Below are 60948 nucleotides of genomic sequence, written 5' to 3'. Positions count from 1 at the left end.
TATTAGTCAAACTCTAACTCAGAGGGACCTTTCTTCTTTAATTCTTTGTTTTCATGCCCCACTCCCCCATAAATCCCCACACACCAGTAATTTGCACCTGGCTGCAGTTGGTGGATTTTAGGTTTCAAGTAAAAATTAAAGTCTGCCCACCTCTGGAATCAAGATGGAATAAACATAAGATGGAAAAGAATGAGATACTGAGAGACAAACTGACATTGACTGATTCATCTGTCCATATTCATGATGAATATATTTGCACACTGGCATGGTGGAGCTAAACAGAAAGGACTGAAGACTTCATGAGTCAGTATTACAAAACAGGAAAACTTTAACGACTCTCTGATAATTTACATTTTACACTTGAATATCAAAGTATTCCCATTTTGACAATTGGCAAAATTTGGAGCTTGCAATTATTATTTTTTATTGTAAATACAGGCAGTGTAATCTGTTTGTTTGTTTGTTTGTTTGTTTGTTTTCTTGTACACTTCTCCCTAAAGACTTGTGTTTTTTTGTTTGTTTCTTTTTCTGGTGTCCTAATTTTGCTGTGGGACATGCATGCCAAACCAGAGTGCCTCTCACTATCCTACAGAAGAAGACTTCTGCTAAATTGTGAGCAACATGTTATATTCTAAAATGTTTTAGAGAACATGTAACTCAAAGTAGCTGATTATCTCCTCCATAATTATCAAAATAACCATGATAATTCAACACTTTCTTAAATTCCCTAAGTAGTCACAGTGATCACGTGGAAAATTACAAACTTAGAGTAAAAAATGCAATTAATATCCTGTGTGCCATTGAGACCTGGGGACAAAGGCAGGCAGCAGAGCTACTTATGCTGTTCTTGTCTTTATAGAGATACTTTATACAGAGCAAACCAGTGTGCTGTCATTCAAGTCAGGGACACTCAGATGTCAATGTGGGAAAAGGCAACTTGGCGTAAAGAAGGAAGAGTATCTTATGAGAAAGTAATATCTGTGGTGATGGTAGTCTTGGTGGTACTGCCTCAGGTGCAATGTAAGATTATTCTTGGTAAATGCACCATTCGTGAGCCTCTTCCTATTCTTCACAAGTATCATCAGGCAGGAGACGTCATCACTGGTGGCATTATTTCTCAGATCTACATGTTTTCCAGTCCAAGTACCTTTGAAAAGCAGCCCTCTCACGAACTCTTTGATGACCTTCTGTGGTAGTTGATATTTTTAATCATATAATGCATCAGTCCAGATAATATTCTCAGACAATTTGGCCCAAGTGGTTGTTGCTTCACTGGCCTGGGAAATATCTGACATTGCACCTCTTGAAGTATATTCATATTATCTTAATATCATGTTTCTTCTTATCTTCTTATCTTTTGCTCATTTTATCTCTTGTTGTTCACTGCTCTGGAATCTGATTAGATGAGGAGCAGTATACAAATGTGGTAAATCAATAAAATTGTTGCTATTGTTGTTATTTTTGATGATGATGATGATGATGATGATTTAACTGCTCAGTGTTACCAGCATGTACTCATATATTCAAGTCATGTCAGAGTCTGATCTTCCACTCGTTCTTCTGAATGGAGTAAGGAGTGTCATTTTTACTTTTCCTGCCAATCAAACAAATCTGCTGAATAAGAACTTTCTGCACTGTCTCAAACATAAAGAATGGTGCATGTAGGGATGGGTGAGAATTCCATTCCATTTCAGTTTGATTAGTTCTCCACATTCAGGACATAAATAACTTGAGTTGTTTGTCATTAAAAAAAAAGAAGAAGAAGAATGTGGGAGAAACTGAAAGGGCCAGATTTGTGCATGGAAGGTCAATGACACTCCAACAAGCATTCCATTCAACGGGTAGCTACACCTCCCTGGTGCTGGTGTTTTCAAAGTATGAAGGGGGGAGGGAGACATTTTTTCAAGTTTTGTAGAAGATGGACTGCATGTGTACCAAATGTCAGCATTTTAAGTCATATGGAACTACCGTATTAATTGGATGGCTGAGTATATTATTGCTATGTGTGGGTATGCAGGCCACCTTCCAAGCGGTGAGAAGTTTCAGGTGTTCCATCACTCACTCAAGGTTCAGTTCCCTGAGAGATGGGTCACTGCAGGGTTATGGAGTTTCTGTGAGATAAGATTTATTAAAGCCCTATTCAGGTGTCATGACTCAATGAGCCCATGAGTAAGAGGGAAAGGACCACATGAACTGGCCCATGCCCAATATCCTCAAATGTCCCACCCCCTCCATCCTCAATCTTCCCATGGTGAAGAGGAAAATCTGCAGAATTTAACATGTCTTTGTGTGATCAGGAAACCCAATAAACCAAGGTTTCTGCTCCCATGGAAACTCCTACTTGCATTCCAATGAACACAGCTAAAAGCCCCAGAAATACATCCCTGCTCAACATGGGAAGTTCAAGGGCATGGGGGGTGGACCTGGCATCCCTCTTCCTTTTGTGCACATATCACTTTCAGGCATAACAACTGAACCTGTTTCCACAACAATGGAAGGAGAAGGAAAGAGTGGCTTACTCACATTTTTCTAGGACCTGCTTTTGTCCAGGCAGGGCTCCAGAGGAGTGTGCATTGCCCCATTTTAAGTTGCTTCTCCTAACATACTTCCAGGTGGGGTGTGTGTGTGTGGGGGGGGGTGTAGCAAACATCATTTGAGTGGCAGGGGCTGCTCTCCCCCTCTGGGCTCTTCCCTCCTTTCTCCGTAATGAAGGTGCAAATTAGAAGTAATTACTTCAGATGTGTGCAGGAGCAGCCTCGTAATGAGCCCCAATCTTTGCATCCTGTTGCTGCACTTGAGCACTGTAATGGGGGTGGTGAAAATGAATTGCTTCCTATGTGGGCATTTGGGAGAGAAGCCTCATTGAGCACAATGTTGCTTGCGAGCAAAGGGATGGATGCGCCTGATCTCATCTGATCTCAGAATCTAAGCAGGGTCAGCCCTGGTTAGTCCTTGGATTGGGAGACCACCTGGGAATCAGGCTTCCTGCATTGAGCAGGGGTTTGGACGCAATGATCTTGTTGGCCCCTGCCAACCTGATGATTCCATGAGTAGATACTAACTGGTTTGTGCTGGGAATCACAGGGACAGGAGACAGTAAACGCCCATTGACTGGGGTCATGTTTCACTGCAAGGCACACCATGCATAGAGCTTGCATGGCAGCTTGCATAGCTGAGGTCAATGCAGGTGTGGGGCACACAGGAACTATATCAGGGAGAACCCGACTGGAGGAAAAGAATCGGACTTCAGATGTCCCAGGAAATCTGTTTCCCCCCCCATAAGGTCCGGGGTGGCTGCTGGATGGCCACGATGTCATCTCTCCTAACAACCTCAACATGCAGCCGACTTGGAGTGAATTGCATGTGGAAACACAGCCCTGAATAGGGCTAAACACACACACACACACACACACACACAGGCTGAGCAAAAGATGGAGAATCAAAGTATTAAGACTCCAACAGATTCCTCCTCTTCTTAGATTTCTAAGGGAACCTATAGTGCCATAGGATTTCATGAACAGAGGAAAGCCAGCAATCTGCCTCCTTTTCAGGCCTGGTTACAGCACAGATGAATTTTTCCCTACACACACAGACCTCAATCACCCCCTCAACTTGTCTAGTGGGGAGAAGATAGATGAGTTATCTCCACATCCTAGGTCCCATGTTAGCAGCCATCAGCTGTATTTTGTCTAGGGTATTGACTCACAACTACCAGCATGTCCTGGCCTTGGCCTTTGCAGTAAAGGAGATCAATGAAAATCCACAGATCTTGCCCAACATCACTTTGGGCTTCAACATCTATAATAGCCTTTTCCTTGCAAGCTGGACTATTCTTGCTTCAATGGAACTTCTTTCCACACGGAACAGATTCATCCCTAACTACAAATGCGACATCCACAGCAATCTAGTTGGACTCATTGGGGGACCTAACTCAGAAGTCTGCCTTCACATGGCAACCCCCCTGGGCATCTACAAGATTCCACAGGTAAGTTGTATGAATGGACATGGAAGGTGAGCAAACCACACTTCCCTGCCTTTTAAATGTGGTCATGCGGATTGAAGATAGAAAGTGGCAAGCCTCATTACAAATCTCTATGATATGTTGCTTATGAAGAACTAACCAAGTATTTTTTTAAGTTTATGTCTCTGTATGACAAGTATGAATTCGGGCTAAGTGATATATTTGTAATACAAGGGTTAAATGGCCTGTGGAAATGTTGAGATGCTGTCCATTCATCAATTCTTGATCCAAGTGAGGCAAGAAACTATTCTTACTACTATTTAATTAAAAAAAAAAAAGACTTTTAGTTTAACATGTAGTGTTAAGGGCTTTCCATGTTCACCCCATCTCCAAAATGCTGGGAAACGGTTATTTGGGCAATATTCATATGGTATGCTATGCTATGCTGTAGTTTGTTCCAGCTTCTACACTGCCTTGGATGACAGTCAGTGGCAGAGTGGTGGACAAAACTCTTCCTGATTTGTCTGTCCACTGGATTAAAGACATGGAGTCTCAGCAGCTGAAGCTACCGTCCCATGTCACAAGTAAGCAACTGGCATACGCTCATTCTCAAACACAGTAAAAGGGCAGACTGAAGAATGCAAGTGGCTCCAATGATTCAAAATTATCGTGTATACTTGGGAAAAAGTCCAATTAGACTCAATGGGATTTATGTCTAAGTAAACAGGGTTTGTGTGGCAGATTTAAGTCCTTAGCATAAAATTCATTAAAAGAAATGTGAAAAGGAAAGAGTTCCTTGATCCATATTTGATCTAAAAATGTTATTGCTCAAGTATGGATTTTGGAATGTTTCTTTTGGCCCACACAGCTACATTTGCTTTTAGTAACAGGCAGCAGGGAGTTTTGTGGCACCTTAAAGAGTAAGGCATTTATTACGGCATAAAGCTTTCAGACACAGTCCACGTCATCAGAAGATATTTTTAGAGTCAAAAGCATTCCTGAACCATGCCATACCCAAACGAGTGACCTGGTTCACACATCACACATCGCTTGCCAGTTGGGTATTTGTAAAATGGAAGAGTAGCTTCAGTTGCATGATAGCTTCAGTTGTATAGACATCCTGAGTCTATTCCATTGAAGAGACAAATTTGGGACTTAGCTCTGGCACTGACAGCCATTCAGCTCCAAGCCAGTGATTCAGCTAGAACTAACCACAGCATAGGATTCTATGCTGTGTTCAGTCATTCAGTCATGTCCGACTCTTCGTGACCCCATGGACCACAGCACACTAGGCCTTCCTGTCCTCTGCTCTCTCCCGGAGTGTGCTCAAGTCCATATTCATTGCATCGCTGATGCTAACTAGCCATCTCATCCTCTGTCGTCCCCTTCTCCTTTTGCCTTCACTCTTTCCCAGCATCAGGGTCTTTTCCAAGGAGTTTTCTCTTTGCATTAGGTGGCCAAAATATTTGAGCTTCAGCTTCAGTATCTGTCCTTCCAATGAGTAGTCAGGGTTGATTTCCTTTAGGATGGACTGATATGACCTCCTTGCAGTCCAGGAGACCCGTAAGAGTCTTCTCCAGCACCACAGTTCAAAAGCATCAATTCTTTGGTGCTCAGCCTTCCTTATAATCCAGCTCTCACAGCCATATGTTGCTACTGGGAAAACCATAGATTTGATTATATGAACCTTTGTTGGCAAGATTCTTACTTCTTCCTGTGCTGTGTAGCTTTGCCATAGCTTTCCTGCCAAGGAGCAAGCATCTTTTAATTGCATGGCTACAGTCACCGTCTTTGGTGACCTCAGAGCCCAAGAAAGTAAAATCTGTCTCTGCTTCCACTTCTTCTCCTTCTATATTCCAGGAAGTGATGGGGCCCGATGCCATGATGTTAGTTTTTTTAATGTTGAGTTTCAAACCAGCTTTTGCACTCTCCACTTTCACCCTCAACAAGAGGCTCTTTAGATCCTCTTCGCTTTCTGCCATTAGGGTGGTATCGTCTGCATATCTGAGGTTGTTGATAATTCTCCCAGCAATCTTAATTCAGACCTGTGATTCATCCCGGCATTTCTCATAATGTACTCTGTATATAAATTAAATAAGCAGGGTGACAATATACAACCTTGTCGTACTCCTTTTCCAATTTTGAACCAATCGGTTGTTCCATGTCTGGTTCTTACTGTTGCTTCTTGACCCTTGTACAGGTTTCTCAGGAGACAGGTAAGGTGGTCTGGGACTCCCGTCACTTTAAGAACTTGCCACAGTTTGTTGTGATCCACACAATCAAAGGCTTTAGCGTAGTCAATGAAGCAGAAATAGACATTTTTCTGGAATTCTCTTGCTTTCTCCATGATCCAGCAAATGTTGGCGATTTGATCTCTAGTTCCTCTGCCTCTTCGAAACCCTGCTTGTACTTCTGGTAGTTCTCAGGTCGCATACTGCTGAAACCTAGCTTGTAGGATTTGGAGCATAACCTTGCTGGCTTGTGAAATGAACGCAACTGTACGGTAGTTTGAACACTCTTTGGCATTGCCCTTCTTTGGAATTGGAATGTAAACTGACCTTTTCCAGTCTTGTGGCCACTGTTGAGTGTTCCAAATTTGTGGTCATATTGAGTGCAGCACTTTAACAGCATCATCTTTTAGGATTTTAAATAGCTCAGTTGGAATACTGTCATCTCTGCTAGCTTTGTTCTTAATAATGCTTCCAAAGGCCCACTTGACTTCACTTTCTAGGATGTCCGGCTCAAGTTCAGTGACTGCACTGTCATGGCTATCAGGGACATTAGGATCTTTCCTGTATAGTTCTTCTGTGTATTCTTTCCACCTAGGGATGTCAGAGAATTTCGCCACGAATCTCGGGGAGGCTGAATGCCAGTGCATTCGGCCCCCTGAAATTGGTGGCAGAACGGTCTGCCCCCGCCGCCCCCCTGGGACGGGACTTACCTTGGGTGAATCTTCCTGGTGGTGGTGGTGGCTCCGGCGGAGGTTCGGCGGCAGTTTGGCGGTGGCGGCTGAGGCGGTCGGTCTTCCGACCGACTGCTGCTGCAGCCATTTCCAGTAAAAAAAACAACAACCAAAAACCATGATAAGCTACGTAAAGATTTACGTAGCCTATCACAGCTGATTTAAAAGAAAAAAATATGCGTACGCAAATGGTGGCGCCCATGGGCGTCACCATTTGTGTTCCTTATTTTGACACGTCTTAGTCTACATAAACATTTACGTAGACTAAGACGGCGAAAATAAGGGGAACACAAATAGCATAGTGTCTACGCTATTTGCGTTCCCCTTATTTTCCCCATCTTAGTCTACGTAAATATTTTTGTAGACTAAGACATGTCAAAATAAGGAACACAAATGGCGGCGCCCATGGCCACCGCCATTTGCGGAGCCAGCCAACCAGGATTTGGGGGGGAGGGACGGAGCGCCTCCCCCCCACTGCGAAAAAAGCTGCGAGACCAGGTAAGTGACTTTCATACATCCCTACTCATCAGACAGCCACTTTGCTTTCTTGCATTTCTTTTTCTTTGGGATGGATTGAGTTGCTGCCTCCTGAACAATGTTATGGACCTCTGTCCATAGTTCCTCAGGCACTCTGCCTATCAGGTCTAATCCCTTAAATCTATTCTTCACCTCCACTGTATATTCATAAGGGATATGATTTAGGTCATACCTGCATGCTTTAGTGGTTTTCCCTACGTTCTTCAATTTAAGCCAAAATTTTGCAATAAGAAGCTCATGATCTGAGCCACAGTCAGCTCCAGGTCTTGTTTTTACTGATTGTATAGTGCTTCTCCATCTTTGGCTGCAAAGTACATAATCAATCTGATTTCGATGTTGACCATCTGGTGATGTCCATGTGTAGTGTCGCCTCTTGTGCTGTTGGAAAAGAGTGTTTGCTATGATCAGCGTGTTCTCTTGGCAAAACTCTATTAGCCTTTGTCCTGCTTTATTTAGTACACCAAGTCCATGCTTGCCTGTTATCCCGGTTATTTCTCGACTTTCTGCTTTAGCATTCCAATCCCCTGTGATGAAAAGGACATATTTTTTGGTGTTAGTTCTAGAAGGTGTTGTAGGTCTTCATAGAACCGATCAACCTCAGCTTCTTCAGCCTCAGTGGTTGGGTTGTAGACTTGAATTACTGTGATGTTGAATGGTTTGCCTTGGATTCGTACTGAGATCATTCTATCATTTTTGAGATTGTACCCAAGTACTGCTTTTCCCACCCTTTTGTTGACTATGAGTTCTACTCCATTTCTTCTAAGGGATTCTTGCCCACAGAAGTAGATATAATGGTCACCTGGATTAAATTTGCCCATGCTTGTCCATTTTAGTTTGCTGATTCCCAAGATGTTGATGTTCAATCTTGCCATCTCATGTTTGACCACCTCCATCTTACCTTGATTCATTGATCTGACATTCCAGGTTCCTAAACAATATTGTTCTTCACAGCTTCGGACTTTCTTTTCACCACCAGACTCATCCACAGCTGAGTGTCCTTTCGGCTTTGCCCAGTCACTTCACTCTTTCTGGTGCTACTTGGAAATTCCCTCTGGTCTTCCCCAGTAGTATATTGGACACCTTCCAACCTGAGGGGCTCATCTTCCGGCGTCATATGTTTTGGCCTTGTGATACATTCTATTGGGTTTTGTTGTTAAGAATACTGGAGTGGGTTGCCATTTCCTTCTCCAGTGGACCACATTTTGGCAGAACTCTCCACCATGACCTGTCCGACTTGGGTGACCCTGCACGGCATAGCTTATGGCTTCACTGAGTTACGCAAGCCCCTTCACCACAACAAGGCAGTGATCCTTGAAAGGGAGGATTCTATTCATATGCATATTGCCTAAATAAAACATCCCATGTATTTTAACAGGATGGCCATTAAGAGATCACCTAGCATTTTGGAGCTTGACTGAACACGGAAATCCTTTAACACTACTTGTTAAACAAAATGTCATTATTAATGGAATCCCATGATGTTTAAAATGTCTACGTGTAAAATGTAATTAATTGATTAACCAATTAGAAATATATGTATCCCACTCCTCAGCCAAAAAAGGCTCCCAGAGCAGCTTACAATTAATCAGCAAAAAGGACAGTCCCTGGCAGGAGGCTTACCATATAAGAAGACAAAGCAATATAAGAAGAAAAAAAAAAAAGGTGTTTAGGAAATTAAGTAGAGTGCCAGCTAGGGATGCTGGAGGAATTCGAGATGGACTAAAGCGTGCTTGGATTAGATTTCCAAGAATCCGACCTGCAGAATCTGTTGCAGAGGGGCCCCTCAGGCTGCGCAGAGTCCGTGGACTTTCATAATATTTTTTTAACTTTCCTGAAATTTATGCATATTTATTGCTTGAAAAAAAGCAAGTTGCTGCTGAGGAAATGTTGAATGGAATGGGGGATAATATGGTAAATACTGCATACTAAGCTAAATTATGAAAATTCTTACACATCCTCTTACGGAATTATTTGCGTAATTTTCGGCATGACAAAAACAAAGATTTTTGCATCTGTCTGTATGCTGACGACAGAGCAAAAGGCCCCTGACAATCCACAAAATACCGATGGAGTGGATTCCACACAGTCTTTGTTTCCCTAGTGCCAGCCAGGTGGGTGGACTGGTCCTGCTTTCCATCTCACCTATGTATGAAACCAGGTCCCAATGGTTTCCACAACCCCACAGGAGGGCAAGTCAACTGCTGGCCCAGAAAGATGCTGTCCCCAAACTGGCATGCAGATGCAGTGCCTCCAGCTAGGGAGAACCAGATTTTCTTAAATCCATTCCATCTGTGTTTGGAAGATTGTCAGGTGTCTCTTGTTCCATCACCCCCTCATTTATGGAATCAGATTTATATATTTTTTTTTAGAAATGTACAAGAATTTCAACCCATTTGGACTAATGAGCATTAGTGCAAGTGTGAATTTGTGCAAATCCCTCTCCAAAGTGCAAAACAACAACAACAACACTGGTCTACAAGTCTGTGGAATTCTCACAGCTCACATAAAACAGAAAAGTGAACTCATTTGAATCAATTGCAGAATTCTTTGAAATCCTTACCCTCAGCCCACCAGAACTTGTAAGCATGTGGGGGGGGGGTAAGCAACTTCTAAAACAAGGCATAGGATTTCATAAACAAGGAAGGGAAAGGTGAGGTGGGAGAAGATCTAAAACAAAAATCCAAATGATAAAAAGTAATAATTTGAAGTGCATCTCTCAAGAAACAAACCAAAAGAACACAAGGACATAAGAGCTATGCCGGATTAGACCAAGGGTCCAACTTGTCCAGCATTCTGTTCACACAATGGCCAATCAGCTGTCGACCAGGAACCCTCAAGCAAGGCATGAGCGCAACAAGACCCTTCCACCCATGTTCCCCAGCAACTGGCGTACATAGGCTCACTGCCTCTCGTACTAGAGGTGGCACATAGCCATCAAGCTTAGTAGCCACTAAGCCTGCCTTCTCCTCCAGGGATTTGTCTAACCCCCTTTTAAAGCCATCCAAGTGGCAGCCATCACTATGTCTCATGGTGGCAAACTCCATAGTTTAAGGATGTGCTTTCACTGCTTTGTGAAGATGTTTTTCCTTCTATCTGTCCTGAATCTCCCACCAAACAGCTTCATGGGATGACCTCGGGTTCTAGTATTCTGAGAAAGGGAGAAAAAAGTCTCCCTATCCACATTCTCCTCACCATGCATAATTGCTGTACACCTATATCGTGCCTCCCCTTACCCTCCATTAAAATGGAGGGGAGGGAGTCCAGTGGTGATATGTCCCCTAAAGGTGGGTTATTCCTTAAAATAAAACATGTCTCTGGTAGAGATGGAAGGATGCGACCCCCCCAATCCGGGTCCTCCAGGTGCCCGCCAAGCCACTACCCCCATTTGTGTGCTCCCCAGACCCACTCGCATGGCCCCTGAGGCTTGCCGAGCCATGCTCACGGGCCCTGAGCCATCCTAGAGTGGTCCATTTTTTACACCTGTAAAATGGTCCATTTACACCAGTAAAATTGTCCATTTTACATCCTAGAGTGGTCCATTTACTCTGGTAAAATGGTCCATTTACACCTGTAATATCGTGCAGATGGTGCCTTTATGGCTGCTATGTGCACAATATTGGATTTATGGAACCTCCCAAGGTGCCATTTTTTTTTTTGCAAAATGGTGACTACAGGAACAACAGGAGCTGGAGGACAGCTCAGGGTAGGTGAGGGTGGTTTGGAAAGAGTGGGGGGAGTGGGGGCAGCAGCTCAGCGAGCACAGCTTGAAGGCATGAGTGGGGGGAGTCCATTGGACTCCTGGACTGAGTTGTCCTTAGGGATGTGTGAAAGTCACTCACCTTTCCGCGGATTATGTTGATGGTGGTGGGGGGAGAATCCTCAATGGCCGGCTGTGCTCTGTGGCAGCTCCGCAGAGCAGCCGGCCAGGCCCAGGCCAGAGTGGTCCGCAGACGGATTTCCGGCCGTGGAGGGCTCTGGGTAAAAAACCCCAAAACCCGTGTATGCAAATGGCGGCAGCTATGGCTGCCGCCATTTGCGTTCCTTATTTTTGGCCGTCTTAATCTACATAAATATTTACGTAGACAATGACGGCGAGAATAAAGGGGACCACAAATATCGTAGTGGGCGTTATTTCCGTCCCTTTTTGATTCACTGTTTTAGTAGGAATGTACGAAAGGGACTTACTTTGTCCCGCAGCTTTTTTCGCGGTGGGGGGAGGCGCTTCGCTTCTCCCCCAGAAGTTCAGGCGAGGGGGGGGAGGCATCCTGCCTCGCCCGGCCGAAATTCAGGCCGGGGGGGGAGGCGCCCCACCTTGCCCGGCCGAAATTCAGGCCGGGGAGAAGCGCCCCGTCTCCCCGGCCGCGAAAGAAAAAGTAAAAAAAAAAAACCTGTGACAGGCTACGTAACGATTAACGTAGCCTATCATGGATAGATTTCCAAAGTCAGCCATGATAGGCTATGTTAATCGTCACGTAGCCTATCACGGGTGACTTTGGAAAAAAAAAACAAAAGCGCGTACGCAAATGGCGGCGGCCCATGGGCGCCGCCATTTGCGTTCCTTATTTTGGCACGTCTAGTCTACGTAAAGTTTTAGGTAGACTACGGCGAAAATAAGGGAACGCTATTTGCGTTGCCCTTATTTTCGCTGTCGTCTACGTAAATCTTTACGTAGACTAGACGTCCCAAAATAAGGAACGCAAATGGCAGCGCCCATGGGCCACCGCCATTTGCGTACGCGCTTTTATTTTTTTTCCAAAGTCACACGTGATAGGCTACGTGATGATTTACATAGCCTATCATGGCTGACTTTGGAAATCTAGCCGTGATAGGCTACGTAATCGTCACGTAGCCTATCACGGGTGTGTGTGTGTGTGTGTGTGTTTTACTTTTTTATTTTGTAATGGTAGCAGTGGCAGCCGGGGAGACTGGCCGCCACCCCCGCCCCCGATGAAACACCGCTGAACCACCACCGCCAGGGACATTCGCCCAAGGTAAGTCCCATCCCAGGGGGGGCGGGGGGGCAGACTGTTTCGCCACCGATCCCGGGGGGCCGAATGCGCTGGCATCCGGCCTCCCCGAGATTCGTGGCGAAATTCTCTGACATCCCTAAATCTCCCTATTGTGACTCATCAGGGTCAGAAAGGCTTGAGATTCTGCCATTTCATCAGAGGCTGCATTCGTACTCTATTCTATTCCGACTCCCATCCTTCAAATACAACCTCATGAAATACCATAAGCTAAAATGGGATGAAAGATGCACATCAAAAACAAACCAAAAAATGACAAACACCGTATAATTCTTTGGGAGGTACAGCACAAACTGCACCTTCTTCCTGTTCTAATATGACAAACTGTTTTCCAAAAGACACTGTACAAATACTGACTTGTGACTACGAAGTGCAATCCATGTAACTGTATTGCAAAAATTACAGCCACACCCTCTCAAACTGTTTGTGGGTACTCTTCAAATTTTACACTTAAATACATAAGCCATTACTTGTCCTTTCTCCTTCAATATAGGCATGGACCATCCTCAAACCCTCCTCTCTTGCACTCAAATGTTTCAGATCAATTTGTGGGGACATTTTCTCAGTATAACCCATAGGAAACCCCCCCCCATTTCTGGTTATAATGGCATAATTGGATTAATCCAACTGACCTTTAACATAGGGCCACAACTGTTCCCCTATAATACACCTATATCATGTCCCCTCATTGGTCTTTTTTTTTTCCTAATTAAATTTCTATGGATTTTGTAACCTCTATGGGGACTGCCTCTACTCATTTTGGGAGCCTTTTTCTGCACATTTTCCTGATCTACAGTTTTCTTGTTGATGTGCAGAAACCAAAACTGTGCACAGTATTCCAAGTGTGGGCACACCATAGATTTGTATAAAGGTATTACAATACTGGCATTTTTATTTTTGATCCCTTTCCTAATGATCCATAACATGGAATCTGCAATTTTACACACACACTTTCTCTCTTTCACACATACACACACACAGTTGCCACACTACAGGTCATTTTCATTATACTATCAGCCAAAGACCCCCAAATCCCTTTCCCGATCAATCATCACCAGCTAAAGCCCAGTTTGTGCATATGTGACATTACTAATAATGTTTGCCTAAAGTGTATTACTTTACACATACATTGAACTGCATTTCACCATTTTAATGCCCTTTCACTCAGTTTGCAGAGATACATCTCAAGTTTTTGCTGTTTGCTGTTTTTTAACCACCCTGAATAATTTGGTATCATCCATAAACCTGGCCAGCTCACAGCTCACCTCAAACTTCACATAATTAGGACAGATGTGTACAAAGATCTTTGGGGAACCCCAGTTCTTATATCCCTCCTTTGTGAGAATGGTTCATTTATTCCTTTTCTGTGCTTCCTGTTCTTTAATCATTTATCAATCCATAAGAACTAGGGATGTTGTGCTGGTCTTAGAGGAGGGTGGGGTCTGGCAGACTCCATCCCAGATCCCATTTGCTGAGCTGCTGCACACTTACTGGACCCAGGCACCGAGTGCCGTGTGCCCCACAAATGCCCAGCGGTCTCCTGTCCCCTTAGCAAGCTGCCATTTTGCATAAAAATGGCAGCTCAGGGGTTTCCGGAAATGTAATGTTATGTAAACGGTGGCTGTAAAGGGGCCATTTATGCAACATTACAGGCATGAACGGTCCACTTGTGAACGTAATGCTGCATAAATGTCCCCTTTATGGCCGGTATGTGTGCACCATTACATTTCTGGAAAATGCCAAGCCACCATTTTGCACATGGTGTGGCAAGCAAGAGTGGGCGGCAGAGGCAGTTTGGAAAGCACCCAGTGAGCGCAGAGGGAGGTGAGGCCATCCAGCTCTAAGAAGAACCCACCTTTTTATTCCATGTCTACTAAGTGGTGAAGGACTTTGTCAAAACCTTTTGAAATTCCAAGTACACATCCACTATGCTCCAGTGTAATGCCTGTGTTTGAATGATACCGTATCTTCATATACTGCCATTCCAGGTATTTGGGGAGGGGGTGATGAAAAGGTCCCCTCTGTGAGCCTCTCAAATTGCTTCAGGTAAGGTTGGATGAATCTGTGATTTTAGGTTTCTCTTTCTCTCTCTCTCTCTCTCTCGCACTCTCTCTCTTCCCCCCCCCCAAGTTTATGTTTAGTTTGTCCCACACTTTGAAAATTTTGCATAAGTTCACATGAAAAGTGGTACACATTTGTGCATTTTTAAATAAGTTTTCCTTACACAGTTTTGCAAGCATTTGTGAATGTTATTTCACCTAACATATACATTATTGTGCATTTTTCCCTAATATGTTCATCATTGAATCCATGTTTAATGGGAGAGCTCCACTGCATAATTCATAGGGATGTCAGAGAATTCCTCTACAGATTCCAGTGAGGCATGATTCTTTAGAATTCTTTAGAATCCGGCCCCCCGGAATCCGTGGTGGAACGGCCTCCTGCCCCTCGCCACCCCGCAGAATCCTCCCGAGACAGAACTTACCTGAGGAGGATGCGGCAGTGGCAGCTCTGGCGGTGGCTCCAGCAGCGGAGGCTCTGGCTGGTCTCCCGGCCAGCCACAGCAGGGCTGCAGCAGCCGCCATTTGCGTTCTTGTGGCTGTGATAGGCTATGTAAGTATTTACGTAGCCTATCACGGCAAACAGCAGGGGCACAAATGGCATAGTGGCCACCATTTGCGTGGCTGCCTTTACTGTGATAGGCTACGTAAATACTTACATAGCCTATCACGGCTGCTTGCAAGGACGCTAATGGTGGCTGCTATGATGGCTGCCATTTGCGGCAGCAACCGCCTGGCTACGGCCGGAACTCCGGCTGCGGCCGGCCCTGGCCAGCGGCTCCCCAGAGCCACCACAGAGCAGAGACAGCTGGAGAGGATTCTGGGGGGGGGAGGAGCGCCTCTCCCCCACCGCGGATGCCCTGGCGTGGAGCCAGGAAAGGGATTTGTACATCCCTAAAAATTCAAGAGAACTGTGAATTTCAAAGGATAACTGAGTTTTGGTTTGCATATTGGTTTGAAAGTAAGAAATTAGGTAAGTTCACATTCAGAACAAATGTGAGCCAAATGAATTTCACCTCCATCCCTAGCTGTAAGTCTCCTCTTGCATCATGGCTGGTATCTTGAACAACAGTCTTGTTAGGCAGTAAGAATATTCTGGAAATGTTGGCTGCACATGCCCACTTGTCAACGTAATTTTTAAATGAGTCGCAAAATTCAAGATATAGACAGGATGAAGAGTAAAACTGTACCACTGGGCAACCTTTTCAGGAAGTATGTCTCTTAAGTTTTCTCATTACTCTTTTTGCTTAAGTTCATATATGGCTCTGCTCCAGTGATGAATGACAACACTCAAGCAGTTTTCTTCCACCAGATGTTCCCAGATGGGACCAGTCAGAATATGGGGATTCTCAAGTTGCTGCTGCATTTCAGATGGTTCTGGATTGGAGTGATTTTCTTTGATGATGATAATGGAGAGACGTTTGTGCAGAATGTGCTTCCCATATTTTCAAAGCATGGTATTTGCTTTGAGTTCCTGGAAGGAATGCTCAAGTTATCATTTTCTGGTAACATCATTAATGCAGCAGAAGAATGGTTTCAAACATCTAATGCTGTCATGGGAAGCACTATGAATGTTTTGGTCATTCAGGGTGAAATTCATACCATTAGTGTTTTAAGAGCGTTGTTCCACTTTTCAGAATTTGAGGATATACCAATCAAGGCCAAAGTCTGGATTATGACAGCTCAAATGGATTTCAGATCCCTTTCCCTTTCAAAGACCTTGGGGCATAAACTTCATCCATGGTGCCATATACTTTGCCATTGACTCAAAGGAGGTTTGGGGATTCCAGAGATTTCTTCGGATAAGGAACCCCACCTCAGCGAAAGAAGATGGATTTCTAAGGATCTTCTGGGAAGAGGCATTTGACTGTTCTTTCCCGAACCCCCCTTTAGACAAGAAAGCTGGGGAAACCTGCACTGGGGAGGAGAAACTGGAGACTCTTCCTGGGTCTGTTTTTGAGATGAGCATGACTGGCCACAGTTACAGCATCTACAACGCTGTCTATGCTGTGTCCCATGTGCTGCAGGCCATATATTCATCAGAGTCAAAACGGAGAGCAAAGATGGAAGGAGTGAGAAGGAATCTCATGTTTAAACAGCCATGGCAGGTACGTCTATGGGTTCAACTCCTCACTCAGGCTGGGGTGGGATCTAATTGCTATGTTAGTCATCCCTGATGGAGCTGCAAAAGGCACACAAAGGAGGCAACTGACTTGGACGGCTCCTCCTGATGTAATCCAAGTCCTTTTCAAAGTGCTGAGATAGTGATGGATTTCGATAACTCTCTCAGCATGGAGAAAGGTGAAATGGATGGGGCTTGGGTCATGGTATCACTGGATGTGACCATTCCCACTGACATTCTCTAGTCCATGCAGGGTCCGGTAGTGGGCAATCCCCCAGCACCTCCATATTGAAGCAGTTGCCCACATCTGGAGAACGGCAAAGCATTATCCCGGGGGGGGGGTAGGATTCCAGCCCAAGAAACAAATTGGCTCTGGACCACTACATTGGGGGCTGCATGGGAGCAGTCAGAGGGACCACAGTCCAAACTGTGTGGGCCCCAGCAAAGTTGGAATGTGCCCCAGCATGTTTGTGTCTCCCCCATTACACTTATTCTCACTGATGGACTCACATACACACATACACACATGCAGGCACACACACACCCCGCCACACACACACAGGACTCAGCTGGCACCTTAAGGAGTTGCACACTGGCTTTTCTAAATCTCATCCTTCCCTGATTAGAGAAAGGGAGAGAAACACCTCCAAATGAGCCGAGGCTTCCACAAGTGTCCCTTGAGGCTGCAGCTCAGATTCTCCCTTGAGTCTTCAACCTTCTCTCAGGAGGCAGGGAGCTTTGGAAAAGTGCTAGCTCCCTTCCTGATGCCTCTGTGGTCAGATGGGATTCCCCAACCCTGCATCATACATATGGCTGCCTCTTGAGACTCTTTGACAAGTGAGTGGTGGTTAAATAAAGTATTGAGGGAGGAGTGTATTCCAGAGTTCGGGAGAAAAACAGGAGAAAGATATTTCATGTGTGCCCTGCAAACACGGCTCTATGGGTAACGGTCAGGAGAAGCTGTCCTGCAAATCTTAATAACAGGGCAAGTTCATAATTAGCCAGGTGGTCCCTTACCTACCTAGGCATTAAGCCATTTAGGGCTTTAAAGGTTAAACCCAATGCCTTGAACAAAGCCTAGAAACAAACTGACAACCAGTGCAGGTCTTTCGGGATTGGTATTATATGGTCCTGATACCACGCATGGGTTAGCAGCCTAGCTGCTGCATTTCACACATGTATCTGTCCATTCCGAAAGGGCTCTGAGACCCTACTTTGTGTCCTACCTGTGCCATCTGAGGTGAGGTGTCGTGACCACAGACAGGGCCTTTTTAGTTGTGGTGCTCCAGCTTTGGAATTTCCTCCCCAGGGAGGTTCACTTGGTGCTGAGTTATTTCTCTGTTCAGCAACAGATCACCTCCCCCACCCAGTCTTTTGCCATGCCAGCATACATTGTCACTGTGTCTTGATGTTTAGGAGGAGGAGGAAGGCGATGATAATTTAAATTTTTGTAAATGACACTGAAAACGTCAACTGAAGAACTGCTAAGCAGTGCTTAAAATTAGCAAATAGATGATGATGGTGATGGTGATGGTGATGATGGTGACAACAATCATACTAATACTACGTTCTAGCGTTAACAGTGCTTAACTCTTGTCAGCCTCGATACAGCTTTTAAGGATGCAATCTATACCCATTGACCTGGGAGTAAGCTCAATTGAACTCATTGGGACTTAAGTATCGGTAGACACAAATCGGACTGTGTTGTAGGACTATTAACCACCATTCTCAAGTGTGAATGATTACCAGACAGGATATATAATGACGAGATTTCCCTCCTCCCCCATTTAGCTCCACCAGTTTCTGAGAGGGACCTGCTTCATCAACAATGCTGGGGAAAATATTTCCTTTGATGAAAATGGGAACATAATAGCTGGGTTTGATATTATCAACTGGGTCACATTCCCAAACCAGACCTTTCGGAAAGTAAAAGTTGGAAAGACAGACCCAAAGCCTTCCTCAGCCAAAGTGTTCCTTCGTGAGGATGCCATTGTATGGCCCAGCAGATTTAATCAGGTAGAGTATGTCTACGTTTGGGGGCATTCCAAGCCATTTCCTCAGGGCTCAAGAAGTGGTGTGCTGATGAGATACTTCAATAGGCTGAAGAGTTTGGCGTCTCATGAGGTGGAGATAGGACACACACAACCAGTGGAGGAGAAAGAAAAAGGGATTTGTTGAAAATAAAGATACAAATAACAGCTGAGCATCCCCAGAGCTGTAAAGTATCTGAGGCTTCAAAGGCAGTACATCTATTAGTTACACACTGAGTTACAAGTACCTCAACAAGGAACTACACCCTCCTTGGGCACAACGCAGTTTCCCAAAGGTGGTGCATTAAATAGCTACGTATACATTTAGTCCCTGCTTGTTACGCAGCCTCCCCGCAGCCAAGCTCAAGCCGCACTCTGCTGACTGTGTAACAGTCACACCGTTTCAGCCAGGTTCATGCCAGAACCTGCTGTCCGCATGAAAACCTCCAAAGCAGTGAGTATGACAGTGCAAGGATCACTGAGCCTTCTCTATGCCCTGGACGGTGAAATCCTATTCCCTGAATTCTGCCCAACACGTACTCACCACGTGCTCCAAGTCCTTGGCCAGAGCAATTGACACGTGTACCGTGGATCAGGGGTACTGATGGTATGTGCACATACAAGGATCCAGATGCAACCACACCCCTCCTGGACACTGCCAGACTCCGGGGTTTATACTCCTTTTCTTTGCTGGGCCCTATGGCATCCAAGAGGGGTTCAATGTGTTCCTTGCTGATAAGACACCATGTCCCTTATTCCAAGATGGATGGTTGTTACTGACAGATTAACACATTCTTCTAGCTTGCCAACACCTCTCCAGGTTGTTCCCGTGGTCGTAAAGTGCTGCCCTTTGTTATTAACACATCTGCTGATGCCCCTCTTCATTGGCCCATGTCCATCTTTTGTAACTGCGGTGTTGGCATTATTCAGCACATGCTAAAGCGCCCCCATTTGGCCTTCCTGCAATGAAACCATTCAGTCTCCATTCACACTCCCTCCTTTCCTGACCTGGGCTAGAATGTCTCATATGGATATGGCACAGAATTGTTGACACATAAACCTTTATTTATTTATTTATTTTATTGATCTACAAAATTTATATAATGCTCCACATCAGAAGATTTTGGAGCAGTGAACAACACTGCAAAAGAATAAAACAGCAGGTTTACAAAGTTAAAACATTTTTTAAAAGACAAACCCCCAAAAGTAGAATTTAACAAACCACAGCTGGTCATGCAAGAAAGGCCTCTTGAAATAAAAACATATTCAGGAGGCACCAGAAAGAACACAACGTTGGTGCCTGCCTGACCTCGAAAGGCAGGGAATTCCTGGGATGGGGGCCACCACACTGAAGGCTCTTTTCCTGGTGGACTCCAAGTCGGCCATAGGTCTATGTGGAACCACCAGGAACATGCCCTCTGATGACCTCAGTGACCCAGCAGGTTGGTAAAGAAGGAGGTGCCCTCTCAGGTCTCGTGGTCCCAAGTTCATTAGAGCTTTGTACACTAGCACTAATACTTTAAACCTGGCTTGGTAGCGAACAGGAAGCCAGTGCAGTTCCCTCAGTAGAGGAGTTACACGCTGAAAAGGGGCAGCTCCCGACAACAGCCAAGCTGCTGCATCCTGCACTAGCTCCAGCTTCCGCACCAGCCTTAAGTGCAACCCCACATAGAGCGCATTGCAGTAATCCAGTCTTGAGGTTACTGATGCCTGTAGCACCGTGGTCAAGCTATCCCTGTCCAGTAGAGGCTGTACCTGGAGAACCAGCCAAAGCTGGTAAAAGACACTGCAAGTCACTGCGACCCCTTGGGCCTCCAGTGACAATGATGGATCTAGGAGTACCCTCAGACTACGGACCTGATCTTTCAGAGGGAGTGCAACCCTGTCCAGAACAAGCAATTAGCCTGTCTCCCAGACCCGGGAACCACTCACCCATAGGGCTTCCATCTTGCCAGGATTCAGCTTCAGTGTATTGGCCCTCATCCAGCCCATTACTGAGTCTAGGCACTCAGCCTCTCCTGATTCAGAAGTCACAGGGAGATAGAGCTGTGTGTCATCAGCATACTGATGGCATTTAGCTCCAGATCCCCCAATGACCGCTCCCAGCGGCTTCATATAGATGTTAAACAACATTGAGGACAAGGTGGTAACCTGTGGTACCCATAGTTCAATTGCCAAGGGGATGAGGAATCGTCACCCAATGTTACTCTCTGAATGTTACTCTCTATCGCCCAATAGGTAGGACCAGAACCACTGTAGCACAGTGCCTCCAATACCCGTCCCACGGAGTTGATCCAGGAGGATACCATAGCTGATGGTATCAAAACCCAAAGAGAGATAGAGCAGAATTAACAGGGTTGCGCTCCCCCTGTCCCTCTCTTGATAAAGGTCATCCATCAGGGCGACCAAGGCTGATTCGCTCCTGTAACCAGGATGAAACCCAGTTTGAAATGGGTCTAGATAATCAGTATCCTCCAAGAGTGCCTGCTGCTGGTCCGCCACAAGCCTCTCAAGCACCTTCCCTAGAAAAGGGGTCTTTGTGACTGGGCGGTAGTTGTATAATAACGTTGGGTCCAGATTGGCCTTCTTCAGGAGTGGCTGCACTACTGCATCCTTAAGGACAGCAGGGACCACCCCTTCCCACAGGGAAGCATTTATCACTCCCTGGACCCACCCAGTCATACCACCTTGGCTAGCTTTTATTAGGCAGGAGGGACAGGGATCAAGAAGGCATGTGGTGGGTCGCATTATTGCAAGCATCTTGTCCACATCATCAGGCCGTAACAACTGGAACTGATCCCACAAAATCGTTCAGATGGTGGTATCACACACCTCGACTGGAACTGCGCTTACAACAGCATCAAGGTCGCTGCGGAGACAAGCGGGTTTGTCCTCGAAGTGTGATGCAAAAAGGTCACAGCGTGTCCTCGACAGGGCCAGGGCCCCATTTACTGGGGAAGATGTTAACAACCGCTGGACCACCTGGAAGAGCTCTGCTGGATGGCTACATGAGGACGCAATGGAGGCAGCAAAATTTACCTTCTTTGCTGCCTGCACTGCCATGCAGTAGGCACGATAATGCACTCTACAGCATGCTTGGTCATCTTCACTTCGAGTCTTGAGCCTTTTGCTCTCTAGCTGATGTCCACCCACAATTCCATGAATTAGAAAGAAAGAGGACGTTTAGAAAGCAATTTACTGGTCATAGAGAGAAGCAGAGAAGCACTCTGTACTGCGAGTGATAAAGCTTGATTATGTGAATGAAAGAGTGTAAACTATAAAATAATAAAATGTATTGTAAATAAAACAGTATCAAAGTAGGGGTGCAGGAAAGCCACTTACCTGGTCTCGCAGCTTGTTTGCGGTGGGGGGGAGGCGCTTCGCTGCTCCCCCCGAAGTTCAGGCCGGGGGGGGAGGCTTCCCGCCTCGCCCGGCCGAATTTCAGGCCGGGGGGGAGGCTTCCTGCCTCGCCCGTCTGAAATTCAGGCCGGGGAGGAGGCGCCTCGCCTCGCCCAGCTGCGAAATAAAAAGTTAAAAAAAAACGCCCCCATGATAGGCTACGTGATGATTAACATAGCCTATCATGGCTAGATCTGCAAAGTCAGCCGTGATAGGCTACATTAATCGTCATGTAGCCTATCACGGGTGACTTAAAAAAAAAAAAGTGCGTACGCAAATGGCAGCCCACATAGGGAGCCGCCATTCGCGTTCCTTATTTGGTCACTGTAGTCTACGTAAATCTTTACGTAGACTGCAGCGACCAAATAAGGAACGTGAATGGAGGCTCCCTATGGGGGCCGCCATTAGCTGTACGCGCTTTTTTTTTTTTTAAAGTTACCCGTAATAGGCTACGTGACGATTTACATAGCCTATCATGGCTGACTTTGCAAATCTAGCCGTGATAGGCTACGTTAATCGTCACGTAGCCTATCGCGGGGGCATTTTTTTTTTTTTAACTTTTATTGGAATGGCGGCGGTGGCAGCCGGTCAAAAGACCGGCTGCCGCCTCTGCCCCTGTTGAAGACCTGACAAACCGCCGCCGGGACCCACCGCTGGGAGGGACATTCGGGAAAGGTAAGTCCCGTCCCGGGGAGGTGCGGGGGGTGGGGGGGTGCGGAGAATTTCTCCCTGAAACTACTTTGGGGGGCCGAACACGTTGGCACTCGGCCCCCTGAAGTTTCGGGGAGAAATTCTCCCCCATCCCTATATCAAAGAAAATAGCCTAAAAGAATTCCACCATGCATAGGTGCTCAGCACGTACAGTCCAGTCTCTCTACACACATGTCCATTGTGTGTCAATTTCAGTTTCCCGCAGTTTCTCATTTTCCAATCTTATATTCAGTTGCTCCTAACTTTGAGATTTTTTTTTAAGTTCATATGAAAATTTGTATGCATTTTTGTGTACATGTCTCCTCTAGTGGGCTTGACACTGGTTTTTATCACTGAGTTAGAGGTATGAATTGAAAAATTGTCCCATATGCTATTTGAATGTATAGAGCCTTGTGTAGCTTCACATTGTGAGTAGATTTTAGCCTGCTTTAGTTACCCAAAGGGGGCCTCTCACATGAGCTCTTTGGTATCAAGCAAGTGCAGCTCCATATGTCAACAGCCCTTTCAGCTGCAAGGACTATGCCAAGCTAACTCCTCCTGAAGTTACAGGTGTCAGGCCTTGATTCTCACGGAGGAGCTGAGAACCTCCCCTTCCCATGGTGTAATTTTGGGGCCCTGTTCTCAGTGTGAGGGTGACTGATTTCCCAGCCTGCAATGCTACGAGCATCTTCATGGAGCAGGGAGGGAACTATATCAGTCTGTGCTAAGAGCAGACCAGTGTGATCTTGCTCCATGGGGGAAAGCGGGTTACCGGCCTAGAGAAACTTGAGGCTCTAAGAATAACTTCTTATCTCTCTTGGGACCTAGAAAGAAACCCAGCGATAACAGCTTCATCAGCTGATGAGAGGCAGAGCTTTCTTTTCGTATTTATTCTGAGTTTATTCTCTGTCAATAAATGGTCTTCCTGTTGTGCAAGGGGCTTTGTTTCATCTTGGTAATCAAAAGTAATCTATTTTGACTGGCCCCTGACAGAATCAGGACCCCAGATCAATACATCTTCGAATGCATACATTTTTGTACGCAATGTTGCCTAATATAAAGTATTTTAATGTTAATTTCACTGATGCACACATTTTTGTTTGGATATTTTGATTGGAGAATTCCACTGAGAAATTCAGAGGAGTGAAAATTTCAAAGAAGTGAGTGTTGCTTCGTGTATGTGTTTGAAAGTTGAGAATTATGTAAATTCATATAAAAATGTGAACCAAATGAATTTTTTTCCCATCCTTTGTTCTAAGTTGTACAGGGAACCTTCATGAGTACATAAGACTCCCCACTTCAGAGGTTATCCCTCTAAATTTTGGAGGTTGACTAATACAATGACCAGGCGGTTGGAGGTACGATGCTTGTCCTCACTCACCACCACCCCCAGTATGTTAATTAAAAACACCTGTAGAATGGCTGATTGTTGTTGTTGTTGTTGTTGTTGTTATTTATTAAATTTATATCCCCCCTTTTTTCCTCCTTTAGGAACCCAAGGCGGCATACATGGTCCTTCCCCTCCTTTTCCTCCACCATTTTATCCTCACAACAACAAACCTTGTGAGGTGGGTTGGGCTGACAGTCTGTGACTGGCCCAAAGTCACCCAGTGAGCTTCCATGGATGAGTGGGGACTCGAACCCAGATCTCCCGACTCCCAGTCCAACACTCTAGCCACTACACTGGCTCTCTATGAATAGGACTACTATTTATAAGTTCTGGAAGGTGAAGTCTGAATGGCAATTTTCAATCCCTGATCTTATTACAGAGGTTGAGTCTCTATAGCAAGAATACTATGTTTTGCACCTAGCCTATGAATAAAAATTTATAGGAATTCATGGCAGTAATTGAAAAGTTATAAGAATCTTCACAGGTATACTTCACATAATATCCCCTTCATGGATCACTGCCTTGTTGTGGCGAAGGGGCTTGCATAACTCAGTGAAGCCATACGCTATGCCGGGCAGGGCCACTCAAGATGGACAGGTCATGGCGGAGAGTTCTGACAAAGTGTGGTCCACTGGAGAAGGAAAAGGCAACCCATTCCAGTATTCTTACAAAGAAAACACCATAGAACGTATCACAAGGCCAAAAGATATGACACCGGAAGATGAGCTCCTCAGGTCGGAAGGTGTCCAATATACTACTAGGGAACAGCATAGGGAATTTCCAAGTAGCGCCAGAAAGAGTGAACCACCTGGACAAAGCCGAAAGGACACTCAGCTGTGGATGCGTCTGGAGGTGAAACGAAAGTCCGATGCTGTAATGAACAATATTGTTTAGGAACCTGGAATGTCAGATCAATGAATCAAGGTAAGCTGGAGGTGGTCAAACATGAGATGGCAAGATTGAACATCGACATCTTGGGAATCAACGAACTAAAATGGACAGGCATGGGCGAATTTAATCCAGGTGATCATTATATCTCCTACTGTGGGCAAGAATCCCTTAGAAGAAATGGAGTAGCACTCATAGTCAACGAAACGGTGGGAAAAGCAGTACTGGGGTACAATCTCAAAAGTGATAGAATGATATCAGTACAAATTCAAGGCAAACTATTCAACATCACAGTAATTCAAGTCTATGCCCCAACCACTGATGCCGAAGAAGCTGAGTGGATCGGTTCTATGAAGACCTACAACTAGGGATGTACAAATCCCTTACCTGATTCCAGTTGGGGCATCGGCTGGGGGAGGGAGGCGCTCCATCCCTCCCCCTGGAATCCTCGATGGGGGGGAGGAGATCCGGTCCTCCCCCCCGGAATCCTGTCCGTCCAGCTCTGGTCCACGGCAGCTCCGCGGAGCAGCCGGCCAGGGCCCTCCACAGCCGGACTTCCGGCCACAGATGGGCTACTGCAGACGCAAATGGTGAGCACCACAGCGGCCGCCATTTGCGTCCTTCCAGGCTTCCGTAAAAGGCTACGTTTATTTTATTGATCTACAAAAGTATCCAGTCCTCCCCCCTGGAATCCCGGCCAGCCGGCTGCACTCCCCGGGGATTCCACGGAGCCGCCGGCTGGCTCTGCCAGCAGCTGGACATCCCGCTGCTGGCTAGGAGGTACACAAACGGCGGTGGCCATAGCCGCCGCCGTTCGTGTCCCTGTAGTCAGCCATGATAGGCTACGTAAATCTTTACGTGGCCTATCACATTTGACTTAAAAAAAAAATGTGCGTACTCAAATGGTGGCGGCTACGGCCGCCGCCATTTGCGTTCCTTATTTTGGGCTGTCTTAGTCTACATAAATATTTATGTAGACTAGGACGCCCCAAAATAAGGAACGCAAATGGCGGCGACCATAGCCACTGCCATTTGCGTACGCACGTGTGTGTGTTTTTAAAGTCAGACGTGGTAGGCTACGTAAAGATTTACGTAGCCTATCACGTCAGGTTTTTTTTTTTAGAAAAACCTAGCCATGATAGGCTACCTAAATCTTTACGTAGCCTATCACGTCTTTTTTTTTTTCCAACACTGGAAATGGCGGCGGCAGCAGCCGGTTGGAAGACCGGCTGCCGCCTCTGCCTCTGTTGAAGACCTGACAAACCGCCGCCGGGACCCACCGCTGGGAGGGACATTCGGGAAAGGTAAGTCCCATCCCAGGGAGGTGCGGGGGGTGGGGGGGTGCGGAGAATTCTCCCTGAAACTACTTTGGGGGGCCGAACACGTTGGCACTCGGCCCCCTGAAGTTTCGGGGAGAAATTCTCCCCCATCCCTATATCAAAGAAAATAGCCTAAAAGAATTCCACCATGCATAGGTGCTCAGCACGTACAGTCCAGTCTCTCTACACACATGTCCATTGTGTGTCAATTTCAGTTTCCCGCAGTTTCTCATTTTCCAATCTTATATTCAGTTGCTCCTAACTTTGAGATTTTTTTTTAAGTTCATATGAAAATTTGTATGCATTTTTGTGTACATGTCTCCTCTAGTGGGCTTGACACTGGTTTTTATCACTGAGTTAGAGGTATGAATTGAAAAATTGTCCCATATGCTATTTGAATGTATAGAGCCTTGTGTAGCTTCACATTGTGAGTAGATTTTAGCCTGCTTTAGTTACCCAAAGGGGGCCTCTCACATGAGCTCTTTGGTATCAAGCAAGTGCAGCTCCATATGTCAACAGCCCTTTCAGCTGCAAGGACTATGCCAAGCTAACTCCTCCTGAAGTTACAGGTGTCAGGCCTTGATTCTCACGGAGGAGCTGAGAACCTCCCCTTCCCATGGTGTAATTTTGGGGCCCTGTTCTCCGTGTGAGGGTGACTGATTTCCCAGCCTGCAATGCTACGAGCATCTTCATGGAGCAGGGAGGGAACTATATCAGTCTGTGCTAAGAGCAGACCAGTGTGATCTTGCTCCATGGGGGAAAGCGGGTTACCGGCCTAGAGAAACTTGAGGCTCTAAGAATAACTTCTTATCTCTCTTGGGACCTAGAAAGAAACCCAGCGATAACAGCTTCATCAGCTGATGAGAGGCAGAGCTTTCTTTTCGTATTTATTCTGAGTTTATTCTCTGTCAATAAATGGTCTTCCTGTTGTGCAAGGGGCTTTGTTTCATCTTGGTAATCAAAAGTAATCTATTTTGACTGGCCCCTGACAGAATCAGGACCCCAGATCAATACATCTTCGAATGCATACATTTTTGTACGCAATGTTGCCTAATATAAAGTATTTTAATGTTAATTTCACTGATGCACACATTTTTGTTTGGATATTTTGATTGGAGAATTCCACTGAGAAATTCAGAGGAGTGAAAATTTCAAAGAAGTGAGTGTTGCTTCGTGTATGTGTTTGAAAGTTGAGAATTATGTAAATTCATATAAAAATGTGAACCAAATGAATTTTTTTCCCATCCTTTGTTCTAAGTTGTACAGGGAACCTTCATGAGTACATAAGACTCCCCACTTCAGAGGTTATCCCTCTAAATTTTGGAGGTTGACTAATACAATGACCAGGCGGTTGGAGGTACGATGCTTGTCCTCACTCACCACCACCCCCAGTATGTTAATTAAAAACACCTGTAGAATGGCTGATTGTTGTTGTTGTTGTTGTTGTTGTTATTTATTAAATTTATATCCCCCCTTTTTTCCTCCTTTAGGAACCCAAGGCGGCATACATGGTCCTTCCCCTCCTTTTCCTCCACCATTTTATCCTCACAACAACAAACCTTGTGAGGTGGGTTGGGCTGACAGTCTGTGACTGGCCCAAAGTCACCCAGTGAGCTTCCATGGATGAGTGGGGACTCGAACCCAGATCTCCCGACTCCCAGTCCAACACTCTAGCCACTACACTGGCTCTCTATGAATAGGACTACTATTTATAAGTTCTGGAAGGTGAAGTCTGAATGGCAATTTTCAATCCCTGATCTTATTACAGAGGTTGAGTCTCTATAGCAAGAATACTATGTTTTGCACCTAGCCTATGAATAAAAATTTATAGGAATTCATGGCAGTAATTGAAAAGTTATAAGAATCTTCACAGGTATACTTCACATAATATCCCCTTCATGGATCACTGCCTTGTTGTGGCGAAGGGGCTTGCATAACTCAGTGAAGCCATACGCTATGCCGGGCAGGGCCACTCAAGATGGACAGGTCATGGCGGAGAGTTCTGACAAAGTGTGGTCCACTGGAGAAGGAAAAGGCAACCCATTCCAGTATTCTTACAAAGAAAACACCATAGAACGTATCACAAGGCCAAAAGATATGACACCGGAAGATGAGCTCCTCAGGTCGGAAGGTGTCCAATATACTACTAGGGAACAGCATAGGGAATTTCCAAGTAGCGCCAGAAAGAGTGAACCACCTGGACAAAGCCGAAAGGACACTCAGCTGTGGATGCGTCTGGAGGTGAAACGAAAGTCCGATGCTGTAATGAACAATATTGTTTAGGAACCTGGAATGTCAGATCAATGAATCAAGGTAAGCTGGAGGTGGTCAAACATGAGATGGCAAGATTGAACATCGACATCTTGGGAATCAACGAACTAAAATGGACAGGCATGGGCGAATTTAATCCAGGTGATCATTATATCTCCTACTGTGGGCAAGAATCCCTTAGAAGAAATGGAGTAGCACTCATAGTCAACGAAACGGTGGGAAAAGCAGTACTGGGGTACAATCTCAAAAGTGATTGTAAGTGATTTTTTAAGTGACTTAAAAAAAAAATGTGCGTACTCAAATGGTGGCGGCTACGGCCGCCGCCATTTGCGTTCCTTATTTTGGGCTGTCTTAGTCTACATAAATATTTATGTAGACTAGGACGCCCCAAAATAAGGAACGCAAATGGCGGCGACCATAGCCACTGCCATTTGCGTACGCACGTGTGTGTGTTTTTAAAGTCAGACGTGGTAGGCTACGTAAAGATTTACGTAGCCTATCACGTCAGGTTTTTTTTTTTAGAAAAACCTAGCCATGATAGGCTACCTAAATCTTTACGTAGCCTATCACGTCTTTTTTTTTTTCCAACACTGGAAATGGCGGCGGCAGCAGCCAGTTGGAAGACCAGCTGCCGCATCCGCCGCCACCGAAGTCGCCGCTGGAGCCGCCACCACCCGGAAGATCCACCCCAGGTAAGTCTCGTCCCGGGGGGGATCTACGGGGGGCGGGTGGCCGGCCGTTCCACCATGGAGTACGGGGGGCAGAATTCACTGGCATTCAACCTCACCGAGATCCGTGGCGGAATTCTCTGACATCCCTAGCTACGACGGATGGGTATCTAAAGAGGGGGAAGGTGCGGCACCTGCAGAAGATGTGGCAGCAGCGGAAGGTGCGGCAGGGGCGGAGGCGGTGGTGATTGGGAGCGGCAGGTGTGGCAGCGGCAGCAGCTGTGGCTGCGGTGGGGGTGGGGGCAGGGGCGGCTGGACTCCTGGCCGGCCATGGCTGGGCGCAGCGTACGCAAATGGCGATGGCTACAGCGGCCACCATTTGGGTTCGTTATTTTCAGCTGTTCTAGCCTACTTAAATATTTACGTAGCTGCCGCCATTTGCATACGCGGTTTTTTTTACTTTGCCATGATATGCTATGTAAATATTTACGTAGCCTATCATGGTTAAGTACAGGGACGCAAACGGCGGCGCCTATGGCCGCCGCCGTTTGCGTCCCTGCTGCCCAGGGGCCGGATGTCCAGATGCTGGCAGAGACAGCCAATGGCTCCGCAGAATCCCCACAGAGCGGAGCCGGCCGGGCAGGATTCTGGGGGGAGGGACGGAGCGCATCCCCCCACCGCGAAGCAGATGAGCGAAACGGTAAGTAGCATTCGTACATCCCTATCAGCAATTCAATCCATCCGAAAGAAAAAGAAATGCAAGAAAGCAAAGTGGCTGTCTGATGAGGCTTCACAAGTAGCTGAGGAAAGAAGGGACGCAAAAAGCTAGGCAGAAAGGGGAAGATATACCCAGCTGAATGCAGATTTCCAGAGAATAGCAAGGAGACACAAGAAGGCCTTCTTAAATGAACAATGCAAATAAATCAAAGAAAAGAATAGAATGGGAAAGACTAGAGATCTCTTTAAGAAAATCAGAAATATTAAGGGAATGTTTTGTGCAAAGACGGGCATGATGAAGGACAAAGAAGGCAGGGACCTAACAGAAGCAGATGAGATTAAGAAGAGGTGGAAAGAATACACAGAAGAACTATACAGGAAAGATCTTAATGTCCCTGATAGCCATGATAGTGCGGTCACTGAACTTGAGCCGGACATCCTCGAGAGTGAAGTCAAGTGGGCCTTAGGAGCATTAATAACAACAAAGCTAGCGGAGATGACAGTATTACAGCCGAGCTATTTAAAATCCTAAAAGATGATGCTGTTAAAGTGCTGCACTCAATATGCCAACAAATTTGGAACACTCAACAGTGGCCACAAGACTGGAAAAGGTCAGTTTACATTCCAATACCAAAGAAGGGCAATGCCAAAGAGTGTTCAAACTACCGTAGAATTGTGCTCCTTTCACATGCCAGCAAGGTTATGCTCAAAATCCTACAAGCTAGGCTTCAGTAGTGATGTACGAAAGGGACTTACCTGGTCCCGCAGCTTGCTTCGCGGTGGGGGGGAGGTTCTTCGCTTCTCCCCCCAAAATTCAGGCCGGGGGGGGGAAGCTATTATTTGCTTTGCCCGTATTTTCGCCTTAGTCTACGTAAATCCTTACTTAGACTAGCCGGGCCCAAATAAGGAAAGCAAATGGCGGCACCCATGGGCTTTTTTTTTTTTCAAAGTCACCCGTGATAGGCTACATAACAATTAACGTAGCCTATCACAGCTGACTTTGGAAATCTAGCCGTGATAGGCTACGTTATTGGTACGTAGCCTATCACAGTTTTTTTTGTTTTTACTTTATTTTGTAATGGTGGCGGCGGCAGCCGGTCAGAAGACCAGCCGCCACCCCCGCCCCTGACGAACCGCCGACGAACCGCCGCCAGGACCCGTCGCCAGGAGGGACATTTGCAGGAGTTAAGTCCCATCCTGGGGGGGGGAGGGGGGCGGAGAATTTCACCGCCAATTTTGGGGGGCCGAATGCATTGGCATTCGGCCTCCCCGAGATTCGGGGAGAAATTCACGGCCATCCCTAGGCTTCAGCAGTGTGCGAACCGAGAACTACCAGAAGTACAAGCTGGGTTTCGAAGAGGCAGAGGAACTAGAGATCAAATCGCCAACATTCGCTGGATCATGGAGAAAGCAACAGAATTCCAGAAAATGTCTATTTCTGCTTCTCTGACTACGCCAGAGCCTTTGATTATGTGGATCACAACTAACCATGGCAAATTTTAAAAGAGATGGGAGTACCAGACCACCTTACCTGTCTCCTGAGAAACCAATAAGAGGATCAAGAAGCAACAGTAAGAACCAGACATGGAACAACCGATTGGTTCAAAATTGGGAAAGGAGTACCCCAGGTTGGATGAATGAGAAACCCCAGGTTGGATGAATCACTGGTCGGAATTAAGATTGCTGGGAGAATTATCAACATTAAAAAAACTAAGATCATGGGATCTGGCCCCATCACCTCCTGGCATATGGAAGGGGAAGAAATGGAAGCAGTGACAGATTTTACTTTCTTGGGCTACACGATCACCGCAGACGGTGACTGTAGCCATGAAATTTAAAGACGCTTGCTCCTTGGGAGGAAAGCTATGGCAAACCTAGACAGCATAGTAAGAAACAGAGATATCACCTTGCCGACAAAGGTTCATATAATCAAAGCTTTGGTTTTCCCAGTAGCAACCTATGGCTGTGAGAGCTGGACTATAAGGAAGGCTGAGCGCCAAAGAATTGATGCCTTTGAACTGTGGTGCTGGAGAAGGCTCTTACGAGTCCCCTGGACTGCATGGAGGTCAAATCCATCCATCCTTAAGGAAATCAACCCTGTCCCTGACTGCTCATTGGACAGATAGATACTGGAGCTGAAGCTCAAATATTTTGGCCACCTAATGCGAAGAGAAAACTCCCTGGAAAAGACCCTGATGCTGGGAAAGAGTGAGGCAAAAGTAGAAGGGGACGGCAGAGGATGAGATGGCTAGACAGCATCACTGATGTGATGCAATGAATATGGACTTGAGCACACTCCGGGAGGGAGTGCAGGACAGGAAGGCCTGGCATGCTATGGGCCATGGGGTCATGGAGAGTCGTACACAACGGAATGACTGAGCAACAACAGCATCTTCACAGGACCCCCCCCCCACTAACATTGGGTTGCATCCGGACTAAGTTAGTGACACTTACATTCTATTGAAAACTATGGCACAACATGACAAACTTTCCAAATGGATTTCAATGGGACCTAAGTGTGACTGAGCCTTAGGATTCAGTGAAGTCAAAGACTATAGCAGAAAGCAACATTTAATTATAAAGAATAATAAGGAAGGTGAAAAAGAACATACACTATGTAACCCAGCAGTACTGACAGATGCACAAAATGGTAGTTCATTATGGGAAAGTTCCCTATTTAAAATTTACAATTCAACAAAAACTGGGCTATGTTTTGAGGCAGTGGGACTATTTCCCAGAGGCCTTTACCATGTGGTAAAATAATGTATTTATGATACAGCCCATTATGTACCAATTGCTCCCCAGAAGCAATGTCATTATGCCATGCCAACAATCCCCCATTTTTAGACATCAGGTTGACTAACAGGATGAATTCTGGTCAACTCCAGACACTCTTGAATGGAACTGATTGTCCGGATCAATTTCGAATGGGCTTCAGGTCTGACTTTGTAAAGCAAACTGCCTTGATCACTCTGTGGGATGACCTCTGCCGGGAGAGGGGCAGGGGGAGTGAGACCCTGCTGATTCTCTTGGACCTCTCAGTGGCTTAACATACCATCGACCATGGTTCCTTTCTGGATAGACTTTTTGAGCTGGGTTTTGGAAGCACTGCATTGCTGTCATTCTACTCCTAGGTGGATAGCTGATTCTAGAAAGTGGTGCTGGGGGTTATTATTCTGCCTCTTGGCAATTATGCTAGGAGTTACACGGGACTTAATTTTATCCTGCAGGCCATTCAAAAAGGCTGTTCATCATCTACATGAAACTGCTCAGGGAGGTTATCTAGAGACACAGGTTGAAGTGTCACCCATACGCAGATGACCCCCAGCTCTATCTCTCCTCTCCAAGTGAGGAAGTGGTTGTTCTGTACCAGTGCAAAGCAGCACTAATGGACTTGGTGAGACCCAAAACAGGGCAGCATGTTGCATACTCTGCCCTAGACACTGAAGATAGGAAGATCCCACTTTATGCCCTATAAAGTATTAATGGTCAGCCATAATAGTCACGGAAGTTGGAGTGGGTGATAATTTGCACGGGAGACTTGAATCCAGGAAAAGAAGGCAATTTCAATGGTGGGGCACTCCAGTTGAGTTTTGAATGCCAATGCACTTCTACTACATCAGGAAGAGATGTATATATAAGCCTTAAGGTTCCCCCATGAGTAATGCTGAAACCTCCCTCTTTTGTGTGGATGATGCTATTTTGGCTATGTAAGAATAGCCACCAGAGTGAGTTCACTATCGGTATATATCTTTCAAAGAACCCGTTGCATATGAAGTGCTCTCTTGGATCAAGAGTATGATTCTGGGCCAGCAGCAACCCAGTTCTTAACTGTAGTTCAGCTACCAGTTAGAAGCAAAATCTAAAATCACAACATTCTCCTCTTTCATATATTGACAGTCACGCCCTTGTTCTCTGTGCAATGACAATTGCTATTCTGGTTATAGCAAGACCAAGAAGGAAGGGAAGCCATTTTGCTGCTATGATTGCTTTCCCTGTCCAGAAGGGAAGATTTCAAATCAAACAGGTAAGAGATGTAGCACATACACCATATCTGGTATGTTTGTCATGCTCCGAAATTGACTGTGACATGTCTCATCAGAGTATGTTGGCACTAAGTTCCCTAAGATTTTAATAGGGATGGCGGAGAATACCGCCACGGATTTCAGTGAGGCTGAATGCATTGGCATTCGGCCCATGAAATCCGTGGTGGAATGGCCTCCCCCCCACCCACCCCCACGGATTCCCTCCCAGGACTAATCTTACCTGGGGCGGATGTTCCTGCGGCGGTGGCTCCAGCGGTGGCGGCTGGTCTTTTGACCTGCTGCCATAGCCACCATTTGCATCTGCTGTTTGCCCTGATAGGCTATGAAAGTATTTACGTAGCCTATCACAGCAAGAAAAAGAAAACTAAAAACAGCGTACACAAATGTCGGTGGCTATGGCAGCCGCCATTTGCGTTCCCTATTTTTCGCCGTTTTAGCCTACATAAATATTTAAGTAAGGTATTACGGCGAAAAAAAAGGGGAACTCCAATAGTGTAGTGGGAGGCGCCATGCAGCAGAGCCGGCCAGGCAGGATTCTGGGGGGGGGGAGGACCGGATCACCTCCCCCCCATCAAGGATTCCGGGGGGAGGGACAGAGCGCCTCCCCCTCACCGCGAATCACATCCGCAAAAAGGTAAGTGACTTTCATACATCACTACATTTTAAAGGTTTCTTCACAAGCAAGTGCTGGTAGAGGTTGGGATGATGGAGAAATCTGCAATGGAATCACATGAGTTCAGATTTCTATGAATCTGACCTGCGGGTACCATAGCCCAGTTTTTCTCAAGTCACATGGATTCTACAGCCTTGCAGACTGTTTTTGTTTGTTTGTTTTGTTTTTAACTTTCTAGAATTTTACCCAAATTTATTTGTAGAAAAGTACATACATAAAAAACCAGCTGAAAATGTGCATTTCTCCATAGGCCAAAGCATGAAGATTGGCATTTGGGGGAGGGGGGAGTTGCACATTTGCACAAGTGCAAATTTGTGCAAATTTGGGGAAACTGGAAAAAAAATGCAGTCACTTCAATGAATGGACAATGGAAGAAAAGACACCTGGCAATCCAGGAAACGCAGACAGAATGGATTTTACAAAATACATCCCTAGTGGAAATTGCTGAAAAAAAGAAGACATGGTAATATTTCTTCTTCATGCGTACATAGCATGTTAATTAACAAAGCAAATAAATCAACAAAAGATGACAACGTATCTCGTAACACTGCATGGAACCATGTCCCATGAAAATAACTGGGAGCAAATTGAGGATTTTTACAGTGCTCCAATTCCACAACACACCCTGGCATTATTGTAGTTGTAGTCCAAAACATCTGGAGGGCATCATGTTGCCTACTCCATACTAGGGATGGGTAGATTCCCTAACTTCCACTCTGTTGGGAATCCACCCGGGGGGGGGGGAAGGCGATCCGTTCCTCCCCCCGGAATCCTCCAGAGCCGGCTCCTCTCTGCGGCGATTCTGTGGAGCCTCACGCCAGCTCCATATCACTGGCGATATGGTACTAGCGGCCGCCATTACCGTATCGCTCTGAGGAATGAATACAGCCGCAAATGGTGTAGTGGACATCACTTGCAGCCATAAAGCCATTAGTTTAAACTAAATGCTTTTTTAAAAAATGTTCTTTTAATGTTTTAATACAATTTCAATTAAATTGTTGTTTAATTTATATTTTAACTTTTGTATATGTTCAGATGTTTTAATTGTATATGCTTTAATTGTATTATAATTGTATATATAAGCCACCTTGTGTCCCAGTACTGGGGAAAAGGTGGGGTGTAAATATAATAATAATAATAATAATAATAATAATAATAATAATAATAATAGTAATAATAATAATGGCAGCCATACACCTCATTGGGGTCCACAGCAGAATTCTCAGCCATCCCTACTCCATACTAAGAATTAAAGACAGGGAAATCCAATGTTATGCTAAACAAAGTATTATGGCTCAGTGATAATATTCAGACTAGTTGGAGATGGTTATAATTTGTGAGTGATTGTTTAATCCAGCAAAAGAATGCAATTTCAATGGTTGGGTAGTAATTCCCGTAATTGACTCTGGTCATAAATCTTAGGCTAATTATTGACCTTAAAGAGGATTAGTCCTTGAAAATCTAATGGTAGGGTAGTAAACATCTCTTTCCCCCAGATTTTGACATTTCTCTGTTTTGCAAGACTTTGACCTAATAGCTGTCACTAAAAGCTTCCTAATGAAAAAGTGTTGTTACTAGGCTGGGAAGATATGTATACATAAAACACATATTCTTTTCCAGATATGAATGACTGTTTCCAGTGCCCAGAAGACCGGTATCCAAACGAGCTTCAGGATGAATGTATTCCAAAGGGTCTGAGTTTTTTGTCTTATGAAGAACCATTGGGGATCAGTTTGGCCAGTGTTGCTCTTTGCTTTTGTTTCGGAACAACATGGGTGCTTTGGATCTTCATTAAGCACCTGGACACTCCCCTAGTCAAAGCCAACAACCGGAACCTCACCTACATTCTCCTCATCTCCATCATGCTCGCCTTCCTCTGCATTTTGCTCTTCATAGGCCAGCCTGAGAAAGTCATCTGTCTCCTTAGACAAACTGCCTTTGGTGTCATCTTCTCAGTGGCGGTTTCTTGTGTGTTGGCCAAAACGGTCATTGTGGTTCTAGCTTTCATGGCCACAAAACCAGGTTCCAACATGAGGAAATGGGTGGGGAAATGAATGGCCAATTCAATAATCGTTTTCTGCTCCCTTATTCAAGCTGCTATCTGTGTTGTATGGCTGTCAACCTCTCCCCCATTCCCAGATGTTGACATGCATTCAGTAACTGACAAAGTTGTCTTAGAATGTAATGAAGGTTCAGTCGCCATGCTTTGCTGTTCTTTGGGCTTCATGGGTTTCCTGGCCATCGTCAGCTTCACTGTGGCTTTCCAAGCCAGGAAACTGCCAGACAGTTTCAACGAAGCCAAGTTCATCACCTTCAGCATGCTGGTCTTTTGCAGTGTCTGGGTGTCCTTTGTTCCCACCTACCTGAGCACCAAGGAGAAATATACAGTTGCTGTGGAGATATTCTCCATCTTGGCCTCCACTGCTGGATTACTGGGCTGCATCTTCTTCCCTAAATGCTATATTATTTTGCTGAGACCTGAATTAAACAGCAGAGGACAGCTAATGGGGAAAAAGAAAGAAATTAAATAAACTCAAGCATATGCTAATCTCTTAAATCTAGATTTGGCTATGCCAAAGACCCAGTGTAAATAATGAAAATTAAGTTAGTAGTGATTACCTTGCTCCATTCTTTTAAGTGAAAGATAGCAATGTAACTTCTTTGGGATGTGTGCTTTCTACTGTAGTATAAATTGCCTCATTAAGGAAATGTTTATGGAAACAGTGGATGTAATTCAGGAGTGAAACTTCATTAATCCATTGTTTACTTACATAAATTTTTCTTCATTTCTTCTGAGAAATACATATTTTTTGAGACACAGTCACAAGATGTTTATATTTTAGGGATATCAGAGAATTTCGCCACGAATCTCGGGGAGGCCGAATGCCAGCGCATTTGGCCCCCCAAAATCGGTGGCAAAACGGTCTGCCCCCCCCCCCCGGGACGGTACTTACCTTGTGCGAATGTCCCTGGAGGTGGCTAGATTTTAAAAAAATACCGTGATAGGCTATGTAAATGTTTACATGGCCTATCACGGCTGAGTAAAAAAAAAACAAAAAAACACCGCGCGTATGCAAATGATAGGCTACGTAAATATTTACATAGCCTATTACGGCTCAATACAGGGATGCAAATGGCGGTGGCTATGACAGCCACCATTTGCATCCCTGCAGGGCTGCCCAGCGGCCGGATGTCCGGCTGCAGGTGGCCGGAGCCGGCCTGCAGCTCCGTGGCTTGGCTGTGGAGCAGAGCCGGCCGGGCATGGTTCTGTGGGGAGGGACGGAGTTCCTCCCCACCCATCGAGGATTCCAGGGGGAGGGACGGAGCGCCTCCCCACCACCGCAGATGCTCCTGTGTGGAGCCAGGTAAGGGATTCGTACATCCCTACTGGGGAGTTCTGGTGGCCTTTAGCAACCTTCTGAAAAAAGACTGAAGGGTATTATTAACATCACCTGTGCAATTCAGAGCTAGGGCTACATAAAGATGGCCCTCCATCAATGGTTTTTGATACCTTATACTGCACACCAACTATGTGGGAACAGGTGAATTTGTGTTTAGCGGGAAGATTTTCATTCAAGATGGAGATATTTATGGTTTTGTTATTAGCGCTGCAGCCTCAAACTGCCTCATTGCAAAAAGAATAGGAGTGAATCTGTTCATATTCTTCACAAATATTATCATTCAGGAGACCTCATCACTGGTGGCATTCTTTCTCAGATCTGCATATTTTCCAGTCCCTTATCCTTTAAATGCAGCCATCTCATGAACCTCTTTGTGACATCATGTAAAGTGTTTAATTTTTACACATATCGTTGTACATCTTAGGAATGTGTGAACATGAAATGTTAAAGTTTAGTGAGGTTCTCCCAAGTTCTCGCAAATTCTTCCTCAAAGCTCATTTCACTTCATTTACATTCCCGAATATGGTCAACTTCTTCTCTCTCCCCCTCTCTCTCTCCCTCTCTCTCTCTCTCTCTCGTTTCGATCAGGGAAAAGGAGCATTTTTCGATCAGAAAAATGTACATTTTAAAAAGTGCAAAATTTTCGCCAATTGAAAAAGATCACATTCCCTGCCCCCCCCCCATTTGCTAAACTGTAAACATGTTGATTGGGTGGGGGGGACTTAAGCATATTTGCAATAGGGATGTACAAAAGCCACTTTCCTTTTTGACGAGGCGATTCATGGTGGGGGGGAGGCTCTCTGCATCTCCCCCCGAAATCCTTCTCTGGCTGGCTCCGCTCCATGGAGATTCCTCGGAGCCACCAGCCGGGGCCGCCCACAGCTGGAAATCCAGCCTCTGGGCAGCCTTTCTTCTGGAAAAAAAAAACCACGTACGCAAAAGGTGGCGGCTACAGCGGCCACCATTTGCGTTCCTTTTTTGTTTTGCCGTTTTAGCCTACGTAAATATCTACGTAAGCTATTATGGCAGAAAAAAAAGGAACACAAATAGCGCCCACTACGCTATTTGAGTTCCCCTTTTTTTTTGCTGTAATACCTTATGTAAATATTTACGTAGGCTAAAACTGCGAAAAAAAGGGAAGGCAAATGACAGCCACCATAGCCACCGACATTTGCGTATGCGGGTGTGTGTGGTTTTTTGCTTGCTGTGATAGGCTACGTAAATACTTACGTAGCCTATCAGGGCAAAGGGCAGATGGAAATGGTGGTTGTGGCAGCCGGTCGAAAGACCAGCCGCCGCCACCGGAGCCGCCTCCGCTGGAACATCCATGGAAGCTCACTGGGTGACTTTGGGCAAGTTCATAGACACTTAGCCTAGCCTACCTCACAGGGTTGTTGTTGTGAGGATAAAATGGAGAGGAGGAGGATTATGTATGCTGCCTTGGGTTCCTTGGAGGAAAAAAGGTGGGATATAAATGTAAGAAATAAATAATAGTTATGCGTCTTCAATTTGTTTTCAAGAAAGATAGCCTTCCAGTGTCTATGCCACCACATTTACTACTACTACTACTACTACTAGCACCAGTAGTTGCAATGGTAGTATCATAATAATCAGTATCAAGTTTTCCCATAAATCTAAACAAGAATCCAATATCCCAAATTCTGAAGCCATTTTCTATAGCAAGAATCTATAGCCAGACTTCTGGTTATATGGTAAGTCTGGAGAATGACAGCTTTGTACATTGCATTCGCTCTGGGAGGCATCCAGACAAAGTCATGGTTTAGTTTATTCTCACTGAAACCAATGGGACCAGTTAGGCAAGAGTGCACCTTTGGCACAATGGAACTCAGGAATCCACACACAAAAATTTCTTCCAAATAATGGGGCATTTATGAAGCCAGCAAGTGTTTCAAATGTACACATTTGAAGACACCTGAATCCATGTGACCCCCTTCCTAGAGCAGAAAACTGAAGTGGGTTGAAACTCATGAGCCTCAGAAGGAATGGAAAAACTGTGCTCATTTAAAAAGGGACATTTGCAGACCTATGCCTGTGGCAAGGCGAGGAGCAAAGTGCCAAGACTGAGGGCATCCGTTCCTCCCCCCCGGAATCCTCCAGACCAGTTCCGCTCCACTCGGATTCTGGGGGGGGGAACTAGCTTGGGGGCGCATACCTTCCCTCCTGCCTGCCACAGCCATTTGCCTCCTCGCTGTCCCTGCCTATTGCCTTTAAAAAAAGGTGTTTTTTAAAAAAACAATGGCGATTGGGAGGATGTGCTGATCGCAGGTGCCCATAGACTTATACGCAAAGTAAAGCGGTGAATCCTGAGCATAAGCCTATGGACACAAAGACTTATATGCAAGATTCATGACTATTTGCATATAAGTCTATGGGCACATCCACCCAATTGCCTTTCTTTAAAAAAAAGACTTTTTTTTAAAGGCGAACGGCAGGGACAGGGAGGAGGCAAACAGCTCTGGCTGGAAGAAGCAGCCGAGTGCCATTCCACCTCCAGTCCTCCTGGAGCAGAGGTAAGTGGTCCCAATCCGCTGCGGATTCCTGAGGCCAGATTCCAAAGAATCCAGCCTCATTTGAATCTGCAGTGGATTTCTCTGACATCCCTAAGGAAAATGCAGATTTCCAAGGAGGCATTTTGCTGTAATGTTTTTGGTTTGCTGCGGGTTTCCCATAGTTGCAAGATCATAGAATCATAGAATCATAGAATAGTAGGGTTGGAAGGGGCCTACAAGGCCATTGAGTCCAACCTCCTGCTCAATGCAGGAATCCAAGTCAGAGCATCCCTGACAGATGGCTGTCCAGCTTTATCTTGAACGCCTCCAGTGTGACACAGCCCACCACCTCCCTAGGTGTTTATAGGGCTTTGTTTCCAGCCCCCTGATCATCTTTGCTGCCCTCCTCTGAACCTTCTCCAGTTTGTCTGCATCCTTCTTAAAGTGTGGTGCCCAGAACTGGACACAGTACTCCAGATGAGGCCTAACCAGTGCTGAGTAGCGGGGAACTAGTACTTCCCGGGATTTGGAAGCTATGCTTCTATTAATGCAGCCCAAAAGAGCATTTGCCTTTTTTGAAGCCACATCACATTGTTGGCTCATATTCAGCTTGTGATCGACAACAATTCCAAGATCTTTCTCGCTTGTAGTGTTGTTGAGCTATGTATCCCCCATCTTGTAACTGTGCATTTGGCTTCTTTTTCCTAGGTGCAGAACTTGGCATTTATCTAGGGATGTACGAAAGTCTCTTACCTGTATCGAAATTTGATTCGCGGTGGGGAGGAGGCGCTCCTTCCCTCCTCCCTGAAATTCTGAGGGAGGGAGGTGCTCCGTCCCTCCACTCCCGAATCCTGGCTGGCCGGGCCGCAAATGGCGACAGCTGTAGCTACTGCCGTTTGCGTCCCTGCAGTCAGCCGTGATAGGCTATGTGAATGTTTACGTAGCCTATCACTGCTGAGTGAAAAGAAAAAAAAACCCCGCACATACGCAAATGGTGGCACCCATGGGCGCCGCCATTTGCGTACCCACGGTTTTTTGTTTTTTTTTCACTCAGCCGTGATAGGCTACATAAACATTTATGTAGCCTATCATGGTATTTTTAAAAAATCTAGCCGTGATAGGCTACGTAAATCTTTACGTAGCCTATCACGTTTTCTTTTTAATGGAAATGGCGGCGGCGGCAGCCAGTCAGAAGACTGGCCGCCGCAGCCACCGCCGCCAAACCACCGCCGAACTGCCGCCGGAGCTGCCGCCACCAGGAGGATTCACCCAAGGTAAGTACCGTCGTGGGGGGGGGGCAGTGGGCAGACCGTTTTGCCACCAATTTCCGGGGGCCGAATGCGCTGGCATTCAGCCTCCCCGAGATTGGTGGTGAAATTCTCTGACAACCCTACATTTATCCCTATTCAATGTCATTCTGATGTTTTCTGCCCAGCGCTCCAGTCTATCCAGATCACTTTGAATTTTGTTTCTGTCTTCCGAAGTATTAGCTATCCCGCCCAATTTGGTGTCATCTGCAAATTTGATCAGCATTCCCTGCACCTCCTCCTCCAAGTCATTAATAAAAATGTTGAAGAGCACTGGGCCCAGGACTGAGCCCTGCGGTACCCCACTTCTTACCTCTCCCCAGTTTGAGAAGGTCCCATTGATAAGAACTCTTTGAGTCCAATTCTGTAGCCAACTGTGGATCCACTGGATCGTTGTTTCATCTAGCCCATTTTGAGCTAGTTTGCTCATCAGGATATCATGGGGCACTTTGTCGAAAGCTTTGCTGAAGTCGAGGTATATGATGTCTACAGGATTCCCACAGTCTACAAGGGAGGTGACTTGATCAAAACATGAGATCAGATTTGTCTCGCAGGACTTGTTTTTGACATATCCATGTTGGCTTCGAGTAATGACGGCATTGTTTTTAAGTTACAGATGGATTGCTTTATCATCTGCTCCAGAATTTTCCCAGGGATTGATGTCAGACTGAGTGGTCTGTACTTCCCAGGTTCCTCCTTTTTACCCTTTTTGAAGATAGGGACAACATTAGCCCTCCTCCAGTCATCTGGCACTTCCCCCATCCTCCATGACTTCTCAAAGAGAATAGGGATGGGGGAGAATTTCTCCCTGAAACTTCGGGGGGCCGAGTGCCAACGCATTCAGTCCTCCGAAGGTTGTTCGGGGAGAAATTCTCTGCCCCCCCTGCCCCACCCCCCGGGATGGGACTTACCTTTCACGAATGTCCCTCCCGGCGGCGGGTCCCGGCGGCGGTTCAGCAGGTCTTTGTCAGGGGCGGGGGCGGCTGCCACCGCCGCCATTACAAGAAAAGTAAAAACAAATAAAACGCCCCTGTGATAGGCTACGTAACAATTAACGTAGCCTATCAAGGCTAGATTTGCAAAGTCAGCCATGATAGGCTACGTTAATCGTCACGTAGCCTATCATGGGTGACTTTAAAGAAAAAAAAAAGCGCGTACGGCTAATAGCGGCCCCCATAGGGAGCCACCATTCGCGTTCCTTATTTGGTCCCTGTAGTCTATGTAAAGATTTACGTAGACTACGGCGAAAATAAGGGCAACGCAAATAGTGAATAGAGAATAGATATAAGTCTATTATAATAGATAATTCACAGCAAATAGAGAATAGATGTCTGTCCCCTTCCCCAAACTGGCTTCACATTTCGTGGTAGGTGTGTTGTAGGCATGCATAGTGCTTTCATCACTTTGTAATGCTGCTTTACTCCCCCCATCTCTTCACAGCTGCACAGTTATGGAGGCACAGAGAGGCATTCTCATTTTTTTAATTGCACTCTCACACATTTTTGCAGATTCATATCTTTGCAATGGTTGTTTTGGACTCAGTGCCCTGGGGGGGGGGGGGTCAGGGGTCTTGTCAGGATTCCTTTAGCCCCTGCTTTATTTCAACGCCGAAGACAAACTCAGACGAGAGGCTTCATTTTACAGCTTTTGGCCTTTTAATCCAATTACTTCACAGTGTCATACAGTTGCAAATTCTCAGTGACTCAGTGGCTATCCCACTCCCTGCACTCAGAAACAACCCTGACAAGTCTTGGGGGAGAACCAACTTTGCTTTGGCCACCATTTCAGTAGGGTTGGAGGAGAATATCTCCCCGAAACTTCGGGGGGCCGAGCGCCAATGTATTCAGCCCCCCGAAAAAGTTTTGGGGAGAAATTCTCTGCACCCCCCCACCCCCTGCACCCCCCCCGGGACGGGACTTACCTTTCCCGAATGTCCCTCCCGGCGGCGGGTCCCAGCAGCGGTTCGGCGGGTCTTCATCAGGGGCGGGGGCGGCAGCCGATCTTTCGACCAGCTGCCGCCGCCGCCATTCCAATAAAACTAAAAAAAAAAAACGCCCCCGTGATAGGCTATGTGACGATTAACGTAGCCTATCATGGCTAGATTTGCAAAGTCAGCCGTGATAGGCTACGTAAATCGTCACGTAGCCTATCACGGGTGACTTTAAAAAAAAAAAAAAAGCCCGTACGGATAATGGCGGCCCCCATAGGGAGCCGCCATTCGCGTTCCTTATTTGGTCGCTGTAGTCTACGTAAAGATTACGTAGCGTTGCCCTTATTTTCGCCGTAGTCTACATAAAGATTTACGTAGACTACAGCGACCAAATAAGGAACGCGAATGGCGGCTCCCTATGGGGGCCACCATTTGCGTACGCACTTTTTTTTTTTAAAGTCACCCGTGATAGGCTACGTGACGATTTACGTAGCCTATAATGGCTGACTTTGCAGATCTAGCCGTGATAGGCTACGTTAATCGTCACGTAGCCTATCACGGGGGCATTTGTTTTTTTTTTTTTTTACTTTTAATTTCGCGGCCAGGTGAGGCGAGGCTCCTCCTCCCCGGCCTGAATTTCAGCCGGGTGAGGTGGGAAGCCTCCCCCCCCTGTCCTGAACTTCGGGGGGAGAGCAGCGAAGCGCCTCCCCCCCACCGCGAAAAGCTGCGAGACCAGGTAAGTGGGTTTCGTGCACCCCTACATTTCAGAGCGATAGGCAGGCACATACCCCTCATGCCTTGTGAGTGCAAACCATCGCAAGAGTCTCAGGCTGGGGAACTGCCAAACATTTGGTGCAGAAATGAAGGGGCACAGATCACTCACATTTTGCCTAACAAGGGACAGGCAGACACAACGGAACTCTAAAGTACAGAACACCTGCTGAAGTGTTGCACCCCCCTGCTCACGGGCCTGCACAGCTGGGCATTAACATGTAATGGCACAAAAAGGGCACAGCGGAGTGCATTGGGGAAGCCCAAGTGTACAACAGCAGAAGCTACTTTGAAGCTGAAATGCTATGCAGTTGCGACGGAGTGGAGGGTGAAAGCGGTGTAGAGGGGGCACAGGACTTGGCAATTGAGACCTTAGGAAACACAGAGAGTGGAAGCCCTACACAAATGTTGTTCAGTCGTTCAGTCGTGTCCGACTCTTCGTGACCCCATGGACCATAGCACACCAGGCCTTCCTGTCCTGCACTCTCTCCTGGAGCATGCTCAAGTCCATATTCATTGCATCAGTGATGCTATCTAGCCATCTCATCCTCTGCCGTCCCCTTCTCCTTTTGCCTTCAGTCTTCGCCAGCATCAGGGTCTTTTCCAGAGAGTTTTCTATTTGCATTAGGTGGCCAAAATATTTGAGCTTCAGCTTCAGTATCTGTCCTTCCAATGAGCACTCAGAGTTGATTTCCTTTAGGATGGACTGATTTGATCTCCTTGCAGTCCAGGGGACTCATAAGAGTCTTCTCCAGCACCACAGTTCGAAAGCATCAATTCTATGGCGCTCAGCCTTCCTTATAGTCCAGCTCTCACAGCCATACGTTGCTACTGGGAAAACCATAGCTTTGATTAGACAGACCTTTGTCGGCAAGGTGATGTCTCTGCTTCTTACTATGCTGTCTAGGTTTGCCATAGCTTTCCTCCCAAGGAGCAAGTGTCTTTAAATTTCATGGCTACAGTCACCATCTGCAGTGATCTTGGAGCCCAAGAAAATAAAATCTGTCACTGCTTCCATTTCTTCCCCTTCTATATGCCAGGAAGTGATGGGGCCAGATGCCATTATCTTCATTTTTTTAATGTTTCAAACCAGCATTTGCACTCTCCAGTTTCACCCTCAACAAGAGGCTCTTTAGATCCTCTTCACTTTCTGCCATTAGGGTGGTATCGTCTGTGTATCTGAGGTTGTTGATAATTCTCCCGGCAATCTTAATTCCGACCTGTGATTCATCCAGCTCGGCGTTTCTCATGATGTACTCTGTATATAAGTTAAATAAGCAGGGCGACAATATGCAGCCTTGTTGCACTCCTTTCCCAATTTTGAACCAATCAGTTCTTGCATGTCTGGTTCTTACTGTTGCTTCTTGACCCTTGTACAGGTTTCTCAGGAAACAGGTAAGGTGGTCTGGGACTCCCATCACTTTAAGAATTTGCCACAGTTTGTTGTGATCCACACAATCAAAAGCTTTAACGTAGTCAATGAAGCAGAAATAGATGTTTTTCTGGAATTCTCTTGCTTTCTCCATGATGCAGTGAATGTTGGCGATTTGATCTCTAGTTCCTCTGCCTCTTCGAAACCCCGCTAGTACTTCCAGTAGTTTTTGGTTAGCATACTGCTGAAGCCTAGCTTGCAGGATTTTGAGCGTCACCTTGCTGGCATGTGAAATGAGCGCCATTGTACGGTAGTTCAAACACTCTTTGGCATTGCCCTTCTTCCGGATTGGAATGTAAACTGACCTTTTACAGTGTTGTGGCCACTGCTGAGTGTTCCAAATTTGTTGGCATATTGAATGCAGCACTTTAACAGCATCATCTTTTAGGATTTTAAATAGCTCAGCTGGAATACTGTCATCTCCACTAGCTTTTTTGTTAGTACTGTTTCCTAATGCCCACTTGACTTCACTCTCGAGGATGTCCGGCTCAAGTTCAGTGACCGCACTACCATGGCTCTCAGGGACATTATGATCTTTCCTGTGGAGTTCTTCTGTGTATTCTTGCCACCTCTTCTTAATCTCATCTGCTTCTGTGAGGTCCCTGTCTTCTTTGTCCTTTTTCATGCCCGTCTTTGCACACAATGTTCCCTTGGATCTCCGATTTACTTGAAGAGATCTCTAGTCTTTCCCATTCTATAGTTTTCCTCAATTTCTTTGCATTGATCATTTAAGAAGGCCTTCTTGTCTCTCCTTGCTATTCTCTGGAACTCTGCATTCAGTTGGATATATCTTCCCCTTTCTCCCTTGCTTTTTGCTTCCCTTCTCTCCTCAGCTATTTGTAAAGCCTCCTCAGACAGCCCCTTGGCTTTCTTGCATTTCTTTTTCTTTGGGATGGATTGAGTTGCTGCCTCCTGAACAATGTTACGGACCTCCGTCCATAGTTCCTCAGACACTCTGTCTGTCAGGTCTAATCCCTGAAATCTATTCCTCACCTCCACTGTATATTCATAAGGGATATGATTCAAGTCATACCTGAATGCTTTAATGGTTTTCCCTACGTTCTTCAATTTAAGCCGAAATTTTGCAAGAACCAGCTCATTTTCTGAGCCACTGTCAGCTCCAGGTCTTGTTTTTACTGACTGTATAGAGCTTCTCCATCTTTGGCTGCAAAGGACATAATCATTCTGATTTCGATATTGACCATCTGGTGATGTCCATGTGTAGAGTCGCCTCTTGTGCTGTTTGAAAAGGGTGTTCGCTATGATCAGTGTGTTCTCTTGGCAAAACTCTATTAGCCTTTGTCCTGCTTCATTTTGTACACCAAGGCCATGCTTGCCTGTTATCCCAGTTATTTCTTGACTTCCTACTTTAGCATTCCAATCCCGTATGATGAAGAGGACATCTTTTTTTGGTGTTAGTTTTAGAAGGTGTTGTAGGTCTTCATAGAACCAATCAACCTCAGCTTCTTTGGCTTCAGTGGTTGGGGCTTAGACTTGGATTACTGTGATGTTGAATGGTTTGCCTTGGATTCGTACTGAGATCATTCTATCATTTTTGAGATTGTACCCCAGTACTGCTTTTCCCACCCTTTTATTGACTATGAGTGCTACTCCATTTCTTTTAAGGGATTCTTGCCCACAGTAGTAGATTTGATGGCCACATGAATTAAATTCACCCATGCTTGTCCATTTTAGTTCACTGATTCCCAAGATGTCGATGTTCAGTCTTGCCATCTCATGTTTGACCACCTCCAGCTTACCTTGATTCATTGATCTGACATTCCAGGTTCCTAAACAATATTGTTCTTTACAGCATCGGATTTTCTTTTCACCACCAGACACATCCACAGCTGAGTATCCTTTCGGCTTTGGCCCAGCCGCGTCACTCTTTCTGGCGCTACCTGGAAATTCCCTGTGCTCTTCCCCAGTAGTATATTGGACACCTTCTGACCTGAGGGGCTCATCTTCCGGCATCATCTCTTTTAGCCTTGTGATATGTTCCATGGGTTTTCTTGGCAAGAATACTGGAGTGGGTTGCCATTTCCTTCTCCAGTGGACCACATTTTGTCAGAACCCTCTGCAATGACCTGTCTATCTTTGGTGGCCCTGCATGGCATAGCTTATGGCTTCACTGAGTTATGCAAGCCCCTTTGCCGCAACAAGGCAATGATCCATGAAAGGGAGCCCTACACAGAGGCTCCCAGAAACCAGGGAATTAAATGTGTGTGGGGATTCCCCTTCAAACTGATTCTCTGGCCCAGGAGGAAAACAGCTATTATAACTACTATAGAGTAGTTGCCAGACTTCTGTAAAAAAAAAATTAAAAAAATGGGGATCTATGTTTCTGAGGCTGATTTAATGACATAGTGACACTGACTTGATAACTCCCCTACAGACATCAAGGACATTGTGTGTTTCATCTTTATCGGTAGGAGAATTGAATAATTAGACTTCAACCATTATATCTTGTGCTGAACTGCATTTCTGATTGGGAAGACTCATTGATAATTAAGCTGTTGACTCACATTTCTTATTGTTCGGAAATATTTAGGAAGTTTTTTGATGGGTGGAAGGCCTGGGGGAAGGAGGGATTCAGTCTCAGGAACAAGTGCTCTTGGCCTCTTAGTGGAGTCCACAATGGAGCAGCTCTCTGTGGAGAGCTGGAGGCTTGTTAGCCTCAATTCCAGGGGTTGGGCAAGGAGGGGTGAGGGAGGGGGAGAAAAAATGGCGACCGGGAGAGGGGTTTCTTCATGGTTTCAGTTCAGTCAGTTATTATTTTCTCACATCCCAAATTTAAAGTAATGTGCAAGATGCTGGTCCAAGAAGATTAAAAGCAAGAGCTGCAAACCTAATGGCTAATATGTTGGATAGTTTAAACATAATTTCCTTCAATACAAATGGTCTGGGATCTCCAGCGAAACGATCTAGAATAATGCAGACCATCCAGAAACCAGGTGCTGATGTTTTATTCCTACAGGAAACACATAATAGAAAACAGGTACCATGTATAATAAATCATCCATCTTGGGGGGGGGGGGACAACGCAGTGCCAGTGGAATGTCAAAATCAAGGGGAGTGGCCATAATTTTTATGAAGAGTGCTAGATTTGAAGCTGTAGATCAGTTAAAGGACAGAGATGGTGGGTATATCATAATAAAGGGTAAATTAGGAGACAGAATATTAACCATTGCATGTTATTATGTTCCTGATATAGCTCAAGCTGAATTTATGCAAAAATTCCTGGCTAAAGTATGCCATTTGCATTGGCAGGAATAGTCTTAGGAGGGGAAACCAATTGTGTCTTGAATATAATGACTGATACAACATCCAGATCTAGAAAAAATATCTGCCGAAAGGGTAAAAATTGGGAGGGTACTTAAAAAAGAGGGTCTTAGTGGATGGATAGAAGTTTTTAAACCTAAAATTAGAGAATATATATATATATATATATATATATATATTCGAAAGAATATTCAATCTCCTCACATATAGATTATATATTTATTTTGGAGTTGCTTCCACCACTACTATCCAGGATAGATTTTGCCCCCATCTTGGTGTCTGACTATGCATCAATAAAAGTACAATGGGGTAATAACAACCCAATAAATAAATCCAGGATTTCAAGGTTGTGCACTAATATACTCATGAATCCGCAAGTTGTTGAAAAAATTAAAAATGATATTAAATTCTTTTATGAAATGAATGATATAAATGAAGTGAAGTCTGTATTACTATGGGACACTCTTCAAGAAAATCTGAGAGGGAAATTTATAATGGAGGGATCAAGTCCAAAGAAAAAGAGAAATAATTTGCAAGAAAAAATATATGTTAAAATAAAGATGCTCTCAGAAAAACACAAGAAATCAGGCTCTAAAATATATTTACTGAACTGACACAGACTAAAGCAGAATTAGAAGCTTTAGATACAGGGAAAACTCATGCAGCAATGATTTATTTAAAACACTATTATGAATATGGAAATAAAAATCCTACTTTTTAACTTACACGGTAAAAAAAGGAAGCTGATAAAAAGGCAATTACTTTCATTCAATCAAAAGATGGTACATTTGTAACTTCACAACAAAAGACAACAAATGTGTTTAAAGACTATTATGAGGAGTTGTATAAATCAGAATTCAGAATTCAGATGTAGAAATCAAGGGATGCTCTGACTTGGATTCCTGCATTGAGCAGGGGGTTGGACTCGATGGCCTTGTAGGCCTCTTCCAACCCTCCTATTCTATGATTCCATGATTTTATACAGATCAATATGTTTTTATGCCTGAGAGGCATTTGTCAGGTGCACTACGTATAGTGTTATATATCCTGTATAATGGTACACTGAAGAAATGGAAAAAGCTGTACTTTCTCTTGTTACACTTAAAGGGTTTGATCATGTGGAAGTATATGTTTGATCTTCTGAAAGTGATGAGCATGAGTGAGGCATGTATCGAAACATACATACATACATACATACATATATGAAGGCACACATTCAGTAGTAATGATTAATGGTTTGGATTCTGAAAAATCTGAACTTTGTAGAGGTACAAGGCAGCGTGATCCTTTATCCCCATTAATATTTGCCCCCATTATAGAGCAACTTGAAGCTCCATTAGAGAAAATATTAATGTTACTGGAATAAGGATAAAAAATGGACAGCATGAAGTCAATTGGTATGCAGATGACATGCTTCTCCTCCTTTAAAATCTAATCAACAGTTTAGAGCCTTTAAAACAAATATTAGAAAATTTTGATCACTATATGGGATTAAACATTAATTATGAAAAAATCTAGATTACTATGTCGAAATATTCCTTGAGATGAACAAAAAGAACTTAAAGGAATATCAGACTTAGATCTTTGTTATTCTAGTCTTAAATATTTAGGAAGTTGGCTAACAAAAATACTGAACCATTAGTTTATAGAAATTATAAGAATGTTTTTAATGCTATAAAAGTTAAAAGAAAATTAGGTTAATTAAATTCATCTCCATTAGGCCAGAGAATTACTCTATTGCACTAGTAAAAGCTCATATGTTACCAACAATTTTATTCTTGTTTCAAAATATTCCTTTGCATCCAGACGTCAAAAGAATAACAGTTTTTGGCAAAAAAGATAGAAGAGGTTTCTTGCACGGAGCAATAAAAGCTTAAGATTTGTCAACACTGTAAAATATAGAGGTTCTCAAAAAGGAGGATTGGCAGGACTGAATTTAATAAAATACTATGAAGCCTTTCAAATCGCTCAAGTTGTTAAACTTAGAAAGCTGGATAATGCCCCTGATTGGACTCAGAAGGATCTGAAGACACTCATCTCTCTGAGTCTTATTTATATCCACCCAAACTCCCAAGAAATACAGTTATAATACATAATCTTTCACTAATGAATTGGTTCAAATAAGGCATAAATATGTGAAATTCTTAGCTCCTCCTATGTCCCCGTTATATTCCATTTTGGAACACCCCAATTTTAATTTTCAAGATAAATACGGACAATCTGAATGATTAGAAAAAAATTCGGAATTATAGACTTAGAGACTTATTTATAAACTGGAAAACTGATTTCAATATGACAATTAGAAGATCAAACTGCCCAAATAAGAACTAGTTGGTTCCAATTATTTCCATTTAATAAATCTGCAGCTCTTTTGTATAAGTCAGGTTCTATAAGACCACTTACAACATTTGAAAACTATTGCACAAAAGAGTTTAGTGTGTGTGTGTGGGGGGGAGATTAGTCTCAGGGCCGATCTACATTTATGCTTTATTTTCACTTCCAATGAGGTTTCACCAACCGTCTTTCACACTACACAGTACCCACCTCAAATTGGAACCAGAATTTCCTGCTTCTGTGCTACCACTTTCAATATCCTGATATCCCAGTATTTCCTCTTAATGTGCTCTGATTTTCTGCATTTGTTACCATATCTGGTTGTAGTCCCCTCCCATGCCATGCCAAGGGGGGTGTATGTATTTCCCTCTTGTCCAATCACAGCTCTTGATGGCCCCATGTCATCCTCTGGCTACCATTTGCATAAGTTCCTCAGCACTCCCTGTGTCCTCAGCAACAAGCAAAGGGCTGGATGTGCGCACACTCGGAAGCTAGGGATGTAGGAAAGTTCCGCCATGGATCTCGGGGAGGCCGAATGCCAGGGCATTCGGCCCCCTGAAATCGGTGGCAGAATGGCCCCCTGCCCCCCCAGGATGGGGCTTACCTTAGGCAGATCTTCCTGGCGGCAGAAGCTCTGGCGGGGGCTCCAGCGGCGGTTCGGTGGCAGCGGCTGCGGCGGCCGGTCTTCCGACCAGCTGCCGCCGCCGCCATTTCCAGGTAAAACAAAAACAAAAACAAAAAAACATGATAGGCTACGTAAAGATTTACGTAGCCTATCACGGCTAGATTTTCAAAAAACACCGTGATAGGCTACGTAAATCTTTACGTAGCCTATCACAGCTGATTAAAAAAAAAAACACGCATGTACGCAAATGGCGGCGCCCATGGGCGCCGCCATTTGTGTTCCTTATTTTGGCATATTTTCGTCTATGTAAACATTTACGTAGACTAAGACAGCGAAAATAAGGGGAACGCAAATAGCGTAGCGTCTACGCTATTTGCATTCCCCTTATTTTCGTCATCTTAGTCTACATAAATATTTATGTAGACTAAGACATGCCAAAATAAGGAACGCATATGGCGCCGCCCGTGGGCGTCACCGTTTGTGTACGCGTGTTTTGTTTTTTGTTTTTTTAATCAGCCATGATAGGCTACGTAAACATTTACGTAGCCTATCACGGCTGACTGCAGGGACGCAAACGGTGGCGGCTATGGCCACCGCCATTTGCATCCCTGCTAGCCAGTGGCCAGATGTCCGGCTGCTGGCGGAGCCGGCCGGTGGCTCCGCAGAATCCCTGCGGAGCGGAGCTGGCCGGCCAGGATTCCTGGGGGATGGATGGAACGCCTCCCCCCAGCATCAGCATAATCCGCGGAAAGGTAAGTACCTTTCGTACATCCCTATCGGAAGCTCAGCAGGGTTGGTCCTGGTCAGTGGTTGGATGGGAGACCACCTGGGAATCAGGCTTCTTGCACTGAGCAGGGGGTTGTTCTATCCCTTCAAATGAGTCTAAGGTTTACCCCCCCAACCCCCATTTTGGCTTTTTAAAAAAAATTTAGGCATTATCTTCAAAGCTTCAAAGCTTCAGAACTTCAAGTCTTCAAAGAAATGAATCTTTGAAGAAGCAAATCTATGAATAATCATACTTTCTACAGCCCGATTTCTCCACAAACTTGCCTGGGCAAGACCAGGCAAGCGTAAATGTTTTCACAGTCCCATCCATGCTCGCTACACAGAAAACACACACATCTCCAGGCAGACAGAACTCAGTGTCCATGGACTAACATCGATAAAAATGTCCATGGACAATTTTAATATCACTTTAGGAGCGGGGGACAAATGCAGGGTGGTCTTCGAAGATATGAAGCTGTGAAATGCGAGCACTGGGTGCCATCACTGCTGCCCCTCTTCCTCGCACTGGCTGCAAAGGGCTGGCGTGGGGAAAAAAGCATCGGCAGACAACCCCCAGCCTATTACCCTGGCCTCCAGCAGGTTGGAGGGGGAAAAGAGGATAGGTGCCTCCTTCTTCCCTCCACCTCCACCTGCTACAGTGGCGGTGGCAAGGGACAAGCTCTCACTGGGCTTCAAGCCCCAACAGGATGCTTGCACCATCCCTACACACACACACAAACACACAGGGATAGAGGAAGAGAGGGATGGAGGGCGGGGAATAAGCAGAAACAGCAAGAGTTTCTGCTCCTCCATTCAGAGCCACCATCTTTAAGAGCAGGAAAACAGCACAGATTTGAGCGTGAACCGAGCTCGCACATTTGATTAAGAACCACAACGGGGAAAATGGGTGAGTGTGGGTAATCACATTTTAATGCGAGTGTTTAACCTGACAGGACCCCGACTTCGGTGCGATGGTGGGCACAATGTAGATTGGCCCTCAGTCACATATAAGGCCATTATTGAGGAGGAATATGGTGAATATATGACAAAATGTGGCAAATTCTTAAAGAGATGGGAATACCAGACCACCTCACCTGTCTCCTGAGAAATTTGTATTAGGGTCAAGAAGCAACAGTAAGAACCGGACATGGAACAACCGATTGGTTCAAAATTGAGAAAGGAGTAAGACAAGGCTGTATATTGTCTCCCTGCTTATTTAACTTCTATGCAGAGTACATCATGAGAAATGCTGGGTTGGATGAATCACAGGTCGGAATTAAGATTGCCAGGAAAATTATCAACAACCTCAGATACGCAGACAATACCACCCTAATGTAGGGATGTACGAAAGTCACTTACCTTTTCGCGAAATTGATTTGCAGTCGGGGGGGAGGCGCTCCGTCCCTCCTTCTGGAATCCTCGATGGGGGAGGAGGCGCTCCGTCCCTCCTCCTGGAATCCTGGCCGGCCGGCTCCACTCCACAGGGATTCCGTGTAGCCGCCGGCCGGCTCCGCCAACAGCTGGACATCTGGCCGCTGGCTAGCATGGACGCAAATGGCAGTGGCCATAGCCACCACCGTTTGCGTCCCTCTTTCAGCTATGATAGGCTACGTAAAGACTTACATAGCCTATCACGTCTGGGTTTAAAAAAAAAAAATGTGTACGCAAAAGGCGGCAGCTACGGCCACTGCCATTTGCGTTCCTTATTTTTGGCCATCTTAGTCTACGTAAATATTTATGTAGATTAAGATGGTGAAAATAAGGAGGAACGCAAATAGTGTAGTGGGTGCTATTTGCAGCTGCCGCCAAAGCCGCCACTGGAGCTGCCGCCATCCAGAACATCCACCACAGGTAAGCCTTGTCCCAGGGGGGATCCATGGGGGGTGGGGGTTGGCTGGCCATGGGTGAAAGTGGAGAGTGCAAAAGCTGATTTGAAACTCAACATTAAAAAAACTAAGATCATGGCATCTGGCCCCATCTCTTCCTGGCATATAGAAGGGGAAGAAATAGAAGCAGTGAAAGATTTTCTTTTCCTGGGCTCCAAGATCACCGCAGATGGTGACTGTAGCCATGCAATTAAAAGATGCTTGCTCTTTGGGAGGAAAGCTATGGCAAACCTAGATAGCATATTAAGAAGCAGAGACATCACCTTGCCAACTAAGGTCCGCATAATCAAAGCTATGGTTTGCACAGTAGTAGCGTATGGCTAGGGATGTCAGAGCATTCTGCAACGGATCTCGGTGAGGCTGAATGCCAGTGCATTCGGCCCCCCAAAATCCATCATGGAATGAAGCCCCCGCCCCCCCAACCCATGAAAGGCACACGGGACGAAGTCCACGCTGCCCCCACCCCACGAAAGGCATGCAAAACAGAGCACTTACCTGCTCCGTCCGCGCTGCTTTGCGAATGGGGGCCATCCTGCAGCCGCCATTTGCTTCCTCCTTTTCCTAGCCGTGATAGGCTACATAAATACTTACGTAGCCTATCACGGCAAAAGCAGGAATGCCATTTGCGTCCCTGCGGAGGCCGTGATAGGCTCTGTAAGTATTTACGTAGCCTATCACGGTGGGGGGACGACCCCAGTGTACGCAAATGGTGGCGGCTACCGCCATTTGCGTATGCTGGGTTTCCCCCCCCCCGCCATGATAGGCTACGTAAGTATTTATGTAGCCTATCATGGCTCAATACAGGGACACAAATGGCGGCAGCTACGACAGCCACCATTTGCGTTCCTGCAGGACTGCCCAGTGGCCGGATGTCTGGCTGCGGGTGGGCGGCCGGAGCCGGGCGGGGGCCCCACAGCTTGGCCGCGGAGCGGAGCAAGCAGGGCAGAATTCTGGGGGGAGGGATGGAGCACCTCCCCCCCATCGAGGATTCTGGGAATTGGGATGGAGCGCCTTCCCCCCACCTCAGATGCGCCAGTGCAGACCCAGGTAAGGGATTCGTACATCCCTACGTATGGCTGTGAGAGATGGACTATAAGGAAGGCTGAGCACCGAAGAATGGAGGCTTTCGAACTGTGGTGCTGGAGAAGTCTCCTATGAGTCCCCTGGACTTCAAGAAGGTCAAATCAGTCCATCCTAAAGGAAATCAACCCTGACTGCTCATTGGAAGGACAAATACTGAAGCTGAAGCTCAAATATTTTGGCCACCTAATGTGAAGAGAAAACTCACTGGAAAAGACCCTGGTGATGGGAAAGATTGAAGGCAACAGGAGGAGGGGACAGCAGAGGATGAGATGTCTAGATAGCATCACCGATGCAATGAAAATGAACTTGAGCACACTCCGGGAGAGAGCAGAGGACAGGAAGGCCTGGCGTGCTATGGTCCATGGGGTCACGAAGAGTCGGACACGACTTAACGACTGAACAACAACAACATGGTGAATATATGGGAGCCAAGATGGATTGGGAAATGAACTGAAATATCAGTATATCAGGGCAAGAATATAGTCTTCACAGTCCTATAAGTCTATATCGGCTATGTCTAAAGAAATGGTATTAAAAACAGTCCACAGATGGCATTTGATGATCAGGGGACTGGAAACAAAACCCTGTGAAGAGAGACTGAAAGAACTGGGCATGTTTAGCCTTGAGAAGAGAAGACTGAGGGGAGATAGGATAGTGCTCTTGAAGTACTTGGAAGGTTGTCACAGAGAGGAAGTCCAGGATCTCTTCTCGATCATCCCAGAATGCAGGACACAGAATCATGGGCTCAAGTTACAGGAAGCCAGATTCCAGCTGAACATCAGGAGAAACCTCCTGACTGTTAGAGCAATACAAGAATGGAACCAATGACCTAGGGAGGTGGTAGGGTCTCCCACACTGGAGGCATTCAAGACGAGGCTGGACAGCCATCTGTCAGGGATGCTCTTACTTGGATTCCTGCACTGAGCAGGAGGTTGGACTCAATGGCCTTGTAGGCCCCTTCCAACCCTACTACTCTATAATTTTATAATTCTATATCAGTATATCAGGGCAAGAATATAATCTTCACAGTCCTATAAGTCTATATCGGCTTGGTCTAAAGAAATGGTATTAAAAACAGTCCATAGATGGCATTTGATGATCAGGAGACTGGAAACAAAGCCCTATGAAGAGAGACTGAAAGAACTGGCATGTTTAGCCTTGAGAAGAGAAGACTTATGGGAGATAGCATAGCGCTCTTCAAGTACTTGAAAGGTTGTCACAGAGAGGAAGGCCAGGATCTCTTCTCTATCATCCCATTGTGCAGGACACGGTATCATGGGCTCAAGTTACAGGAAGCCAGATTTCGGCTGAACATCAGAGAAACCTCCTTACTGTTAGAGCAACACAATAATGGAACCAATTCCCTAGGGAGGTGGTAGGCTCTAACACACTGGAGGCATTCAAGATGAGGCTGGACAGCCATCTGTCAGGGATGCTCTGACTTGAATTCCAGCATTGAGCAGGGGGTTGGACTCGATGGTCTTGTAGGCCCCTTCCCACCTTACTACTCTATGATTTGTGCCCCACAAAGTTACATAAAACAAATAGGGAGGAATCAGACATGTGATGGAGAAACTGTGGCTTAAGTGAATAACTTGAACATTTGTGGATCTTCTGCCCAATCATTCTGGAAAGAAGTAATAGAGTGGCTGAGTAACATAACAAGTCAAACGGTAATTGCAAGTGAAATACTATTATGGTTCTCATTGTTTGCTGTGTGGACAACGGAAACGTCTTACTGAAAAGGACAAATGGAGGGCCATGACCCCCGGAGCCCAAAAGGGAGGTATCCGGGGAGATAGGGTGGCTAAATTTACTAAAACAAGCGACAACTGTGCCCAACCCTATTGCACTCCGAACCCTAAAATCTGACATGGGTGTAGGGATGTACGAAAGTCACTTACCTGGTCTCGCAGCTTGCTTCGGGTGGGGGGGAGGCGCTTCGCTGCTCCCCCCGAAGTTCAGGCCGGGGGGGAGGCTTCCCTTCTCGCCCGGCCGAAATTCAGGCCGGGGAGAAGCGCCCCGTCTCCCCGGCCGCGAACTTCAAAACAAAACAAAAAAACGCCCCTGTGATAGGCTACGTAATGATTAACGTAGCCTATCATGGCTAGATCTGCAAAGTCAGCCATGATAGGCTACGTTAATCATCACGTAGCCTATCACGGGTGACTTTGAAAAAAAAAAAGCGCGTACGCAAATGGCGGCCCCCATAGGGAGCCGCCATTCGCGTTCCATATTTGGTCCCTGTAGTCTACGTAAAGACTATCACGGCTGACTTTGCAAATCTAGCCGTGATAGGCTACATTAATCGTTACGTAGCCTATCACAGGGGAATTTTGTTTTTTTTTACTTTGCTTGTAATGGCGGCCGAAAGACCGGCTGCCGCCCCCGCCCCTGACGAAGACCTGCCGAACCGCCGCCGGGACCCGCTGCCAGGAGGGACATTCGTGAAAGGTAAGTCCCATCCCGGGGGGGGGGGCGGAGAATTTCTCCCCGAACAACCTTCGGAGGACCGAATGCGTTGGCGCTCGGCCCCCCAAAGTTTCAGGGAGAAATTCTCCCCCATCCCTACCTTGAACATATGTGGATCTTCTGCCCAAAGGTCAGACTGTTCTGGAATGAAGTAATAGAGTGGCTGAGTAACATAACAAGTCAAATGGTAATTCCAAGTGAAACATTATTACTGTTCTCATTGTTTGCAGCAGGGGAGAATGGGGGATTGCATTATAAAGAATTGTTGGCAACTTGGCAATGCTTGTCGGAGATGTGAGAACCGAGATCACATGTAGCTAGAGGAGAACTAAAAGAAGACAACTTTGTAGCAACTTGGTATCCATTTTTATTTTTTTCTGAGAACTGAATGTTGAAGATGAACCTGGAACTAATCAATTGGACTTTTGGTGTAGTAAATTCTAATCTGATATAGAAACGGACAAATCAATAAGAGATACACTATTTTAATAATATTATTTACAAGTATATTGACAATTCATGTCTGTGACTATGTGACGTATTGTTATAATGATTTCTTAGTTTTTGGGATTGTGAGGGAGGGCTTGATGTATTTGTTATTGTTAGAAAATGCAAACATATTGTGTGTGTTTTAAAAAAAGGACATTGATTGGAGGTCAGGTCATGCAAAAAGATTGGTGGGACAGGAGTCCAAAGTATTCAGTAGCAAGGACCCAGAAGGTACCAGTCCTCCAGCTGTGATGAGAACCAAGCAAAAACTGCCACACAGAGTTCAGAAAACTTCAAGGTGTTTTCCAGTTTACACAAATACTTTTACATCATGGCTGTCATGATCAAAGCACAAAAGTTGCAGGAAGATTCTCAAGTACTAAGGCTTTCTTCACACAGAGCTTTTATCCTGCGAGTGAGATGGCTCTCTCACAGAAGTTTGCAGGCTCTTCACATGATGCTGTGAACCTCCAGAGCATCTCCTGTACTAAATGCCCTTTGATGCTTTTTAAAAATTGATCACCGATAATAAGCGATCAAATTACCCCATTGTGTTCCACTGGAGTTCCCTCTATGAAAAGTCGAAACGGGGCAAGAAGAGGAGTGAGATCCATGAAAGATAATCAGATATGGGAGAAGGAGGGGAAAAGGGGAGGGGGAAATGGAAGTGCATGAAAATGCCATTGGAGTTGTCGTGACCCTGCATTTAAAACGGAAGCAGAAAGCCCTGTTTTAAATGCAGGATTTTAGGCTGGTGTACCCCCATTTGGCCTTCCTGCAATGAAACCATTCAGTCTCCATTCACACTCCCTCCTTTCCTGACCTGGGCTAGAATGTCTCATATGGATATGGCACAGAATTGTTGACACATAAACCTTTATTTATTTATTTATTTATTTATCTTATTGATCTACAAAATTTATATACTGCTCCACATCAGAAGATTTTGGAGCAGTGAACAACACTGCAAAAGAGTAAAACAGCAGGTTTACAAAGTTAAAATATGTTTTAAAAGACAAACTGAAAAAAGTGGAATTTTTTCCACAGCCCGTCATGCAAAGAAGGCCTCTTGAAATAAAAACCTCTTCGGTGGGCACCGGAAAGAACACAATGATGGTGCCTGCCTGACCTCGAAAGGCAGGGAATTCCACAGGAAAGGGGCCACCACACTGAAGGCTCTTTTCCTGGTGGACTCCAAGTGGGCCATAGGTCTATGTGGAACCACCAGGAACATGCCCTCTGATGACCTCAGTGACTCAGCAGGTTGGTAAAGGAGGAGGTGCTCTCTCAGGTATCCTGGTCCCAAGTTGTCTAGGGCTTTGTACACTAGCACTAATACTTTAAACCTGGCTTGGTAGCGAACAGGCAGCCAGTACAGTTCCCTCAGTAGAGGAGTTACACGCTGAAAAGGGGCAGCTCCCGACAACAGCCAAGCTGCTGCATTCTGCATTAGCTCTAGCTTCCGGACCAGCCTTAAGGGCAGCCCCACATAGAGTGCATTGCAGTAATCCAGTCTTGAGGTTACTGGTGCCTGTAGCACTGTGGTCAAGCTATCCCTGTCCAGGAGAGGCCGCAGCTGGAGAACCACCAAAGCTGGTAAAAGGCTCTCCGAGCCACTGTGACCCCTTGGGCCTCCAGTGACAATGATGGATCTAGGAGTACCCCCAGACTACGGACCTGATCTTTCAGAGGGAGTGCAACCCTGTCCAGAACAAGCAATTAGCCTATCTCCCAGACCCGGGAACCACTCACCCACAGGGCTTCCATCTTGCCAGAATTCAGCTTCAGTGTATTGGCCCTCATCCAGCCCATTACTGAGTCTAGGCACTCAGCCTCTCCTGATTCAGATGTCACAGGGAGACAGAGCTGTGTGTCATCAGCATACTGATGGCATTTAGTTC

General features: G+C 45.6%; 1 pseudogene; it reads left to right on the top strand.

Annotated features, from left to right (window-relative positions):
* The first annotated feature begins 3661 nt into the window (after positions 1 to 3661).
* LOC146342553 (vomeronasal type-2 receptor 26-like) lies at positions 3662 to 23650 on the top strand (annotated as a pseudogene).
* The last annotated feature ends 37298 nt before the right edge of the window (positions 23651 to 60948 follow it).

This window comes from Heloderma suspectum, chromosome 6 (assembly GCF_057233095.1).
Source record: "Heloderma suspectum isolate Gila_16-S chromosome 6, 16-S_ref, whole genome shotgun sequence".
In the NCBI taxonomy this organism is placed as follows: Eukaryota; Metazoa; Chordata; class Lepidosauria; order Squamata; family Helodermatidae; genus Heloderma; species Heloderma suspectum.
This window is presented reverse-complemented; position numbering and strand designations above follow the sequence as displayed.